This window comes from Macaca mulatta, chromosome 3, assembly GCF_049350105.2.
Source record: "Macaca mulatta isolate MMU2019108-1 chromosome 3, T2T-MMU8v2.0, whole genome shotgun sequence".
Classification (NCBI taxonomy): Eukaryota; Metazoa; Chordata; class Mammalia; order Primates; family Cercopithecidae; genus Macaca; species Macaca mulatta.
In genome coordinates this window covers 101,787,495-101,859,583 of record NC_133408.1, presented here as the reverse complement: position 1 = coordinate 101,859,583, position 72,089 = coordinate 101,787,495, and the positions used below count along the sequence as shown (strand labels likewise).

The window sequence follows — 72,089 nt, the reverse complement described above, 5'->3', positions numbered from 1 at the left end:
AAAAGAACGCTGTCACCACCTACCTGTCTCCTTGACCTTGGGCCAACTGCTGGTCACCCTTTCCCAACACTGTTGCCTGACAGCTGTCAGCGCCCTTCTAATCTCTGCATCCCCGGCCTTTTCTCCTGGATCATCGTCTCTATTGCGCTGGATACTATGGACTTGTCTCTCTCCTGTGTCACTGTGTACTTCCTGGGATTTTATGCTGTCACCCTTTTCCCTTTCTCCTTTTCTAGGACATCTTTGCCACTTCCTCTGCCCCGCAGATTTAGGCCTCTGCAGTTCACTTCTGGGTGTTTTTTCTGTTTTGCATAGTCTTTCTTCCAACAGTCTCATCTGCTTCCTCTGTTTCAACTACAGCCTCTAAGAAGATGTCTTTGAGCTTCATTGGTTGGACCTTTCTAAGGTGCCTAACTTGTGGGGTCATGTCAGGTTGAGATTGTGCTTTTGATTGACCTTTGTACCCTCTAGCATAATGTCTGTCCTAAATATAGTGGAAGCTCACATGATATTTGCTGAATAGCATTTGTATCCCCAACCTATTGGATGGTGGGATGTTGGAATCCCTCATTTTTTTTTTTTTTGTCTTTTTTTTTTGGTGGAGATAGTTATACAGAAGTTAAAAGGAAATTATTTAGGCAGATAGCAAGGGTAAGGAAGTCCTCAGTAAAGTTTTCCTTTTAATGAATAGCAGCCCCCAAATCATTTCTTTTCTAACAAAGAGCAGCCTGTAACCTCAAGCTGCAGACATAGATAAGCAAGCTGGAAGCTTGCACCGGTAAATGCTGGCAGCTGTGCCAATAGGAAAAGGCTACCTGGGGGCCAGGAATGTTCAACATGGCAGCTCTAGCTTCCCTTTTCTTTGTCAACCAAGTGTGCAGTAAGGAGCAGGCAACATGGCACCAGCCAGGTAGAGACCCCATCTGTATAATAAAAGATTAGGGTGGGATGGCTGGCCTCTTCGTGCACTATGCAAACATCACACCTGGTCTGAGCAATGTCTTGAGCCCTGTGTCAATCAGACACTGCCTCCTCAAGCTCATCTATAAAACCCCGTGCATTTTACCACAAAACTGGAAGACCCACTCAAGTGCCCCCTCTCTGCAGGAGAGAGAGCTTTTCTCTTTTCTCTTTCTTTCACCTATTAAACCTCCACTCTTAAACTCATTTCTTGTGTGTCTGCATCCTCAATTCCCTTGGTGTGAGACAATGAACCTTGGGTATTTAACCTAGACAATGGCACTGCTTCAATAGAATCTTGCTATATTGCTCAGGTTGGTCTTGAACTCCTGACCTCAAGTGATCCTCCTGCCTAGGCCTCCAAAAGTGTTGAGATTATAGGTGTGAACTACTGTGCCTAGTCGGGATCCCTTGTTTTGCTGGCCTCTTGACATTGTGGTGAAGGGAAGCCAAGTAAATCTATAACCCCTCCCCTCCAAGATGCTGACCCAAGAAACAGCCCTGGTTCAGGACAGTCGGTAGTCTGCCGTGCGCCAGTTCTCATAAATGACAGAAAAGCCTTCAGAATAGAAATCCTGGGAGTAACTGAGTCATGATTGGCATGCCCTGCACTGTTCCAAACTGACAAGTGGCCATGGCAGCATACGTCTCTTCCAAGTGGCATCTAATTTCTCGAAGGTGACTTTACGTTGCTTTACAGAGGCTGGCACACTGATTCAGGAGAGCCCACAGGGAGTCGCACCTGAGCCTGGTGCCTGACTGCAGCAGACAGCGGCCTGGTTAAGGCAAATTTTACAGTTAAATTGTGTTCTGCTTGGGAATTGGAAACTACTGCAGAAGGACAAATGCAAATGCAATTCCAGTGCAGGGCAGGGGCTTGTTACAGCCGTGCCACAAAACCTGAAATCTCCCTGGTTTCTGTTCAACTATTGCTTTGGGGAAACTCATGGGCCATTTTCCGAGGGGCTTTAGGGGAGAGAGGTCAGAAGTAGCTTCAGTGCAATATGAATAACATGGGCTTTGGCGTGTGACCATGTCCGTGTTTTTACAAGCACAAGCATCAAGCTGCATGGTTTTAAATGTTAGCTCTACCACTTACAGGCTGGATAACCTTGGGCAAGTTACTTTAAATCTCTGAGCCTCAGTTTCCTCATCTGTAAGCATTAAATAATAATACTTACCTTGTTAGGAGTTCAAAATACATACATATAAAAACCTTAGCCCAGTGCTTGACATATAATAATATTTCAATCAATGCTAGCTATTTCACCATTATTATTACTGAATAATTGTGAGACCTTGAGCAAGTCACTTAACCTCATGGTGTTCTTTTCTCCATTTCTTGGGGGTGGTTTGTGAGCATAAAAAAAAAAAAAAAGATCTATGAAGCATTTGGCACATGATGGGGCCTTCATAGGTGCTAGCTATTACTGTTACTATTATAAATAGCTGGATATAAACAAACTTGCTTAATGTACCTTAGGACAGCGGGTACCTGCTGGTTAGGGCTCCCTGGAGAGCCAAGTATGCCCAAAAGAGCAAGAAAAGATAAAGTCAGCATAAAGTTTAAGAGAAAAGGTCAAGTCAGATGGACCTGATTTTCCAGTAAATGACCTGACCTCCCTCCATTGCGGCTTCCTTCTCTGTGAAATGGGGATCGCAATGACAATAGCCCTTCTGCAGAGTTGTGGTGAGGACCACCGTGCTTGTCAAGCACCCAGACAGGGACTCTGACACACTGTCAGTGCCCATAAAATATAGCTGTTGGTATTGAGAATGGTGGGCAGGGCACAGGGTTAGTGCAGGATTCTTGGGAGAGGGCTGAAGAGTGGAGAGGAGGGAAGGGGTGGGAAGAACAGGAGGGGGAGAGAGTTTTGCTCAACACCACCTAATGGAGATCCTAACTTGGAGGAGACAACCCTGGGTTTTGGCTGAGACTGACTTTACCCTTCATGTGTCCCCTGAATGCATCTCTCACGGTGCTAAGCATAATGTCTTTTACAGAAGAGGTCATTAACAGATATTGATGGAATTAGAGGTTACCTCAGACAGAGTATATGTGCTTGATCACTTCTTCAAGGTTCTGGAACTCAAGACCATGGTGTTCCAAAAAAATGTTCATGTCTGGGATGGGGGTATGGGGTGGGGGGAGTCTCTGCAATGCCAGCCATTCTTTCCCACCCATTACTGTGAACCAGAAGGATCTGATACATCTCCATGGGTAATGGTTTGATTCTTGACCAAAGAGGGTGGCACAAACCCAGAAGTGAGTCTTGTGAGAGCAACAGTCGAGCTCATTCAAAGTTCATTTGCAGCATATGCGGGGTGTCCCCATGACCTGGCAAGTCACAATTTAAAAGGAGACAGCAACACAGAAAGAAAGGAGTGAGTCTTAATCAGTGTGGTGCTGGGTGAGCCTGCACACTCGCAGGCCCGCTGCAAGAAGAGCTCTGTGAGTCTGGGATAGAGCTGAGTTCTACATCATCTGCTCATTGGCCAAATTGCAATGGGAAGGAAGGGCTGTTTATTTTCCTCCCAGAACAGAAATTCTCAGAAAATCGATTCTCCCTCATTGACAATGCATACTAAGTGATTGAAAGGCCATTAAATCCATTAATGGGGTGCTCTTTAAATAAAATAAGTCCCTAAAAGGGATCTTAGACTTGGCAAAGCCAGTAGAGCTGACAGTGTGCTGGGCCTGCCCAGGGACCGTAAATATACCAGAACAAATATAGGAGAGCAGGAGGGGGGCATGCAGACAGAGGATAAGGGAGGCAGCGACGATGAATAGCGTGGTGCATAAAGGACAAATGTTGCCAGACAAGCTTAATGGCTTTTATTTTTGACAGGATTTACAAAATGAGTAGATGAAGGGAAGTTTGCATCTTGATTTCAGTTAAACATTTGGCATTGCATCCCACCAAATTTCATGCACAAAATTAATTCAAATTGTTTTGGATGGAAGTATGGTCACATGGGTGAAACTTGGCTGGCACTCTCTCCCAGAGCAGCAGGGGGAAGAAGGCGGCCCCTGCTGCGGTCAGCATGGTGGCAGAGCCTTGTTCTAATTCTCATCACAAACTGGGCTCCTCATTCTCTGGCTCTCCCTCTAATAATAATAATGATAATAATAATAATAACTTACATTAATTGATCACATAGAAGTTCACGACATTTTATCTTATTAAGATAATCTTTCTCCTTTGTTCTTTTAGCTCCAGACATTTCTCTTTACTCTGTCTTCCTTTTTAAGCAGCTGTGTCGATCGCCTCCGGGGACAAATGGGATAGAATGCAGAGGATGTGGGGTCATGGGCAAATGTTTGGGAGAAACCAGAAGAAGTTTCGCTCCTCAGATGAGAAAGAATTTTCGTGAGAGGCGACGTGAGCGGACAGGATGGAGGGCAAGGGTGGGGCCGTGCACCTCTTTCCTAGGCAGAGGGACTGCCTGCACGTCCCACAGCCCAGACAGGGAGTGGCCTGGGGAATCCCCACAGAGACTCCTGCCACCTGCATGGCTCAGAGCCAAAGCAGCCAGGTCCAGACGGACCATTTGGGCAAGAATGTAGACCCTCGGGCAGCAATATTGCAGACTGAGTGGGGTGAGCTGGCTGCCTGCTGTGCCGTCTTTTCACAGAAAGTGAGTTATGAGAATTTTTTTCTGGCACTCCTAAGATTGTGGAGGCATTATTAGCTCAGTGAGTCTGCACTGAAATGCTGTAACGAACAGTTTGGAAAATGGAGGCAAAGGCAGATAAAGTAGTAGAGCCAGACAGGAACTAACGCAGGAATGCAGAAGCCCCTCTGCTGAGATTCTGCCCTTCCGCAAAGGCAGTGAGAGCTTCCTGGTTCTATCCAGGTTGCTCTTTCATCGAAGGGAAGGACCTCTTGGTAACTATGGTGAATGCAAATACATTTTTGGAAATAAATAGCCCCTCTGAAGAAGGCACTGATATTCCTGAAGCTCTGTTCCTTTTTCTGGTGCTGCCCCATAAAAAACTGATTTCATTCCTTCATTCATTCAAAAATTCTTTTGTTTATTCAGTGACCTGTATTGAGAACCCATTATACGTCAGGCGCTGGGCAGACAAGCCTGTCAGGCACAGCCTCAGCTCTCAGAGAGCTTGGGTCCTGGTGAGGATGTACACACACACGTACAGGCAGTTTTTTTCAGGGTTATTTTTACCTTTTTAAATGTCCTGAACATATTCCCCTCTTTAATCCATCTCAAGTAGCATTTAACTTAATTTTTTTTTTTTTTTTTTTTTAGATGGAGTCTCACCCTGTTGCCCAGGCTGAAGTGCAGTGGCACAATCTGGGCTCACTGCAAGCTCCGCCTCCTGGGTTCCTGCCATTCTCCTACCTCAGCCTCAGGAGTAGCTGGGACTACAGGTGCCTGCCACCATGCCCAGCTAACTTTTTGTATTTTTAGTAGAGACAGGGTTTCACTGTGGTAGCCAGGATGGTCTCGATCTGACTTCGTGACGTGCCTGCATTGGCTTCCCAAAGTGTTGGTGAGAGGTGACAGCATGCTGGCAGCCCTCGCTGGCTCTCGGCACCTCCTTGTACTCCGCGCCCACTCTGGCTGCGCTTGAGGAGCCCTTCAGTCTGCCACTGCACTGTGGGAGCCCCTCTCTGGGCTGGCCTAGGCTGGAGCCAGCTCCCTCTGCTTGTGGAGAAGTGTGGAGGGACAGGCGCGGGCAGGAACTGAGGCTGCACAAGGCGCTTGCAGGCCAGTGCGAGCTCAGGGTGGGCGCGGGCTCCGCAGACACTGCACTGTGAGCGGTGGGCTGGGGCCAGCCCGGCCAGTGAGGGGCTTAGCACCCAGACTGGCAGCTGGGGAGGGTGCGCGGGGTCCCCCAGCAGTGCCGGCCTGCCCACGCCACGCTGGAATTCTCGCTGGGCCTCAACCGCCTCCCCACGGGGCAGGGCTCGGGACCTGCAGCCCGCCGCGCCGGAGGACCCCCTGACCCCTGCCCCCGTGGGCTCCAATGCAGCTGGAGCCTCCCTGACAGATGCCGCCCCCTGCTCCACACACCCGGTCCCATTGACCACCCAAAGGCTGAGGAGTACAGGTGCGTGGCTGCAGGACTGGCGGGCACCTCCTCAGGTGGCCCCTGCCAGGGATACACAAGGGGAAGCCAGCTGGGCTCCTGAATCGGTGGGGACCTGGAGGACTTTTATGTCTAGCTAAAAGATTGTGAATGTACCAATCAGCACTCTGTGTCTAGCTCAAGGTTTGTAAACGCACCAATCAGTGCCCTGTGTCTAGCTAACCTAGTGGGGACTAGGATAACTTTTGTGTCTAGCTAAAGAATTGTAAATGCACCAATCAGCCCTCTCTCAAAATGGACCAATCAACAGGATGTGGGTGGGGTCAGATAAGGGTATAAAAGCAGGCTGCTGGAGCCAGCAGTGGCAACCTGTTTGGGTTCCTTTCCATGTTGTGGAAGCTTTATTCTTTCACTCTTTGCACTAAATCTTGCTGCTGCTCACTCTTTGGGTCTGCACTATCTTTACAAGTTATAATACTGCAAAATTCTGCAGCTTCACTCCTGAAGCTAGCGAGACCACGAACCCACTGGGAGGAATGAACAACTCCAGACGTGCTGCCTTTAAGAGCTGTAACACTCACTGTGAAGGTCTGCAGCTTCACTCTTGAAGCCAGCGAGACCACCAGAATGAAGAAACCCACCAGAATGAAGAAACTCTGAAGACGTCCGAACATCAGAAGGAACAAACTCTGGACACACCATCTGTAAGAACTGTAACACTCACCACAAGGGTCTGCGGCTTCATTCTTGAAGTCAGTGAGACAACCCAGCAATTCCAGACACACTGGGATTATAGGCGTGAGCCACTGCGCCAAGCCTAACTTAATTTTTAAAATGTGTCAGATTCAAAGTTTAACTTTCTTTTTTTTAAAAAAAAAACAGCAAACTCAACATATATTTGGTCAATTGAGTTTTGACAGAGGTGTCAAGGCAAACCAATTGGAAAAGGGCAGTTTTATTCAATAAATGGTGCAGAAACAACTGGATATGTATTTTTTAAAAAAGAATCTTGACTCTTACCCCACACCATCACCTAAGCACGAAAGTTGGAATTATAAAACTTACAAAAGATAGGAGAAAATCTCCATGATCTTGTCTTATGTGAAGTTTTCTTAGGACACAAAAAGCACTAATCATTTTTGTAAAAAGACAAATTTAAACTGATAAAATTAAAAATGTTGATTACTTGAAAAACTATAAGAAAATGAATAGGCAAATAAGATATTCAGAAAACATGTATATGACAAAAAACATGTATCCGGAATATATGAAGAACTCTTACAGTTCAATAATAAGAAAAGTAACTCAGTTTTTAAAATATACAAAAATATGAACAGTAACTGATATGGTTTGGATTTATGTCCCTGCCCAAATCTCATGTCGAATTATAATCGCCATGTTGGAGGAGGGCCTGGTGGGAGGTGATTGGATCATGGAGGCAGATTTCGCCTTTGATGTTCTTGTGATGGTGAGTGAGTTCTCGCGAGATCTGATTATTTAAAAGTGTATAGCACTCCCCCTTCTCTCCTTCTTTCTCCTCTGAAGTAGTAAAATGTGTCTACTTCCCCTTTGGCTTCTGCCATTGTGGTAAGTTTCTTGAGAACTCCCCAGCCATGCTTCCTGTACAGCCTGTGGAACTGTGAGTCACTTAAACCTCTTTTCTTGGCCAGGCACGGTGGCTCACGCCTGTAATTCCAGCATTTTGGGTGGCCAAGGCAGGCAGATCACCAGGTCAAGAGATCAAGACCATCCTGGCTAACATGGTGAAACTGCGTCTCTACTAAAAATGCAAAAACAAAATTAGCGGGGCATGGTGGTGGGAACCTGTAGTTCCAGCTACTCGGGAGGCTGAGATGAGAACCCAGGAGGCGGAGCTTGCAGCGAGCTGAGATTGCCCCACTGCACCAGCCTGGATGACAGAGTGAGACTCTGTCTCAAAACAAAACCTCTTTTCTTTATAAATTACCCAGTCTCAGGTAGTTCTTTATAGCAATGCAAGAATGGACTAATGCAGTAACTTCACAAAAGAAAATATATAAATGGCCAAAAAGCACATGAAAAGATGTTTAACATTACTAGTCATCAAGGAAATAGAAATTGAAACCACAACAAGGTATCACTACATACCCTGAGAATGGCTAAAATTTAAAAAGACTCACAATACAAAGTGTTGGTGAGGATGTGGAACAATGAGAATGCTCATACATTGTTGGTGGAGATACAAAAACGGTCCAACTGCTTTGGAAAACAGTTTAGTAATTTCTTATAAAGTTGAATATACTGTTACTATATTACTCAACAATTCCACTACAGTTCTTGTTAGTTAACCTAAAGAAACCAAAACATATGTCCACACAAAAATTTATGCATGAATTTATTGATAATCATTACAAACTGGATGTTTCCAGTTTGCCCAAATGTGTATCAAGCATTGAGAGAGAAGCAAATTGTAGGATATCCACACAATGGATGTCCTTTTCCTACTCAGCAGTGAAAAGAAAAGGACTGCTGATGCCTGAAGCAACACAGATAAATCTCAAATACATGATGCAGAGTGAAAGAAGCCAGATACCAAAGACCACATAATATTAAGTATGAGTTCATTTATATTAACTCATAGAAAAGGTAAAACTAATCTACAGTAGCAGAAAGCAGAGCAGTGGTCTCTTGGGTTTAGGGATGGGGGAGACTGACTACAAAAGTACACAGGAAAGCTTTTTGGTGATAGTAATAGTCTATTTCTTGATTGGGATGATGGTTACATGATGAGTGTACACAGCTGTCAAGACTCATGGAACTATCTACTTAAAGTGGAGGCATTTGTGTAGAGCTAGACCTCAAAAAACGGGTTTAAAAATAACAAACAAGTGAAAAGTAATAAACATTTGAATAAATAATCACATTTTATTTTTATCAAGGGTTCAAAATATACACACTAATTCCTTAACCAAATTTTCTCATAAAATAGGAAAGTGTTACTTGTAAGAAAAGCTCCACATCTTGGCCATGTTCTCACTGCAATGTAAGGCTCTCAAAACAATGATATATTCACCGTCAAAATCAGAAACAGCAGGGGAGGAAGAGCTCCCTTAAAATCCTTGAGGGAATCATTCAATTCCTACTTACTGCCTTTTTTTTGTTTTCTTCCCAAATGACCAGGAGAGGTAGTACACTGGCCATATATCTACATAGTACCATGAAACTCACAATTACTCAATCTGCTGTCTCCCCTCTCCTTCCAGATTTCCACAGTGGCATAGAGTGTGGGACTGACTGGCTTCCCATTAGAGCCAGGAGAAGGGAAAAGTACTGGCTTAAGAAAAGTACTGTCTGATGAAGAGTCAGCGTATTTTATTAACTGATGAAATGGCAAAAAGTTTATAAGTAAACATACTGTGTTTTGTTTTGAACATTACATTTCATTGACAAATAGTGTGCATTTTATAACATGCTGCTGACACCTGTTATAAACAAGGCTCTAGAATGGCATCTGGGTGCATTCCCCCTTCCATAAAACAAGATTAAAGTGGCTTTGTGCTGTTGGAGGGATGCCTATGGTGTTCCATGGAACACGCCTAGAAAACAGAAGCTCTGTGGACACCAAGTGCTTCCTGGGAGGAGTCCTGAAGGTACTGAAGGAAGAAGGAATTAACCACAAAACTGAACCCTGTCCCGCTTTGGGAATTTGTTAAGTTGTCAAGGGTTGATATTTTGTTCTGGTTTTCAAAGCAAAAGGCCTCTTGCATGACCCATGTTTTAGAGAAGGCAGAGGCAAATACCAAATTATGTGTCCATTGTGTTATCTTAGATCATGAAACAATAGATTTGATTCCTTTGTAAGTTCCACAAACAAAGAATCCCCCTTCACCTGGGCTCCTGTCTGGACCCTGAGGGGTTCTCATTGGCAATTTGCATGTAGTTCTGGGTGAGGTCCCCTATGGATCAATATCTGCTTTCACCCCTGCCATGTTGGGAGGTAGGAAATAGGCCCAGATGGTGCACAGACAGTGGAAATGAAAACACTGCCCTGTCTAACTCTTATTAATGTCGGGGGAGGGGTTGTGTGTGGTGGGGGACAGGGACCTGTGCAGTTGAAGATCTGTTCCTGACCAAGTATCCCTGTGACAACAGAGGCGCTATTTTTCTTTGATGGAACAAGGAGTAAGAGAAGCCCCAGAGATATTCAAGGTCACCCTCTATGTCCACTGCATAGGCAAGCAGGGCTTCTCCCTGGGATTGTTTTTCTTTGTAGTATCTTCAAAATATAGACAGTTTTCAAAGATCTATTCTTGGTCCTTATCTCTTCTCTTGACACCTGGCAGTCTCATTTTCCTGCATCCAGTGTCTGCTCTGCCCTGATACTGAGTCTGTGAAGGTGACTGTAACCCAGGCAGGGCCCTCTGTGTGCTCACAGTCAATACTGGAGGCCACACATGGCCCCTGACGCAGTAGCGAGTGTACTACAGATGTGAGCTCAGGGTACCCACCACAGAGATGGCACGATGGAGGGCAAGATGCGGAGGTCAGGGGAATGCTTGTGCAGATGTAATGATCTGAAGTTGGGGAGGGAAAGAGCATTCCAGCAGAGGGACCATTATGAGGAAAGGCATCATATTGCTTGGGTAATTACAAGTATATTGGCTTGAATTATAATATTACTAACAACTCCCATAGAATTTACTATATTTACTATGTACTATGTGCATGGTCCCGTCCAAGCTTTTTTTTTTTTTTTTTTTTTGAGACGCAGTCTCGCTCTGTCACCAGGCTGGAGTGCAGTGGCGCAGTCTCGGCTCACTGCAAGCTCTGCCTCCTGGGTTCAAGTGATTCTCTTTTTTTTTTTTTTTTTTTTTGAGACGGAGTCTCACGCTGTCGCCCAGGCTGGAGTGCAGTGGCCGGATCTCAGCTCACTGCAAGCTCCGCCTCCCGGTTTGCACCATTCTCCTGCCTCAGCCTCCCGAGTAGCTGGGACTACAGGCGCCCGCCACCTCGCCCGGCTATTTTTTTGTATTTTTTTTTAGTAGAGACGGGGTTTCACTGTGTTAGCCAGGATGGTCTCGATCTCCTGACCTCGTGATCCACCTGTCTCAGCCTCCCAAAGTGCTGGGATTACAGGCTTAAGCCACCGCGCCCAGCCAGGTTCAAGTGATTCTTCTGCCTCAGTCTCCCGAGTAGCTGGGACTACAGGCACCTGCCACCACACCCGGCTAATTTTAGTATTTTTAGTAGAGATGGGGTTTCACTATGTTGGCCAGGATGGTCTCAATCTCTTGACCTCGTGACCACCCGCCTCGACCTCTCAAAGTGCTGGGATTACAGGTGAGCCACCGTGCCCAGCCCAAGCATTTAAAAATATTTCTACTATCCATCAAAACCCAGTACTGGGGTCATTCCTGACCTCTCTTCATGGAAACAACCTCACTTTCCTCTATACTTTCATAGCATATGGCCTAGGACATTGATTTTCTTTTTCTTTTTTTAAAAATTTTATTATTATACTCTAAGTTCTAGGGTACATGTGCACAACGTGCAGGTTTGTTACCTATGTATACATGTGCCATGTTGGTGTGCTGCACCCATTAACTCGTCATTTACATTAGGTATATCTCCTAATGCTATCCCTCCGCCCTCCCCTGATCCCACGACAGGCCCCGGTGTGTGATGTTCCTCTTCCTGTGTCCAGGTGTTCTCATTGTTCATTTCCCACCTATGAGTGAGAACATGCGGTGTTTGGTTTTCTGTCCTTGCAATAGTTGGCTGAGAATGATGGTTTCCAGCTTCATCCATGTCCCTACAAAGGACATGAACTCATCCTTCTTTATGGCTGCATGGTATTCCATGGTGTATATGTGCCACATTTTCTTAATCCAGTCTATCACTGATGGACGTTTGGGTTGGTTCCAAGTCTTCACTATTGTAAATAGTGCCACAATAAACATACATGTGCATGTGTCTTTATAGCAGCATGATATACAATCCTTTGGGTATATACCCAGTAATGGGATGACTGGGTCAAATGGTATTTCTAGTTCTAGATCCTTGAGGAATCGCCACACTGTCTTCCACAATGGTTGAACTAGTTTGCAGTCCCACCAACAGTGTAAAAGTGTTCCTATTTCTCCACATCCTCTCCAGCACCTGTTGTTTCCTGACTTTGTAATGATCAGCATTCTAACTGGTGTGAGATGGTATCTCATTGTGGTTTTGATTTGCATTTCTCTGATGGCCAGTGATGATGAGCATTTTTTCATGTGTCTGTTGGCTGTATGAATGTCTTCTTTTGAGAAGTGTCTGTTCATATCCTTTGCCCACTTTTTGATGGGGTTGTTTGATTTTTTCTTGTAAATTTGTTTGAGTTCTTTGTAGATTCTGGATATTAGCCCTTTGTCAGATGAGTAGATTATAAAAATTTTCTCCCATTCTTTAGGTTTCCTGTTCACTCTGATGGTAGTTTCTTTTGCTGTGCAGAAGCTCTTTAGTTTAATTAGATCCCATTTGTCAATTTTGGCTTTTGTTGCCATTGCTTTTGGTGTTTTAGACATGAAGTCCTTGACCATGCCTATGTCCTGAATGGTATTGCCTAGGTTTTCTTCTAGGGTTTTTATGGTCTTAGGTCTAACATTTAAGTCTTTAATCCATCTTGAATTAATTTTTGTATAAGGTTTAAGGAAGGGATCCAGTTTCAGCTTTCTACATATGGCTAGCCAGTTTTCCCAGAACCATTTATTAAATAGGGAATCCTTTCCCCATTACTTGTTTTTGTCAGGTTTGTCAAAGAGCAGATAGTTGTAGATGTGTGGTATTTTTTCTGAGGGCTCTGTTCTGTTCCATTGATCTATATTTCTGTTTTGGTACCAGTACCATGCTGTTTTGGTTGCTGTGGCCTTTTCGTATAGTTTGAAGTCAGGTAGTGTGATGCCTCCAGCTTTGTTCTTTTGGCTTAGGATTGTCTTGGCAATGCAGGCTCTTTTTTGGTTCCATATGAACTTTAAAGTAGTTTTTTTCCAATTCTGTGAAGAAAGTCATTGGTAGCTTGATGGGGATGACATTGAATCTATAAATTGCCTTGAGCAGTATGGCCATTTTCACGATATTGATTCTTCCTATCCATCAGCATGGAATGTTCTTCCATTTGTTTGTGTCCTCTTTTATTTCATTGAGCAGTGGTTTGTAGTTCTCCTTGAAGAGGTCCTTCACATCTCTTGTAAGTTGGATTCCTAGGTATTTTATTCTTTTTGAAGCATTTGTGAATGGGAGTTCACTCATGATTTGGCTGTTTGTCTATTATTGGTGTATAGGAATGCTTGTGATTTTTGCACACTGATTGTGTATCCTGAGACTATGCTGGAGTTGCTTGTCAGCTTAAGGAGATTTTGGACTGAGACGATGGGGTTTTCTAAATATACAATCATCTCATCTGCAAACAGGGATAGTTTGACTTCCTCTTTTCCTAATTGAATACCCTTTATTTCTTTCTCCTGTCTGATTGACTTGGCCAGAACTTCCAACACTATGTTGAATAGGAGTGGTGAGAGAGGGCATCCCTGTCTTGTGCCAATTTTCAGAGGGAATGCTTCCAGTTTTTGCCCATTCAGTATGATATTGGCTGTGGGTTTGTCATAAATAGCTCTTATTATTTTGAGATACGTGCCATCAATACCGAATTTATTGAGAGTTTTTAATCATGAAGGGCTGTTGAATTTTTTCAAAGGCCTTTTCTACATCTATTGAGATAATCATGTGGTTTTTGTCTTTGGTTCTGTTTATATTCTGTTTATATGATGGATTACGTTTGTTGATTTGCATATATTGAACCAGCCTTGCATCCCAGGGATGAAGCCCACTTGATCATGGTGGATAAGCTTTTTGATGTGCTGCTGGATTTGGTTTGCCAGTATTTTATTGAGGATTTTTGCATCGATGTTCATCAGGCATATTGGTCTAAAATTCTCTTTTTTTGTTGTGTCTTTGCCAGGCTTTGGTATAAGGATGATGCTGGCCTCATAAAATGAGTTAGGGAGGAGTCCCTCTTTTTCTATTGATTGGAATAGTTTCAAAAGGAATGGTACCAACTCCTCCTTGTACCTCTGGTAGAATTTGCGCTGTGAATCCGTCTGGTCCTGGACTTTTTTTGGTTGGTAGGCCATTAATTATTGCCTCAATTTCAGAGCCTGTTTTTTGGTCTATTCAGAGATTCGACTTCTTCCTGGTTTAATCTTGGGAGGATGAATGTGTCCAGAAATTTATTCATTTCTTCCAGATTTTCTGGTTTATTTGCAGAGAGGTGTTAGGACATTGATTTTCTTACCTTGTAGCCTAGTTATTAAAGCATTCTTGATAACCTGTGTTTAGCTGTAAGGTCTGAGGGTCTGGATACCAGCAGAGTCATGTTTCAGCCCTCACAGCACTCAATATCTTGTACATATTTGCTACTAAAAAAAAGTTTGTTCCGTGAATGAATGAATGAGTGAGTGAACGGTCTCTTCAGTGCTATTGTGGGAACTATCACTTTTTCCTTCTCAAAGACACTAGTTGAGATTTAGAATTCAAACTACCTTTCTGCTGAGTATAAGTTTTGTAGAGGACAAGGCATCCCCACTGCTGTCCAGGGCCATTGCATATCTTCTAGCTCGGCCCAGGTCAACCCTGTGCAGCAGGCTGTTTTAATCTTCCTCACTTCCCTCACTTCTTCTGTTTTCTATAGCCTCATTCCTGGAAAAGTTCTTTCTCAGAGCTCCCTGTCCTTCTATCTAATGGCTTCTAGGTGCTGCCTTGATTCCAGGGTGACAATGCCTTTCTTGAAATCGCTTCACCCCAGATAATGAACTCCCTGAGTTTTGCCCAGAGAATGTTCTAGATATTCATACCTGGTACACAGTGTTTCTCTCCTCCCCCTTCATGTCTTGGAACTGAATTCCTTTAAATGCTTCAAGCTTTGCACACCTGCCCCTGCCTTCCCTCTTCCCTGGATCTTACCTCTCTCATGGCCCCTGAAAATCAACTTTTATGGAAACCTTACATTTTGAGTAATCTTGGGTTTTTTTTTTTTTCCATTCCATATATCATGAAAAGTACTTAGCTAATGTCTCCCCTGATAAGAAAGATTTACTTTTGCTTCATTCAGCTCCACGTTGCTCATATTCTCTCCTATTCCCTTATAGAAATGACTTTCCCCTTGAGCTCCTTCAGGTAAACTAAAGCCCAGACTTTCATTTCATGGGCACTGATATTAATGAGCACACATTACATGCCAAACATTGTGATAGTTTAGTGGCAAAAGCAGACATGTGGAGAAGAATTTTTGTGTTAAGTGACCAGGGAGCAGGGAAGAGTGTGTGCAGGGGAGGTCAGATTTCAGGGAGATTTCATCCAGCAACTGACTTGGGAGCTCAGTGTTGCTGGAGAAGATGGAAGTCACTAGGTAATGTGGATGGGATAGTGGTGGGAGGAGATGGAGAACATTTCAGGACGAGTGGGAAGATACAGGACTGGCCTTATTTATGAAGCCCTTTCTCTCTCTCTCTCAGGATTCCTGCTCTGCTGCCTTGGGAATTTCACTTAACAGACATCTGGTCTCCCCAACTCTAGTTTAAGTGTCTTAAGAATAAAGATGCTTGTCATTTCCTTGGGATTCCTTGGGAAATTACTGGAAAGTAGCAGACACTATTAAGTATACATGTATTGAAAGATCACCTTATATCCTATAAATACGTACAATTATTATTTGTCAACTAACATTAAAACTTTAAAGAAAGAGAAAAAGGAGAGCGGATGCTGGGTAGGTGTTTGATGAGGGAGTGATGAGGGAGTCTGTAAGGAAGGGTTCCTTTAAATGGAGTGTTTGTCCTCTTGTGTGACGACAGCTCAACTCCTGCCTTGAAATGAAGAGCGAACAGACGATCAATAGCTTCTTGCATCTGGCCTGGGTGTGGTAACGTCGAGGCCATTAATATGCTGTTGGGCCCTTCCCACCGACATTTGTTTCCTGAAGCTGTGCTGCAGCATTTCTGAGTGTTGCTTGGCTTCGCTTCCTACCTTTGCACACCCTCCGGGAGGAAGGGCTCTCTCTCCCTCTCCCTCTCTCCCTCTGTTTATGAACAAGGTAATGTGTGTCAAATTGCCTTGGCTTAACCAGGCAATTGTGCACCTTTAAAAGTACCAGGAAATGTTTCTCTGCGGTCAGATTGGCCCATAATGCACATCTGTTCTCTTGACCAAACTCCAGCAATCTGCCCTGGCTTAGCTGCAGGCTGCACAACCTGCTCCTGGCTGGAGTCCCAAGCCCAGCAGGGGAGTCTCTGCGAGGTCAGCCCCCTGGGTTTCTGGTTGTCTCAAGGCACCGAGGGTGCTGGCCAAAGGACTCAAGATTTGTGGTTCCCACAGCTTCAGGGCGTCCCCAGGAAATCTACAGAAACTTTGTGGGGACAGGAGGAAAAAGAGGGGAGAAGTGAAGAGGATTTGCCTATAGAGAAAGGATGTTCACTGCTTTGGGGAAGTTTTGAGTGGAAACTGAAACCAGTATCTGTGTGGGTTTTCCTTTTAGAAGATGACCTACAGGGGGATAAATTCAATTTATGTGTCAAAGTCCAGACACACTTTTGTATTTCCCCAAACTCTGGCTTCTGCCCTGAAGTAAATCCCTGAGAATAAGGTGCAACGATGACCTGGATGGAACAGTGTGGAACTGAGCCCAGTTGTCTCCATTGAGAGTCTCATTTCCAAACATCTTCAAAGGCTACCCAGCACCCCACAACCTCTCCCCAGCCCACACCACCAGCCTGTCTCTGTTCCTGGGATAGCCCCCTGCCTGGTGTCCTTGCATCTGCCCTTCCCCCTCCACAGTCTGTTCTCAACACCAGCACCAGGTTGCCTGTTAAAGTAGGCCAAATCATGTCACGCCTGTGCTCAAGACTCCCCAAGGGCTGCCCACCTAAGGCAGAACAAGTCAAGATCCCCCTATGGATATCAAAGCCCTCGACTCCTGCTCTTGTTACCTCTCCGACCTCCCATCGCTGGCTCTGCTCCAGCCACACTGACCTTCTTAGTGTTCCTCTGGTTGAAGAACTCTTCCCCGGGGCCGGGTGCGGTGGCTCAAGCCTGTAATCCCAGCACTTTGGGAGGCCGAGACGGGCGGATCACGAGGTCAGGAGATCGAGACCATCCTGGCTAACACAATGAAACCCTGTCTCCACTAAAAATACAAAAAAATTAGCCGGGCGTGGTGGCGGCGCCTGTAGTCCCAGCTACTCGGGAGGCTGAGGCAGGAGAATGGCGGGAACCCGGGAGGCGGAGCTTGCAGTGAGCCGAGATCGCGCCACTGCACTCCAGCCTGGGCGACAGAGCGAGACTCCGCCTCAAAAAAAAAAAAAAAAAAAAAAAAAGAACTCTTCCCCCAGGTGTCCGGACTGCTTGTGTTCTCTGTGCAACTGCCACTTTAGGTGGCTCTGGCACTGTCTTCAGGTCTTTGCTCACACATTGCCTCATGCACGAGGCCTTCATGTCAGCCCTATGTGAGATGGCTCTGGAGGTCGGTCACCCGGCACTTCAATTCCTCTCTCTGGTAGGAGCTTTTCCACAGGTCTTACCACCCTCTGGCATATTATAGATTAACCTCTTTTTAAAAATTTTTATTTTTTGAGATAGGTCTCACTCCGTCCCCCAGGTTGTAGTTCATTAGTGCCATCTCAGCTCACTGCAGCCTCAACCTCCTGGGCTCAAGTGATCCTCCCACCTCAGCTTGTAACTGGAACTACAAGCAAGCGCCACCACGCCCAGCTAATTTTTAAATTTTTTTGGTAGAGACGGGGTTTCGCCATGTTGCCCAGGCTGGTCTTGAACTCCTGGGCTTAAGTGATCCACCCGTCTTGGCCTCCCAAAATGCTGGAATTATGGGTGTAAGCTATCATGCCTGGACAGATTTTACTTTTTTTTCTTTTATTTGAGACGGAGTCTCGCTTTGTCGCCTAGGCTAGAGTGCAGTGGCGCGATCTCGGCTCACTGTAACCTCCACCTCCTGGGTTCAAGTGATTTTCCTGCCTCAGCCTCCCGAGTAGCTGGGACTGCAGGCGTGTGCCACCACACCCAGCTAATTTTTTTTATTTTTAGTAGAGATGGGGTTTCACCATGTTAGCCAGGATGGTCTCAGTCTCCTGACCTTGTGATCCACCCCCCTCGGCCTCCCAAAGTGCTGGGATTACAGGCATGAGCCACTGTGCCCAGCCCAGATTTTACTTTTTGTTCTTCTGTTTATCTCCCTGCAACTGGAGCTTATCTGTGGTTCCCTGTTGGATCCCCAATGCCAGGACCATAGCTGGCACTCAGTAAAAATGGGTGGAGCAAATGAAGAAGTGACAGAAAGCTGAATCTGCCTGAGAAGGAGATATAAGACAAAAATCCTAAAAAGCTGAAAAGATACAAATGGTGACATCATCTGAAAACAAGAGTACCCTGGACTTGATCTCAGGTTGTGAACCATGACTAGCACAGGAAAGAATAGGAGAGAGGAGGGGATGGAGGTGTCCCAGCACAAACTCAACATTCTGGGGAAGAGGTAATCCACTGCCTTTTGCTTCATTTAGAAAGGGGAACTGCTATAAGATGCAGGCATTAGTTAGGGAAAGTAGAAAGGGAGAGTTAAACATGAATATTCATCCACTTTTCATTTAATACATACCTATTGATTATCTGCTTTGTGCAAGCCACTCAGAAGAGGCTATGGAAGACCCCATTGCATTTTGCTTCATTATTTTCTTTCATAATGTAACTTACATTACATGCATTACGTGTAGTCTTATGACTGTACCAACGTGGCGTAATACTTTGAGTCTGGGTTTTGAAATAGGCATGGGTGTGAATCCCATTCTCTGCACAACCTTGGGTGTGTTCCTTCACTTCTGAAACCTTCCAAAATGGTTATGGCTATTATTTTTTGAGAGTTCACTGGGTGCTAGGCACTGTACTAAGTACTTTTCGTCTATTATCTCATTGAATCCTTGCTAAAGCTCACAGGTGTGGGTAGTGTCATCCCTGTTCTACAGGTGATGGAACTGAGGCAGAGTGGGCTCAGGCGAACTCACCTGGGGTCCCTCAGCTAGTGAGGGGTAGGGTCCAAGGCAGGTCTGCCTCTAAATTCCTGCCTTTAGCCAATTCATCACCAGTCTTCCTCATCTGTGCAATGGGATCATTTAACATGGTTCCGCAGGGCTGGGCTGTCTCTGTGAAGCGTGTTATAAACCTGAATGTCTATAGGGCACTGGCTGCTGTCAGAAGCCCTCAACCTGTCCCTCTTCCACAGCAGGTGCTGCCTGTGAACCAGTGTGGGTGACTGTGGTTCATGCAATGCCATCCCACTCCTTGCAGGCTCAGAGGGGCTGGAAGCGGGGCCGGAATGGGAGCTGAGGGAGGGTGCAGTGCTTGTGGCTGTTCCCCTGGACAGCTTCCCTGTTGGAGCTTTGGCTTCTGCAAGCCTCAGGCACAGAGGGGTAAGCCAATGAGGAATCTTCACTCCAGGTTGGACCCTGACCCCTCCCCACCCCACAAAGCTGGGAGCAGTGGCAGCGTTCTGGAGGATGCGCCAGTCTTTGCTCCTCCACACTTGGGAGAAAGCTGTGCTCTTCTCCTCTTTTTGCCATTGTGGCCTGGGTGGAATCAATGCCACGTGTGAAAGCAGCTGTGTGCATCTTGGGCGGGCACTGTGTGGGCCAGTAAGAGAACAGGCAGGTGGCTCGAGGACTGGCTACTGCAGGCACTTCGACCACCTTTAATTATAGCCACTTAACTGGCTTCTCATTAGAAATGCCCCCACAGACCTCTTGTCTGGTTCATCTTCCCATCTGTCTCCAGCAACAGATTCCTTTCAACTTCTTCTTAAAAGCTCAGAGACTTTGCCTTAACTGGGGGAGGGCCGGGGTGCAGGTGGGTTAAATGCAGAAATTTCTGCTGGCTTCAGTGTTTGTTTCTGAAACTCAAGGGCTTTGGGTTTTTAGTTAGTTTGTTTTTAAACAAACTGTCTCTGAGGTTAGTTTCTAGGGTATAAATCTCCTATGCTTGGCAATTAGTGCATTTAGAAAGTGAGTAGGATTTTGTTCTCCTGAAATTGAACTAATTTACCATTTGTGGTTAACAGCAAAGCTCAAGAGACGGTGGGGTGCAGAGCAAATGTGTTTCTCCTTTCTTGGATGTAGACCCTTGGCCCGTGATACCCACACCAATGGTAGCTAAATTAGAGGAACTGGCTGGTTTATTTTTGATACTTTGTAGCCATTCTGTGTTTTTTATTTCCTGTTGCCTTAGAGAGGGAAGAGAAACAGTTATAGAATACTCATGTTCTGGGCTGCTTATGTGTATTATTTAGTTTAATTCTTGTGACAGCTCATGAGGAAAGTGTCATAATCCCTACATTTCTCAGATGGGAAACTTGACTGAGAAAGTGTCTTGCTCAAGGTTACTGTTAGTGGAGGAGACAGGATTTGAACTTAGGTTGGGCTGGCCCCATAGCCTTCCTCTATGCCCTCTGTTTCCCAGGCCTCCCTTGGACTAAACATGGCATCAAAGGAGAGCTGGAGCAATGGCTCTCAAGCTCAGCATGGCGATAGGATGGCCCTGCATGCTGGCAGGTCGCATACAATTTTTTTGTTACTACTTCATGTTGTGAATAACATGTTTTTTCCCGTAGAGAGAATTTGTCTCTCTCTCACCCACTTGTATTTTGATGTTTCTTTGGAAGGTAGTAATTACAAACAGACTGGATTGGACCACTTGAGTTCCCACACCAGCTCTGCCACGAACCCTCCCACATCACAAGTTTCTCGTTGATAATATTGGGGTCCTAAAAAGAAAAAGAAAAAAACTGGTGTCCTAATAGTATTTACTCTCAGCTGTTAATAGTGAAGTGAGGTTCCCCCCACAAGGTGTGTAGGTACAGAGGGAGGCTCCGTGTGAACTGATATTACTGAATGGAAAGGAAAACGGTGTCATCACAGCTGGCACCCATGGCCGTGCTGCTCTTGTGAAAATCACCTGTCACCTGTGTCAAGGCAGGATGAAGCTCTGGGTCAGAGCCAAGGTCTGATGAGGCCTGGGGTAGATTCTGCTGGTGGTGGTCTCTCTCGGCCCTCAGCACTCACCCTCTGGCAGCAGATAGAAACAGCTTATCAGAATTTACGTACTTTGAAATGAATAAAAGGGTGAACATTTCTGAGTCAGTGCTGTAATCTATTAGTAAAAAAACATGGCCAACAGAAACCCTTCCTACTTGGAAAATGATTACTGGCATTGAAGTTTGACTTTTGTTTGTTTGTTGTGCTTTATAGAGTATGTTACTTGGGGAAAGTATAAGCTCTTTTTTCTTTGCAACACCTCTTCCCTTCTCTTATCTGCTGCCAAATATCTGTGTAATTTTGGATTTGTTAACTCATTTGTTTGACAAATATTGAACCTTATCTTCCTAGGAACTTAGACCTGCATCCTATAGGTGCAGAAGGAGGCCAAGTTCTAGTGCAGGGAGACATCCACTTACATCATAGGCGTGTCACTTCAAATCAGACACAGGAACTATGTTGGAGCCAGAAGAGGAAGGAGATATTTGTGTCTGGAAGACAGAAGGAAAGCAAGGGAGGCTCTGAGATGGAGGAAATGCAGGGAGGAGGAATGGGAGGCTAGTATATCTCCCAGCTTCCTAGAGGAACAAAATTTAAAATGCTGGATATATTTTAAGAGAATTATCAAGTAGATGAAGCCAACTCTGTAAGTTGTGAAACATAAAAATCGGTTCATTGGCCAGGCACGAGGCCTCACGCCTGTAATCCCAGCACTTTGGGAGGCCGAGGCTGGTAGATCATGAGGTCAGGAGATCGAGACCATCCTGGCTAACACAGTGAAACCCTGTCTCTACTAAAAATACAAAAAATTAGCCGGGTGTGGTGGTGGGTGCCTGTAGTCTCCGCTACTCGGGAGGCTGAGGTGGGAGAATGGTGTGAACCCAGGAGGCGGAGCTTGCAGTGAGCCGAGATTGTGCCACTGCACTCCAGCCTGAGTGACAGAGCGAAACTCCATCTCAGAAACAAAAACAAAAACAAACAAAAAATTCATAGTTCATTTTTTTTTCACAGCAGTTTAAAAGATCTCAAGATTTTTGTTGACAAAAAATAAAACAAGGAAAACTATGTCCAGTGGATGAGATGGGCCTGAGTTCCCAGTGTGCATCATAAGGAGACACAGAGTGCCAGCACTCCATGGTGTTAGGGCCACACACATCCCTCCCACCCCCAGAAAGAAATGGTACCTGTGGTGGATTTGATTCTTTTCCAAATTTTCCACCTTCTCCATCAATTCATGATGTAATCCAATTGTACATCCACAGCCTTCCCACATGACTCCTGGAAGAGCTGGTGGCACATACGTCCTCTCACCATTGACATTAGGTTTAGCCATGCAACTTGCTTGGTTGATAGGAGCTTAGTGGTTGTGATACAGGTAGACCTTTTAAATGTGCTTGGGTTTTGCTTGCACTTAAATGTGCTTGGGTTTCATTTACACTTCTGTCATCTACTGTGAGAAGGACATGCCCTTGAATGAAACGCTCATGTATGAAAATAAAAAGATGTGAAGGTTATCAGTCTGGAAGAGCTATAACCCCAAATTATCTCAGTGATCTTTTTTTTTTTTTTTTGGTAGCAGCTTTATTCAGATATAATTCAATACCCTAGATATCAACCATTTAAAGTATACAATTGACCAGGCGCAGTGGCTCATGCCTGTAATCCCAGCACTTTGGGAGGCCAAGGTGGGTGGATCATGAGGTCAGGAGATGGAGACCATCCTGGCTAACATGGTGAAATCCCATCTCTACTAAAAATACAAAAAATTAGCCAGGCGTGGTGGCGCACACCTATAGTCCCAGCTACTTGGGAGGCTGAGGCAGGAGAATCCCTTGAACCCGGGAGGCGGAGGTTGCAGTGAGCCGAGATCATGCCACTGCACTCCAGCCTGGGCAACAGGGGGAGACTGCTTCTCAAAAAAAAAAAAAAAAAAAAAAAAAAAAAAAAAAAGTGTACAATTAGCTAGTTCTTTATATAGTCACAGTGTTGTGCAGCCATCACCATAATCAATTTTAGAACATGTTCGTAACCTCCACAAAAACCCCATACCTTTAATGATTACCTCCCACTCCCCCAACTCCTAACCCTCTCTCCAGTCTTAGGCAATCAATCATCTACTTTCTGTCTCTATGGATTTGCCTGTTCTGGACAGTTCATATAAATGGAATCATACAATAGGCAATATTTTGTGACAAGCTTCATTCACTTAGCATGTTTTCAGGATTTATCTGTGTTGTATCATGTATCAGTACCTTATTTCTTTCCATTGCCAAATAATATTCCATTGTATGGATATACCAGATTTTATTCATTGATTCATTTGCTGATGAACTTAGTGGTACTTTTGACATAACTGTTAAAATACATAGAAGAAATAAGAGAGGTTAAATGTGCTTTTGACTTCACAGGACAAATGACTTTATTGCAATGTACTGTTCCATCCATGCATCAGTTCCATTTCTCATAGTAAATAAGTTGGCATATGATTTACTATAAGTCTGTCTGAGACTTACTTGCATTAACCAGTGTCCCCAGGTATAACCAGCTTGCAATCATAGACAAAGTGATGTTTCTGTAGAGCTGACGCCAGAGTCTAGATGGCTACATTTTCCAAGGCAAATGCTCCTCCAGATACGGGGGGTCCAGTTGATCTTTCTGGGCCACTACCTGTGATGTTTATTATGGGATTTAAAAATTCTACATAGTTTATGAAGTCTGAAAGTTTCTTGCCTTGAAACACAGGTAATTAAATCATTACTTTTATCTGTTCCCCTGTGTGTGATGATAGTATCAGAAATCTCAGTGTTATTTCTTCCTTCCTGGCCTGAATTCTTGGACATCTCTATTTTATTGAGCTTGTAGGTTTACCAATGCCCAGATTCAAATACATCTGTGTATATCACTCACATTCCACCAAGGAGCTCTCTCATCTGGATGATAATGAAGACACCACAGTGAGTAAGGGGACCGTGGAATCCTGCCAGGCCCAAAATGTGACATGTAAGACTAGAGCAATTTTCTGTGGAGTGGTGACAGTTAACCATAGGGATGGAGTAAATATCTCAAGAGTGTGCACTATGAAAAAAACCCAGTATTTTGTCTCATTGCTTTGATTTATTTTCAGCCCAATATTTAGTTTAGATTAAATGTCAATTATTATTAAAGGAGGGCAAGAGGACTTTATCTTATCAAAAGTATTCAGAGGAAGGAGGAACATTGGTTTAGAAAGGCTAAAAAATACTGTATTAAAATAAACTCCACAAAGGTAATAAACCCAAGTGCCTACAGGACCAGACAGGAACAGCCAGTCAGATAGAAGAATTGGAATGGACTTGGGCCACGATCTCTTATGATAAGCTGATAAAATTAAACATAAATGATCAAATGGTGGGTAAAAATATACTTAGACATTATGAAATTTACTCTTGAGCAACCCTTTGATAAAAGAGAAAATTGAAAGGTAAATTATAAAGTATCTAGGAAGCAAGGGAAAGTAGAACAGTTTGTGTGAATCTGGGACAGAGTAAAAGCTGTACTCAGAAGAAAAAGTATAGCCTGAAATGCCTATATCAGCAAACTTTTTCTGTAAAGGGCAAGAGCTTTGTGGACCCTATTGCCTCTGTTGAAGATTCCTTTTGGTTTTATTTACAACACTTTAAAATGTAAAAACAATTCTTAGTCCCCAAGTTGTACAGAAACAGGTTGTGGGTCTGATTTGGCCCATGCATAATAGTGTGCTGACCCTTGCTTTTATTATTATAATGGACAAAAAGATTTAAAAAAAACCTAAGTAATAACCTTAAGAAATTAGAAAAATGATGACAACAATGCCACAAAACACAGGAAATTATAAAGTGAAATTAATAAAGACAAAAGCTGAAACAAATGATATATGGAATAAAAAAATATAGGAAGAATGAATAAATCCAAAAGATGGTTGTCAAGACAAGTGAAATAGAGGATCCCTTTGAAGTTAGACTAAGAAACAGGAGAGAATAAAAATATACAATATTAGCAATGAGAAAGGGAGACATGGATACGGGAAAGATTAAAAATAAAATCTAAGAGAACATCGCATACAGCTCTTTGACAATAAATTTGAGCATCTAAAATAAATGATTTCCTAGCAAACACTAACAAAATTGATTCCAGAAGAAATGAAAACTCGAGTGGGCCAATTACTATAGAAGAACATTGATTAAAGATTTACCATTGAAAAAGGCACCAGAATTAGATGGGTTCACAAAAACAAGTAATTTAGTTTTTAAAATAACATTCAAGCAATAGAAAAAGGAAAAAAGTTCAGTAAGTTTCTTTGCTTAGACAATAAAGAGCTGAAAGTTCGAGCACAGGAGTGGTAAATTGCCTTGAGTGCCAGCTTGCAGCAATGGGTAGTGAAAGAGATTATGAGGCCCAGTTGAGATCCAGTGGGAAAAAAACTGGGAATTAGTTTGCCATTCCTGACTCAGCTTGGAATATAAAGTCAAATGGATCTTATGTGATATTTTCTGCAGAGATAGCCAGGAATTACTCTATTGATGTCCTATGGATTTCTGATCAATTTATTTGAGAAAACTTCTACATTCAGTAATTTACATCCCTCTAATGACCATTCAGTAGCCACATGAATATCATCTAGATTAGGCTCCCAAACCCAAATTGAACTTTGCATTAATTATCAGTGCTGTGGGGGGTAGCAGATGGATCAGAGAAGCCTGTGTTTACAGAGCTGAAGAACTCATGGAATATTTCCCAGTGAGAGGACCATCATAAGAAGGGTTGTCTTCCTTGCCTTTGCTGATTTGTAGCCGAACAGAAATCCTTCCGTTTCATTCATTGGTCTAACCGTGATCTCGGGGCTTTATTTTCCTAATTCGCCAAATACAAACGCAACTGGACAACATCTCTTCCACTCTTAAAGGGCAGCTTATTCAAGTGGCTCTGCTGACCAACCCTACCTGGGCTTCCCCAAGTCCATCACAGCTACCCCTGCAGGTGGAAAGAGCAAAAAAAGCCAGACACAGCAGTAAGGAAGGAAGGAAGAAAGAGGAACTGCCACTGCAATGAGTAAATCTTCATTATTATAAAAAAGGGAATCATCACTTTACTATCCTCATTTTTATGATGAAGTAAAATAAAATGGAAAGGAAGAGCGAGAGAAATGATTGCTTGGTAAACGGCCTCAAACCTAGCACGTGTTTATTTAAGCGTCTCTGCAAACATAACCCGGGGTGTCCGTTAAATCAGCAGGCATGTCAGTTGGCACTTCTGGTTACAGACCATTTTACGGCCATACATCATTCACAGCCGTAAAAGCCATTTGCCCTCTGTCACCCACCCAATCAGGATCCAGCCAAGAGGAAGCTGAGCAGGAGCCTGGCAGTTTTCTTCGGGCTCCTCTGCGTTTCCGCAACCTGGTTCAGGAGAATGTCACAAAAAATTAACTCCCCTGGGTTATCAAGGACCCCTCCCCACTAAGGAGCAATATAGAATTTCAGGGTAATGTTTACCCCTCCTCAAGCAACACCTTGTGATGTGCCAGAAGAGGCAGAAGCGCAGCAGGCATCACACACAAGGCCTGGGTAGCACCTGCTGCTTTGAACCGTTGGAACGAAAGGCCGAGGAGGGGTCGCTGCCCGTCCACGCTTCGGCGATTCACTCCCGCTGCCCGCTTGGAGCAGACTTGAAATTGATGTCAGCGTCTAAGCCACCCAGCGAGTGACCTTGGGCTGCCCTTGCTTCACTCTTGCAAGTTCCCATTTTTTCATTCCTGCTTCCTCACTATCATTTCGTTACTGAAACCAAGATGCCTGCCGAGGCCTGCCGACTACCTGGGCCCTGCTAACCACGTGTCTTTGGGTCCTTCCCACACCCTTTGCCTGCGGGATGGGATTTCACTTGAAATGCCTCTCCAAATCTGTGTTCTCTTTACATCTATTATTTGTTAACTCTTTCTTATGCACTTCCTCACTTATGAATAAAGCCCAGCAGCAGTTGTCATAACCCCAGTGGGTGCTGGGACAGCCCCATCTGGTCCCCCACTCTATCTCTGTTTGGACATTTCGCCTATCTTCCCGCCTCTCCAGTCGTAACAGGCTAGGATCAATTTTCCAGTGGCAGCTTGGAAATAATAGTACAAAATGTATATTAATACAGAAATATATTGTGAAACTGTCCTTAAACAAACAAATGAGCCACTTTAAAATATTACTGCTATAAATGACCATGACAGTAGCACAGCACATATAATAAAAAATAACTGCTGAAGAGAAGCTGCTGAATTACTATAGTAATAAACCAGATGTGATTATTATCATTTAACACGGTCATTGAATACCATGAATCCCTGAAGCCATTAAAATATTTATGATTAAACATTTGCTATTCCTTATAACAGAACATATAGTTGGGTACTAAAAAACTGTTAAAGTATTATTTCAGCTAATATATGCCAGTTCTATAATAGAGGTCAACCAAGATTGCCTGAATCCTTCAAAAGAGGGACAAACAGCTGCCTCTCCGTATCTTGACATATTGCAGGATGTTTATGCTAGTATTATATACTCTCTTGGTACCGGGTAGCGTGTATCAACTATACACTACTAAGCTGGAAATATGTCCCTCTTCTATACGTTCATGGACAGATGTGGGCTTGGAGACTGTTCTAGTCATTCTAGAGAAAAAGCAGATGGAGCAGATGCTTTCAAAGCCCTGTTCATAGCCTCTTGGCACTCATCTCGAGCATCCTACAGCAAGTGTCTCCACCAGTAGACCTCCACCCACGCCTGAAGTACCAGGGGATTAATGCCCCTGTGAGTAGCCCTCAACTATGGCAGGTGGAAGTTGGAGAATAAATATCTTGGCCACATTTATGGACATACCTCTTGCTTGAAATCAGTCCCCTGGCTGTGCTCTGGATACCCTGGTTGCTTCCCAGATGATTGTTTTCAGTTAAAATTATAGGTGGAAGATGGCTTTAGCCCGGGAGTTTGAGACCAGCCTGGGAAACATAGGGAGACCCCCATCTCTCCATAAAAGGAAAGACAAGAAAAATATTAGGTGTGGTGGCAAACATCTGCAGTCCCAGCTATTCAGGAGGCTGAGCTGGGAGAATCACTTGAGCACGGGAGGTCAAGTCTGCAGTGAGCCATGATCCTGTGCACTGAATCCAGCCCGGGTGACAGAGCAAAACCCTGTCGTATCAAAAACAAAAACAAAAGCAAAAACAATGGAAAACTTCAGTTAAATATAAAGCAGGGTTTCTTGTGCTGAAGAAAAATATTACAATCAGTGTCTTAAGTTTAATGAGATACTTCTGCACGCGGGGCCAGTCTTCCAGGGTGTCTGCTTCTTGTCTCTTGCTCCATTTCCAGGTCCGGCTTCATCAGTGGGCAGGGGTTGATGCCAGGAAGGAAACTCATCCACTGGACGTCCTGTCCTGGTAGCAGCCCAGGAGTGGGCGGACTCTGTGTTAGAAAGAAGAACTGAGTGAGAATTCATCACCATCACTTGGGGCTTATCTGAATATTTCGAATATTCACATTATCTTTGCCATAAAATCCAGAATTGGCTATTTATTTTCAGATGAATGCTGACAGTAAGGGCAATAAGGGCAATAAGGGCCTTTCCTTATATCTTTAGGGATATATGTTATCCAAAAAATAAAGTGCTTGAATTGTTGAACTCTAATAAGGAACAATATGGTGAAAAGAAAAAAGGCGGGAATTTTGGGGAGAGACCTGGATTTCAGTTCTATATGAAGCATATGTTATGTAACTCTTTCAATCTTCCTAATTTCCCAGAACCTCACATTTCTCATATGTGAATGACCATAGCAATTAATTGCTATAAATTGATATAATAAATAGCAATAAATTGATATAATGTATATAAGTTTTTATGTATACTACCATATGGGTAATAGGTATTTAATAAACATTGATTTATTAAATAATGAATGAATGGTGAATTTAACCACTCTGAAGATGTTTCCATGCTATCATGGTGACAACTCAATTCTTGGCATAAGTTGTTACCTATTGAGAATGCATTTGGTTCCCAGCATGTCTCTCTGGAGCTTCCCATAATATAATTTTGGCAGTGTGACATGTCTCTGTCATGTGGGTTCCATATTTGCCTTTACACTTCCAAATTATATTTGTATAAGGCCACCCCATTCTTGTTGTGGTTTCACATTTGTAGGTTTCATAAACTGGGCAGTGGTCTGATGTGTGCAGGAAAACTCACAAAGCCTTAGAGTGGAATAAAAAACATTTTCAAAGACCCCTGCTGGCTCAGTCAACCCTAATGAGCTATTAGGTCATTAGAGACTCTTTGCCATCAATTAGTCATTAGATCAGCAACCATTCATTGATGACAGCGTTCTCCTCCTTAAAGGGACAGTACTATTAGAATGCAAATGAGCTGTTGCTGGCATCTCTGAAACTGAAAAAGTAGTTCCAGTTTGCCTTTTCAGCTTGTCAATTACTCCAAAATCTGAAGTGCGGCCTGAGCCAGAATAGCTGCTTAAATTTTCAGATTACTTTGATTTAGTAAGAATTTCCAGCTAGGCATGGTGGCTCACACCAGTAATCCCAGCACTTTTGGGAGGCCAAGGTGGGCAGATCCCTTGAGCCCAGGAGTTTGAGACCACCCTGGAAAAGACATGGAGACCTCATCTCTACATAAAAAACAAATAAAATTAAAATTAGCTGGGCATGGTGGTTCATACCTGTGATTCTAGATGTTTGGGAGACTGCAGTGAGAGAATGGCTTGAGCCTGGGAGGTCAAGGCTGCAGTGAGCCGAGATCGTGCCACTGCACTCCAGCCTGGGTAACACAGTGGGACCTTGTCTCAAAAAAAAAAAAAAATCCAATGAAAGAAGATTAATCTTAATATATTTTACATATAGATATATAGCTCAGGTGGGGTAAGACTGGCTCAAATTCTTTTGTCCATGTGCTGTATGAATCTCTCATTGCCTTGCCCATGATTTCTATGACTTTGCAGGGGCTTATGTTCTCTTGGTCCCTTCCTGCAACCTCTCGTTCTGGCTGACCTCTTATTTCTTGGACCCCAAGGTTATTCTCATTTCTCTGCCCTGTGGCCACCAAGATACTGCCAGTTTCCTTGAGGGCCTCCAATCACTACTCAATGCAATGTATATAGACCTATAGTGACAATTCCATGTGTGTGTAGGAGATGGTACCTATGAATCCAGCTTTACAAAGTAGTAATAATTTACAAATCCAGCTTTACAAGAATTGAATATTGGACATCATTTTTTATAATAGTTCCTCTAACATGCCCATGCTTATGTAAACCTTTCTGTCAGTTTTCTTCCTAAATGTCTCCCAAGCACTGACTAGCAGCTCGTCTGTCTGTCAAAACTCTCCTCTCCTTTATCTGCTTTTCAGGCTGATCCCAGAACCTCAAAATTCCTCCAACGTTATCATGCAGAGCAATTTACCTCTGTCTTGGACCACATCTAAACACCATCAAAATGGTCTAAGTATTTGCTAAAATAAAGGCAGTTCTCTCCCCTAAGAAGAATTCTGCCACAGCTCAGCAAAGATACTTTCCCCCCAATATTTGTGATATTTGTGCAAGTTATTCAAAGATTATGAGCATTAACACTTGGTTATCTCATTATTTTCAGGAGTTATGTTGGAGAATTCCATTATCCACTCTTTATCCACCAAGGCATTGCACTTCCTGGAATGAACCTTGGTCTGCCTTTTTTGATTATAGGTGAAACCAAGGTTTGTTTCTATGGGAATGCATTTCTGAAGTTACAATGAGCAAATATGATTTCCAATCTATAAATATTCATTTAAAAATGCTTCTTGGCTATGTTTAAATGAAAGTAAGTTTTATTACCTTTAATAAACTGGTAAGAGTGCTTTGGGGGAGCATTCTTCTGCTGGGGATGTCCAGGAGTCAGTGGGAAGATGAGTCCTCTTTTGAAGTGGATAGAATTGAGTTGTGTGATTCATTTCTGCCTTAGAGTAGTAGTTACTCCAAGACTCCATTGCTAGCAATTTTTACTTGAGAGTGCTTATTAACTTTAGTTCGTTTATCTTCAAATTTACTTTAATGTTCTGCAGACAGTATTATTGTTTAGTTCTCTCCATAAAAAAAAATTAGAACTGCAGGGTAAAGCTTGCATATTCTTGCAGGTAAAATGTCATGATTCTCTAATATTAATTTCTTTAGGAATCCCGGGATGGTACTTAGCAATAATGACAATAATTGCTTTACTGATTTTTTTTCCTGATTTTTTTACTTTATGAGAGTAGCAATGCAAAGCCCTACTTGTGCATTATCTTCTGTCTTCTCATACGGACTCTACGAGGCAGGCATTATATTAACCCCTATTCTGTACTTGAGGAAACTGATCTCATGTCACTTATATATCACTGTTTTTGGGGAGGGCTTCCCTGGCTTCCCCTGTTCTTATGCCTGTCGTGCTTTATTGTTAATGCTTGTCTGACTGTTTACCCCACCAGGTCAGTGTGGAAAGGAATCATATCTATGTCAACACCTGCTACCCACTCAGTGCCTGGTATACAGTAGGTGCCTAATAACTATTTGCTGACAGAATGAGTGGATGGATGAATCCATGTAGGGAGCAGGAGTAACTCACTCAAAGTCAATAATGAAGTAGCAGAACTAAGACTCTACCCATGGCTGCAGGACTCCCAAGCCCAAGCTCTTACATGTCATGCAGAGGTTTCCTCCACCTCCTTTCCCCCAGCTCCCAAACAAAAACAATACCTTAATGTGTACAAGAAAACAGATCCTGTCTGTTGCCAAACACACACCTTTAATCATCTCTTTGTGGGAATTTCAACTCCACGGCATAGCATCTTTCATCTTTGGGAAAAGGCTGAATTCCTCCGAGGCTCTGTACTGGGAGCTCTTTACTGAGCAGGGTGTGAAGTCATAAAGGAAGACAAAGATAAAGGCACTGCCCTCAAGAAGATTTGAATCTAAAGCACTGGGTTGATACCACTCGGAGCCGTGTAAGAAGCCCAGACCAAGACTCATCCAGTCTGTGGTCAGATAAGATATGAATTTAAAACTCTGAAGTCTGGCTTGAGAGTCTTAAAATACAGAAGTGGGGGTGGGGTGGAGTGAGATGAGGGAGAATGCAGGATGGTGGGGGTTGTGCAGAATTTCTTTTCTTAAATGAAAAGCCCAAATAAAATAAATAAATGAAAACATAAATCACAGTGTCTTCTCCAGGCTCCTGGCTGGAGGAAAACAAATTAGAAAGGGCTTGAATGAAAGGAGTATTGAAGAAGCTTGACTTGAATTAAGTGGTTATATATTTTAAAAGCACTTTGCTGGGTCCTGTAAAAATAGCAAATAAAAAGGTAGTAATATCCCCTGGCTCTGCGAGGCAAATACCAGTAATAAAGTAAGCTTGGGGGGAAAATATAAGAGGAGTAAACTTCAGTAGAAGGGAAAAAGAAAGCATTTGGTTTAGAAACACTTTCACTTCTCCCTTAATAATTAATGAGGAGATGCTATGTTTTCAAATAGGTATCATGTGTCTTTCTAACACCACTCACTTTCCTCTTAAAATGGCCCCCCCAAAAATTTAAAGACATAACCTGAAAATTTTTTCTTTTGAAAGGCAACCTAAATGAACTATTTCAGGGCTATCAGATTGTTATAATTTGGGGTCCATTTTACAATCCCTTTTTTCATAGTTTGAAAAAAAATTCACAATGAAAATTATAGCCAGCATTCACCACAGGATTATTAAACATTAACTGGAGAGCTTAGATATTTTTACAAATACGTAGGGGCTTGGGCAGTGAGTCTTAAAGATATAGCTAAGAAAGAAAATAACATGAGAAAAGTTACCAGGAAAGAGCTAAATGAACTTCCTTCTTGTTAAGAAATGTTTCGGTCCTTTTGTTTGCAAATGGCAGGTGGGTCATACAATTCCAATGTAATTTCAGAAAGCCATCTTCTGAATGTAAAAAACATGTCTGCAATAATAGGATTCAGAAAATAGCAAAACGCATTCCAGACGCCCTTTGATTGTGCATACAGAACAGAGAATTTAGCTATAATTGGCTATAACACAGTTATGGACACCAAATGACACACTATGGAGTTGGGTGATGTAGCAGCTCTGATTAGGGACGGTACATTTCAGCCCAACACCAGAAATCAAATAGCAGCATATAGTGACACAGCACCTTCCCTTCCCTTCCCCTCCCTCCCTCCATTTCTCCCTCCCTTCCTTCCTATCTTCCTTACTTTCTCCCCTTCTGTGCAATTAAAGTATCATAAATGAGACTAGAAAACTTGTTTTATTATTATTCAACTAATCAGTTGTCAGCCAAGACTCCATTCTCTTCAGGAGCTAACAATTGTTTGGAAAGGGGAAGTAAGAGTCCATGGAGAATTGACTTTTGGAGAACTAGACGTAATTTAAATCAAGAATTATAATAGGAAATAAACCATTACAATAAACAAGGAAACATGCACACAGTTACTTTCATCGTGTAATTTTATTCACTCTAGTTGAGAAAATAAAGAGATAATACTGACCGAAGCACCTGGGTATTTAATGCAAACTATAAAATCTATTATATTAAACAAAGTCAAAAGCAATGTGAAAGATCTTGAATATTCAAGGCATGCACCTCATTACAGACTTAGCAAATTAAAACACAAATAGGATTAGAAAAGAATAATGTAACAATCTCCCACTACGGTCCCTAGAGCATTAAGTCATAAATTGGGTTTGCATTAAATTGTGCCTGCAGTATTGAATTCAGGGAAAGAGCTGTGGGCTGGAGATAAACCATGCTGGGCTACTCACCAACTTTGGCAAAGCTATGTGTTTTCTGAGACGTGTAGTAAATTTGTTAGAATACAGCAGGTCCACACACACAAAAAATGAGCACTTCATATCTTAATTAAAAAAATGTCTGGTGTCATGGCATGTAAGGCCTGCAGAGATGTAAATGCAGACAAAATCCACATGTGAAATGGAGCTGTATTTCCTACTTAAGTTTAAAGTCATTTCACTAAAGATGCTGCTTAATACCAGACACATTTAAAACAAAATGAAAGTCCTCAACACAGGGGTTTTCATTAATTTTGTTTTGGTTTGGTTTTTATTCTTGTTTGTTTGATTTTGCAAAGGAAGGAAGAAAAGGAGAAAGCAAATCAAACTCTGTAAAGAACACGTGTGTACTTCCAGAATATCCAAAGAATGTCCCCTTTCATTCCATATGAAGATCAGACCTTAACTATTCTGGCTGATCAGTAGAAACATACATATGACTTATTTTAGAAAGCAAATGAATATACTTAAATCAGTTTTTAAAATGCTGCAGGCTTTGAAAAAACACTTGACTACAAAGCACATGCCTTCCATTTCAAGTTTATTCTCTTGGGTTTGTTTTCTAAATCCCCTGTACAAGAGAGGCTGACTCGGGGAAAAAAAGAAATTGCTGTCATAGTTCTATGACATCCACGTGATACGCCTTATGTTAATTCCTACTCACTGCCTCTTTGCATATGGGCAGGCCCACTCTGCTCCAGCTGTTGGTCCTTGTTTCTTTAAGGCCATTTTCAGGCACAGAACACAATTTATTTTCTCTTCCTTTTCCTTGGCATCCTAAGGCTGTTATGAGAATTAAAATTGAAGTAAAATGCCAAGGACATAGTGGGTGCCCAAAAATGCTAGTCTAGGCTGGGCGCGGTGGCTCACGCCTGTAATCCCAGCACTTTGGGAGGCCAAGGAAAAGGAAGAGAAAAGGCCAAGAAAGGGTGGATCACAAGGTCAGGAGTTCAAGACCAGCCTGGCCAAGATGGTGAAACCCCCGTCTCCACTAAAAATATGGAAATTAGCCGGACGCGGTAGCAGACACCTGTAATCCCAGCTACTCGGGAGGCTGAGTCAGGAGAATCGCTTGAACACGGGCGGCAGAGGTTGCAGTGAACCGAGATCACGCCACTGCACTCCAGCCTGGGCAACAAAATGAGACTCCATTAAAAAAAAAAAAATGCTAGTCTACCTGCTCCCACTTCATCACTGAGTACAGGTCATGAAAGCAAAATCTGCAAGGTATCCCAGCCTCGCAGGTTTCCCGGCGGAAGTCTAAGCTGCTGTGCTCAATGGTGCGCAGACTCTTCGGCTCTGCAGTGAAATGTCTAGACCTTGCTATTCGGGGGAGTCCAGGACTCCTCTTCCTCCCCTGTTTCTCTTCCCTTCCTCACCCCTGGGCTCCCAGGGCTCTCCCTCCCAGCCCATCCAGCTGTCGTGGCCTCCAGGCGACAGGTTTCTGCATCACACTTAGCAGCAGTCTGTTTAAGCCTACGTTCTCTATTTTTAAAAGCTTGCTTGAAAGTCTAAATGGCTCCCATTTTGGCTTTAGTAAGACAAATACGGGCTAAAATACGCGGTGCCCCTTAAGTATGATGGATACTCAGGACCCTCTGAAGTTTCCCATCGCCAAAGACTGGCTTCTCACGGTGGCAATTTTTCTACCATGTTATTTATGTGGTGGTTTTACTTCTAATTATGGCTCATCATGGCTGTTAGTGCTGAGCAGTAAGAGAGCAAACTGCATTGTACTACCATTTAACTCCAGCCCATAAAATGGGCAATAAAACCGAGGGTTTAAAAACCAAACAAAACAACAAAAAAAACTTTCTGTGACAAGCTCACATCCGCTTCTGCCATTCTCAGGCTGGAAACTCTGAGGAAACACATAGGGGCAGGTAACTTCTGGGGCCTGGGCGCCTCAAATTTCAGCTTTCAGCAAACCTTTATTGTAGACAAAACAATCCCAGACCTCGGATATAATTAACACATGCCAGGTTTAATCAGAACCAGTGTACTTCGTTGTTTAGAAACTAATGAAGGCAAATAGATGTTACTTAACACTGTAAATAATGAAAGGTCTTTTGTTGTTCTCAATTTTGATTACTATTTTTTGATGCTAAGAAGAATGCCACTTGGTGTGTGTGTAAACAAAGAAGATAAATGGCTGGGATGAGAATGAGTTGTCCATAATCTGATTAAAGCGATAGAGCTGGCTCCTAGGAAAACCTCACAGGGCTTAATGATTGGGTTGTTGTTCTTAATATGTCTAATGTTCACTCTTAAAGAAATCAAGAAAAATGTTAAGAGGCTCCTGATATTTCACCGTGGCAGTGGGCTGTCAGAGCTTCCAACAGGAAAAGAACGTTCTCTGTGGCTGGAGCACAGTGTCCAGCCATGTAAGCTAATTTGCCCAAATGATATTAGGAGGCATTTTAAAACCTAAATCTGCTCCAATTCATTCACTCTGCTGGCGAGCCATCAGGGACAAGGCAAGGACAGGCTTGGTTTTGTTGAAGTCATGATGTGGTAAAACAGCTGGGAAACTCTCTATTTTTCTTTTTCTTTGGTTAGTTCTTTTCCTTCTTGACAAAATGCTCCTGGATTCCGTTAAATGTCTGCTAGTGTTTGGATAATAAGTGCATTACTTAAAAGCCTGTGTATCTTCTAGCCTGTTAAGATATTAAGGAGGAAGCTTAGGCTCCTAGTTGTGCTCTGCAAGAGCTCATTCTGGTCAAATGTCATTACTTAACCCTCCTGTCTTATAGTGTGAGTTCTGTAGTTGTGTGTTTGTGTGTGTGTGTTCATGCAACAATTACTCATGATTAAGTAGTGCTGTACTCTTAGGAAGGTCTGTGTGCATTGTGCATTTCCTCCAGTATACAGTCATCATGGAACTTGCAGATCTCCTAATAAATTTTAGGATTACCCCAATAATATTAGGTCATTAGGATCTTTGTTACCTTTGAAACTCCAAATTGGACAATTAGATTTCAGATGGACAGGAAATGAATTATTCTGCTTATTTTAAGCCAGCAACCCGAATGATTTTGAATACTCCCATTTCAATTCAACAAATAGGTATAGATAGCCCACTGGGTGCTAGTGTCCTGTTTTGTGGATGAGAAGCTGAGGTTCAGAGAGGTTAAATAACTTCCCCAAGACAATTAGCAGGGTGGGTAGTCAGTAGCCGAGTCCTAACTTTAAACAAAATCCATCAGATTCTCAAGTTCATACTCTTCCTATCACCCTATGTACGTCAATCATCAGTTAAACCTCTGTGTTTCAACCAATATTAAATGTCTCAGACCGGGCTCTTTTCTTGGTAGTGTTCATGAATCTGATAGAAACAAGCAACTGACCCTTTCCGAGTCCAAAAGAAGGAGCGGTTGGCAGGGATGTGGCCAAATTCCTCCCAATACCATGGTGAGCGGGGTGCTTCAAAGTACTTCTCGGTCCCCCAATGTGTCTGCCTCCTCTTTCTCTCACAGATCAGCATTTGACTTTGGTCACTTTGTAAGCCCAACAGACTGAGGTTGGATTCCCAGAGACCCTGGGAGGACCACGGGGTAGAAAGGAAGAGAAAGAGAGAGGGAGAGTGAGAGTGAGCAAGAGACAGAGTTTGTTCTCTTTCTGTCTTTTCCAACCCTTTTCCCCCTCCTGCTGGCCTATTTTAGAGCCATGTTGTCACACATTGGCACACCAATCTGAGGGCAGAGAGGGAATGACAGAAGATGAAACAAAATCACAGCTGTATTAGAGACTTCTCATTTTTGAACAAGATGTGGAAAAAGGTTGAAACTAAGCTGCTTTCTCTTGGAAAATGGTTGCAGTAATTTTAGGGGCAGGTTTTTAGCGTCTGAACGTATTAGCTGAAGTATTTGAATATAATGAGCTATGCTGCATGGGGGAGTGGAAAGGGGCCAAGGATAGGTGGGACAGTTGGAGTGGTCTTGGGCAAGCCACTTCACCTCTCTAGGCCTCAGTTTTCTCTTCTTCCCCAGGTACACGTTGAGCCAGACAATCCCTGAGATTTCACAGGAAAGCAGTGAGGAGCAGAGCAGCACACTACACTGCAGTCAGCTGAGTGGCCTGAACCTTAGCTCTGTCACTTAGCTGGAGCTGTGTGACCTGGGTTGAGTTACTCAATTTCTACGAGGCTTAGTTTCCACCTCTGTGAAATGGGGATAAGGTGTCTGCCTCAAAGGGTCATTAAGGGGGCTAGATTGGCAAATGCACAGGCAGCTTCTGGAGAAGGCATTTTCCCAGGACTAGGAAGAAGAACTGGTGAGTGGGATGCTTTGAAGGTGAGCAAAGGAGGATAATTGGTCTATGAAGAATTTCAGACTGGGAAAGGCCTGACCTTGGAGTGGGTTGGGGGTGCTCTGGGCAACCCTTTTCAAGGGAGGAGAAAATGGAGTAACTGTCAGAAAATAGGGTGCCTCGATGCTAAGCTCTGTGGGGACATTGCCTTGGAGGAAGAAAAAGAAATCTTGGAACCCCTCTCTGTTTACTACTTTTCATTTCTTAATTCTTTATCTATAATGAAGATGGGAAGGTTTACAATTTTGACGGTTCTATTTATTTCTACCATTTTCACCTAAAACAATACAAGGAGCATCAATTATTTCCACCCTGGTTTCAACTGCAACTGGATAAAGTCGGTTTAATTAAACATGTTCCATGTCTGAGGGTCTGTTTTGTTTCTCTGTCTGTCTGTCTGTCTGTATCTGTCTTTCTCTACCACCAACCACCACACCATCCCTGTCCCCTTCTTCCTTCTCATCTCCATTTTCCAATCTCACAGCTGGGCCCAGGAAAACACGGAATAAGGACCCAGTGAACTAAAGGGGCTGAAGCCATGACTAGGAATCACGTGTGTGAAGAAGCCCAGAAGAGCAAATCCTCCCCAGAAGGACACACGGAGACCGCTAAGGAAGGAGGGAGGATACCTTCTGTTCCTGTGTTCAGGCTCTAATGCGTCCAGGTCACAGGAGGCTGCCCCTCCAAGCAGAGAAAATGATCTGTCCCTATCAGTGCCAGGCGGAGGGCAGGGGATTTCGCACCTGAGCAAGGGATGGGATGACTCCCAAGCTTCCGTTCTCCCTAGAGTTCCTCCTCAGGGTCTCTGTGGACACAGAGGAGGAAGCAGGAGCTTTGTTTGCATAGTCATGGTCAAATATTTATATTTGTTTAGGATTTGCTTCTATAGAATGTTTTTGTCATTCAAATCTATTTCCAAAATAAATCTGGATCTCTTTTATAAGAAAATGCAATGAAAACACCAGGATAAAGAAAGCAGAACTGAAATTACTGAAAAGGAGCAAAGGCATTAGATGTTGCCAGGCATCTGAGATGAGATGATTAAAACAGCCAGGTGGCTCTGAGCTAAGGCAAAAGGCAGAATCTGGGGCAACACAGTTTATATCATCTGACAACATAAAGCATGCACATCCTTTGTGTCGAGCCACACTGCTTCCTGGAACAAACTCAAGGCAGAATTTATTACCTGGGTTCCTGTTTAAGTGCATGTTGAATGATCAGTTGACGAAAGCCTTCAAATAGAGTTTTGCAAAAGAACAAAGAATGAGACATAGAGGACCGACCCTCTCTGAAAGGGTTCCAGAATTAAGATTACAGAAGCTGACCCAACATTTGCTCACTACATTTTAAATTGAACTTAATACCACCTTTTAAAAAATAACCACTTTTAAAATAATTTTTGCTTATATCAAAAGTAATACATGTTAATTGCAGGAAATTTGTAAAATACAGCTTAAAAGAGAGGCTGCGGGAGGAGAGAGAGAGAGAGAGAGAGAAATCTATAATTTATCACTCACCACTATTGACAGTGTCATCTTCCTATGTTTTTGTTTATGCATAGCTATGCATATCTATTTTGCAAAGATAATAAATTGCTGTACTATATCTTTTAAACTTTTTTATTTAATAATGTACTATGAATATTTCCCATTCAATTAAATACAATGACACTGAATGCTTATGATACTGTATTGATATTAATACTGTAGAATACATCCGGAAGATATTATTACAATATGTTTAACCAATCCCCTGGGTGCTAGATATTTGGGTTTCTAACATTTCATCTTTTTATATTCTGTGATGAACATCTGGTGCTGTTCTCAGGGTACCCTCCATGACCAGTTGTGTTTCAGAGAAGGCAGGTCTGGTCTATTCAAGGCCAGGATCCCCTGGAGGTCAATACATTATTTGCCCAGTGAATTGTGGGCCTATCTATACTTTTTGCACTTTTCCAGACAGGAAGGAGGAAGTAGTACTGAGAACCCCCAGTCTTGGGTTAAGAAGCATTCTCTGGGCTGCTTAGGGAAGAAGATTTCTATCCCAAGGTCCTGCAGCCTTGGGATGGGTAGGATGGGAGCAGAGAAGACAGAGTGTGGGGCCAGCGTGGAGGCAGCAGGGAGGGGTCCCTCATGGCCACTGATCGGAGCCCTCATATTCCTTGTGGGGAGGCTGTAATTTCTCCAGAGATGCTTCTCTACCTGGAGGTCTGCCCTGTGTCGGGAGCATTAGTGGCCCTGCAGAGAGGTGGGACGTATTTGGATACTCTTACTTGTAGTGAGTTTGTTGCCTCCCAAAAGGTGTGTGGCATTTCTAAGTTGTTCTGCTTTTCCATGGTTCTTCAGAAGACTTGAATATGGTTTGTAATGTAGGCACCAAAATTGAAATTCCCTACAAAGAGCCACACGAATAAATGACCTCCCATACCATCAAGTTCTCTCTACGCATGGCAATCCCTAGTTAATCTCAGACAGATAAGAAGAGAAAGTATTTTTCATCAGTGACAAGGAAAGTTTTTTCTGGCTAATGTGGTATAGTGGCAAATGCAACTAAAAACCACCCCCAAGCATGTCTTTATTCATTTGTACACATCCAACAACATCACTTTTTTTTTTTTTTTTTTTTTTTGAGACGGAGTCTCGCTCTGTAGCCCAGGCTGGAGTGCAGTGGCCGGATCTCAGCTCACTGCAAGCTCCGCCTCCCGGGTTCACGCCATTCTCCGGCCTCAGCCTCCCGAGTAGCTGGGACTACAGGCGCTGCCACCTCGCCCGGCTATTTTTTGTATTTCTTAGTAGAGACGGGGTTTCACCGTGTTAGCCAGGATGGTCTCGATCTCCTGACCTCGTGAATCGCCCATCTCGGCCTCCCAAAGTGCTGGGATTACAGGCTTGAGTCACCGCGCCCGGCCCAACATCACTTTTAAGTATGCATAGGTAGGATAAATATTAAATCATTAAATATCTGAAGTTATTGTAATCCTATTCCAGCACTATTCTTTTTCGCTACATTAAAAAAAATTTCTGGACTGTGCTTCAACCTCAAAGGACATACCTTGGAAAGAATATTTCATTAAAGACATTGTTGGAGCAACTTTTATTATTCATTAGTGTGTTATAAAGTGGACCTGAACAGAAAAGCTTTTTGCTAAAGTAAAAATACATCCGTTTCTATGATCTAATTGTGCAATTTGTTAGAATTTCTATCTATCAGTTCAAAGGGAAACTTGGTTTCAGTGAATTTGTTTTTAATAAAAATGTGCTATCTGTGATAAATATATTTCACTTTGTTCAAATGGATTTGATTGGGAAAACGTATTGAGCAGAAGTACTGGTACAGCTTAATTTCATTGCTTTGAGAAAATGTATTGAATGCTGGTTTGAATTAAATTCTATTTGTTTTAATAAAAGTGTATTGGCCTGAGTGTACATATATTTGTTTTAGTGGCAGTGCATTGGATCCAATAAAACTATATTGGCTTCACTGCTTATGTCTCCTTTTCAGTGAAAATGGATTGAACGAGAAAACAAAATAGGCATGAAGCAGCCAGCCCCAAGGTCTCTGTTTGGTAAGAGTATCCAAATAAACTGGGAGAGAGGGGGATTTCCATAGACTTTATATCAAAATATGCTTTTAAATTTAAATACCTTTCACAGTCGAGGACTCAGATGTGAAACTGAATTGCCACCATAAAGAATGCAATTTTCTGAAGCAGCCCTTTCCATGGACAAGTTATGGGACTGTCCAGGACACAAAAGGAAGAAATCCTCTGACAACCCAGGGCAGATTCGTCAGCATCCCTTAAACTTTACACGGGACTCATTGGTTCCAATTAGAGGCTGTCTACCAAGCATTCCTAAATCCCTTAAATGAACAGAAGAAGGATCATGAGTACTCCCCAAGGATGGTGCTGGCCCATCAGCATGGAAACAGGTCTGACTCTGAACTGATTAAAAAGAGGGGAAAAGGGAAACACGTGTCACCCTGAGACATGCTTCAGAATCACCAGACTTCCCAAAGATTATAGACCCTCGGAGAAGAATCGGCTTCCCACAGGGAGTTGATGCTGGTACTGCCATCTAGAAAATGGCAGCCTCTGCCAAGTGCCATCACTGCATTGTGTAGCTGTAAATGGCTCCAAGATGCCAGGCCACAGATACTCCTTTGCATAGGTGACCTGACCCGAAAGCCAGTGTTAAAATAATGGGAAGCCATGACAATATTGGCTGCTATCCCTATGTGACTGTCTCTCCATTAAAGAAAGTATGTGCTCTGAATTGTTTTTCTACCAGAAGATGAACTTGATCTCGACTCCTCTACCCAGTTTCATTTAGCCTTGATGAGAAATAAATGCAAACACTACTTTCATTAACACCTTTCTTCCAACTAAATGTGCTAACGAGCTCCAGACTTCAACCTTCCCACTAATAACCGCTAATCCTGAAGTAGTATCATTACCAAGGAAATCTAAGCCCTTAGTGTGTAGTTGCTCATTTTTTGAATGCCTGAATCCTTATAAGACCCTACAAGGATAAGAGAGAAACATTTATTCACAGATTCTTTTTTTCCTAGAAATAGTCCCAGTTATATACTAGAAGTCAAGAAAAAAAATTGAGTTTCTGATAAATAAGTTTTCTGTGCTGTCCTTGGAGGAGTGGGGTTGTGACCCTGGGGGACAGCAAGTGGTTCACTTTGTCAGAATGTAGCACTGATCAGCCACATTACATAAATATGATGTGGGGTGAGATGATTTCAGGAACTCCCAAAAGGTGAATGGAGAAATGAGACAAAGAGGGGAGGCAGCTAATGCAGGGTTTGTTGTTAAGCACGTTACCACTGTGGGCAACCGGAGCTTGAGCCTGCTGTGGGAAATCTAGGAGTTGGCAGAAAACCTATGTCTTAGAATTATCCCACTCAAAGGGCAAGGGGGCTGAGGTATGTATAGATCATGCACATCTATACATTCGTTTCCATCCTCATTAGTTGAGAGCTGCTTCTGGGAGCATTAATTCTCTAGTGGACCCAGCCTGCTAGGTGAGCAGGCACCATGGGCTCTGACCCCCAGAAAAAGCCTTTAGGCAAAGAATGCAGTTGGAAGTGGTAAGGCTGAAGGGCAGGGCAGGGCACTGGTAAGGCCTGCTACCCTATGAAGCCCACTTTACAGATGAGTAAACTGGGAAGTAGAGGTTTAGTAGTTCTCCCAGCGACACAGACAATAGGTAGCACAGGCAGAATGCAGACCCAGCTTCTGCCTCACTTGAAAGTCAGTGGCTTAACCCTTTAGCCGCATGGCTCTGATCATGCTGTCCAGCTGAGGAAGCTGGCATGCCTCCCAAGTTTTTTGTGTTTTGTTTGTTTTTTTGTTTTTTGTTTTTTGAGGCGGAGTCTCGCTCTGTCACCCAGGCTGGAGTGCAGTGGCACGATCTTGGCTCACTGCACGCTCTGCTTCCCGGGTTCACGCCATTCTCCTGCCTCAGCCTCCCGAGTAGCTGGGACTACAGGTGCATGCCGCCACGCCCGGCTAATTTTTTGTATTTTTAGTAGAGACGGGGTTTCACCGTGTTAGAATGGTCTGGATCTCCTGACCTCATGATGTGTCCGCCTCAGCCTCCCAAAGTGCTGGGATTACAGGCGTGAGCCACCGCACTGGGCCTCGCCTCCCAAGTTTTAAAAATCATGTTTTGAGGGTTTTTTTCACTGAGTCAGGGGTGGGGGCCGTATTGCAGATAGGAGAAAGGGAACTGGAAGTGTTACATTGCCTGAGCTTCTGCACCTTGAAGTGGCCAGATAGTGATCTCTTTCAGGCTGAACTGAATCTTAGCATCTAGTGCATGTTTATGGGATGCTAAACTCAACTTGTCCTATGATACGTATGATACATCTTTGATTAATAGGCAATTGCAAGTGACTGCATGACCGTGTGCTCCTGGGTTATTTTCAGCAAGCCAGGGGCTCCCAGCTATCACCCAGCTCCACCAGCCCCCATGTTGTTCGCCTGTTTGTCCCTCTTTCATGCTCATCCTTTTGCAATCAGCTTTTCCATTTCAGCCGTGCTTGCTAGCTGCAAGCTGCTTTGTGAAGTAAGTTATGATGACTTTGTGCTATAAAATAAAACAGCAATCCTCACAGCTGTTTTGATTCCATTTAATGAAATGGTGGTGACATCTGAATGTCACAATTGCAGAGAGGCGGATGGGTTGTTGCAGTTGCTGAGAGGAGAAAGATCAGTATTATTCCCTGGGCTAATATCTCATATGACAATTCTGCAGTTACCATTGCTCTGTGTCAGGCGATGGTGGCTGCTAGGCTCCAACGGACCTCTATTTTTTTTTCACTTCCTATAAATACAATAGGGCAGTGGGGTGGAGAGGATGCAGACGGCATTGTGAAGATTGGGAGAAATATTTCAGGGGAAAGAAGCACACACCTAACAGTTGCTGCCATTCAAGAACTTGAAAAGTACACCATTTTGGGAAAACCAATAGCATACATGCATCCCATTGAAAAGTGCTGGAAAAATCAGTGATTTCTCCTTCCTTACCATGTGTAAAGCAGAGAGCAATGCTGGGAAGACATCAGACAGAAAACATGGAGGCAAGTCAAGAAGCCAGTCTCTCCTCAATCAATTATGCGAGAGTATTATCAAATCAATGCATTCACAGTGTGAACGCTTGCGGCAGATGGACGAACACTTGTCGGCTATCTGGAGCCGCAAGAGAGTCAGATTTATTTTCAAAGCTTGTTTGTCTCATTTCTCCTGCCTGGTGCTGGAAGGCAGAGCATGCAGCTGTGATTTTTCAAATGTAAGAGATCTCCAACTATTTTATAGTGTGTGAGATTGGGCTCTGCAAGCTCAACTCTCTAGGACTTCTGGCTTTTTTTCCCCTCAGAATGAGGACAAAGGAGTGCAGGCTTAGCCAGCGCTCTCTCTCTCCATGCTTGCAGTTCTCAGCAATGGAAGGACGAGGTTGGATGGATCCATGACTGGCATTTGGGTCTTGGCTGTGATGGTGAGGTTTCTCCTACTGCGATCTCAGAGTTGGGGCATACAGGAAGGAAGAGGAAGCTTCTCCCTGAGGCACTGCCTGTGTTAGGATGATGGGCCCTTAGCGCAGGAGGGTGTTACCAGTGGTTCTCAGGCAGTGGTAGCACTCCTTCCTGCCACCAAGGGTTCTGGTATTCTTGGCTGGCAGAGAACTTGATTCTGAGCTGATCAAGGAGAAAAGGGAGATCATTTTGAGTCAGAACTGGTAACTTCACAGCCTCTGCCATCCAACTGCAGAAAGTATTTTTCAAGTTTCTCCTTGTGGTAGGAATCATCATTCTGGTTTTGTGTATTGGGCCAAGTGGAAGTTCATTTGTGGTCTTAAAGTCAACAAGGAGTTCATGAACATTCTAGGTCTGGATTTGCAGCCTCCTGACCCAGTGCATGACCAAGAAGCCTTGTTAAACAGATTCTAAGTACTTCAGAGCAGAGTGAGTGGTGGAGGATGGCCAGGGTCTCAAGGCTGTGTGCCTCAGTGTATTCATTCATTCTTTCATTCATTCAATCAGTTGATCAGCAGGCCTGGATTAGGACAGAGGTTCTCAACCCTACCCTACCTCTGACTAAGTCAGACTTTCTGGGTGATTCTATCACGCAGTCAACATTGAATTGCTGTGCCAGGCACTGAGGATACCATGGTGCACAGAACATTGTCCCTGTCCTCATGGTCCAGAGTGACAAAATGGAACCCAGCTGTGATAGATGTAAGCTCAGGCTTCTTATAGAGGCAGCCTCCAACCCAAATAGGGCAAGGAGAAGGAATCCACAATGACTCATCTGAGGAGCAGACACTGCACTGATTTCTGAATTATCTAGTCAAAGAATGGGGAAGGCACATTGCACAAAGTCCTGGAGAATCTACGAGGAGCCTCTTGTAGCCATCGTGTACAATGCAAGCTAGAGGGAAAAGTGGGCAGATGGGGAGAGAGGTGAGCTGGACTGGACGGTGGGGGGTTTGGTGGGTCATGCTGGAAAAGTGAGCCCCTGTTTTATGGGAAAACTCTTTGAAGGGATTGCCAAGATCAGATTTCATTTTCAGAGAAAACATCTGACAGCTGAGTGATACAAGAGATAGGAGGGGGCTATGGACAGTTACAAACTGAACAAATGAAAATAATTCGTATTTGCCACTGTTTACAATTAGGGTTTGGTTCTTGGGGGAGAAAAGATAGATGGTGAAATTTTATTGAAAAAAAATTTCTATAAAATTCCCATTGGGTTGTTTTAGGCAAGTAGTTTTTAAAAAATTGAACTGAACTTGAAATAGAAAAATTTAAAGGCTTGCTCTGAATATATGTTTTTGGGGATACACACACATATTTGTTTGATTCTCTAAACAAATCACTTCTGGCTTGGGATTTAAAAAACATTTTTTGGGAGGACAGGATCTTGCTTTGTCGCCCCGGTTGGAGTGCAGTGGTGTGATCACAGCTCACTGCAGCCTTGAACTCCTGAGCTCAAGCAATCCTTCTGCCTCAGTATCCGATGGCTTGGGCTTTTTGGGGGGATGGTGGTGTTTGATGAGCTCAGCTCACCTCTCACCCCATCTGGCCACTTTTTCCTCTGGTTTGCATTGTACACACTGGCTACAGTAGGCTTCTTATAGATAGATTCTCCAGGACGTGGCACAATCTATCCTGCCTTCCGTCCTCTTGCTGAAAGGATCATACTTTGTAGAGTTAATTAAGAAGTCAGCTTCTGGAGGCAGAAAAACCTGAGTTTAAATCTCATTTCTTCCCCTCCATACTCAGATTCTTTGTCTATAAGATAGACTGGGAACAGCACCTTCCTCCTGGTAAAACAATGAAACGTATGTAAATACATATACATTCTTGTGAAGAGCTTAGCACAGAGACTGGGACATTGGAAGCAGCCAAAATGGTAGAAGCAACCAAAGAGCAAAAGACGGAACACAAACGACTCAGAAAAGTAATGTGCTGATCCATCAAGTGACCCGATTTCTATTTTATTCCACTTTGGCATGATCTAGCAACTTTTTTTTTTTAAACAAAAAGGAAAAGGGACTTGTAGGTCAGAGTCTTAGCAACCAGTCACTATAAACTTTGTGCAGAAGAGCTGTATGAACTTGATGATTTCTGCTCTGAGCTGCTGAACTAAAACTGACTTGCAAAATGACCCACCTCTGCTCTGGTGACTGTCGCTTGTTCTGAAGGCAGGAGAGAATTTGGCTCCTTCGCTTATGATATCTACAGCAACCCATCAGCTGCTGTGCTGAAGGATGTGTTCAGCGCTCCCCTTTCCCCTTTAATGTGCCATTAAATCAAATACTCTATTAGCAGAATTAGTTCATTCCGTGTCTGCACTGAAACGTCCTGTGAATTGCGTGATGTCTTCGTAAATGGCCCTGCACTCTGGGGTCTACTTCAGCAGTTTATATCCTGCGGAGGAGGGCCGAGTTGCCCAAGGATCTGATGGCCTTCCTCTAAGTGAATTATTATGGCTTCCACAAAGGATAATTATTTGGATCATTTTACCATGTGCAGGCCTGGTTAATTCCATGCACTGTTGATCAGGCTCTGGCCCAAGACCTGCTGTCCTCACACCTGCAGCCAGGACCTGCCTTGGCCACGGGCTTCCCACCTTCTCAGCTTCTCAGCTATGCATAGGTCCACTCTAGAGACTGGTTCCAAAATGCATGCTTTTCCTGAGAGTGAAAACATGGAAAAATTCCTTTTCCCAAAGAATTTAGGGCAGGAACTTAGCATGTCTAAATTTTTGTTTTCTGAAGCAAGAGCTGGGATTGAAACTCAGCATCTATATTTCCATTCTCTCTTACTTATACTTGTCACCCAATACATGTGAAAGCAGGCAATGACAACTGCTGTGCCTCTGTCATAATATTCTCATGCTCTGAAAATTAGCAAGGATCTTAAGCACGCAATGTCACGTTCAGCCTGGGCATGTTGAGCACCAGCGTGATTCTTCATCTGCCAGGGCTCTGGGCTGCTGCTGTGGGCACTCCGACTGCTTTTCCTTTATGTCAAGTTGCATTTAGCCAAGGTGCATTTCATCTGTTATGCTCTCTTTTCCTAAAGCAGAAAGTCAGTATGTTAGGGGAGTATTTGCTCCATATCAAGTAAACCTTAGAATGGTGTACTGGTAAATGTTTGGCCTTTTTTCAGGGGATGGAAGGGAAAAGCCTGGTTTATAATGTCTGCCAATTTCCATGGTGTAAATACTGCCACTGTGACTGATTTCAAGCTACCAACGTGACATTATTGAATACAGAGTTGGAAAGAAATGTTTGCAACACTCCCATTCCATGGTATTTCCATGAAAATAACCTCAAGAACCGTATGTAATAGTTAACTACATAAAATGATTAGGATGGGATGAGTTTTGAATATTCATTATATCTTAAAATGTAACCCATTTAATTATAAGTTTATATGATTTAACTTTGAAAATGACTGTGTTTACAATGGACTTGCAAAATTCCTCAGAATTTAACAACTGGCTCTCACAAGTTAATATAAACCAGCTCCACACATCACTGAGTTTAAGGATAGAAAATATTTCTCACTTACCACTCAGTCCAGCATGGATATTTGACAATGGCTCTCCACATGGTGACTCAGGGACCCAGGCTCTCTCCATTTTGAATCTCCATTCCCTTAAGAGCCTCAGAACCCTTTGCTTCCAGCTTGGGGTTGGGGAAAGCACGGAAGTTTTCACATGGGTAGTTCTCATGGCCCAGACTTGGAAATGGTTTGTCACTTTTGTCCATATTCTGTTGGTTGGAATTCTGTCACATGGCCACACCTGACAGCCAGAGAGTCTGGGAAATATAGTCTAGCTGTGTGGCCAAGAAAGACAGGAAATGGGGTGGGTGAGCATCTAGCCCGATTTTGCCACAGCACTGGGATTGACTCCTTCACTGGCTGATGTCAGGAAGCAGGTAGACTAGGGAGGAAGAACAGCTGCCCGCCTGTCCTTATTGAGCATTCGGGAGTTTAACAGGCATGAGCAATGAAATTAATTGTTATGAATTTGGCAATTAATAAATAGAACTATGCCTGTGTAGGAAGGAGGATAAATGTTATTTACTATTACTGATGGGCAGGATGTTGTGGCAGTTGCATGAGCTGGTTTTTCGAAGCTCAGTGGTCCCTCCATCCACTCATCCACATATCCAATAAACCTTTAGCGAGGCTCCATGTTAGCTTCTGGGGATGCAGATGTGCTTAGGACATGCTTATAGTCCGGTGAGGAAGACAGAATCAGACAAGCCAAGGCCAAGATCAGTGTTCTAACCAATGAGAGAGCAGCTAAAATTCTGGAAAGTTATTTTCCTCTTTCTAAGGAGGAGACAGTTGATGTGGTTCTAGATGGATGTATGGGTAGAATTTTCTAGGTGTAGAAGGGGAAAGATATTCCAGGTAAAGGGAACAGCTTGTGCAAAAGTTGAGGGGAATGGCAGAGCATGGCTTGTTCCAGAAATGGCAAGAAACTCTGTGTCCAGAGATGGGGCTGAATAGATTGGCTATGTCAAATTGTAAAGAGCTTTCCCTGGAGTGGATGGGAGTTTGGAATTTACCTGTAGGCCCATGCTTCTCAAGTAGGGGACACCTACCTCCAGGGATACTCAGGGATATGCCAGGAAGGATGTAAATACAGAGGAAACTTTCTTTATTTCTTCCCTTGATGGTAAGCAATTCGAAATGAGTTTTGAGAAGTCCTAGAAAAGAGTTCTTTCCATCTCAGTAGAGTGGATATCATCTCAGTGGACTTCCATCTCAGTGAACTGATACCAGCCCTGTGGTCAGTGCAACACTATGCTCAGACGGGCTTAAGCTGAGCCACGTGCTGCACCCCTGAGCCCCGGGGTGGGTGCCCAGCCAAAGCCCAAGAGTTAAGAGAGGGGAAAGGGTGTTCTAGAGGAAAATCCAGACATGGGAACCAAGAAGGGGAAATGGCTGCCAGGTAGCCTGGCCAGCAGCTGACCCCTATAGGTGACAGCAAGTGGACAGCTGTCCCTCGAACTGCCATTTGCAATAGAGAGCAGGCCAGGTATGAGAGAGAAAAAAATCATTTTCTTTCAGTTTTTGGTTCTTGAAATAATGGGAGGTCCAACAGAATAATGAGAGGGCTGTTTCCACAAGATACAATCAGGTGGGAAGCTGGGGTGGGGCTGGTCCCTTCATCTCCAGCCCTTGAAATATAAACCAGCTCCCATCCTGTTTCCTCTCAGGCTCCTGGCCTGAGTAGCTTCTGGGCAAAGCCAGTGGCTTCATTGTGGTCACTGTAATTGTGCCAAGTCATGAACCTGTAGGCTGAGCCAGGAAGGCCCCAAAGTGGATAAGCCAGGCTGACAACATGAGCACCCCTCACCTCACATCCTGCCCCATAAATGGCTTGAGTGGGAACCAGAAAGCCTGGAGCAGATTCGGCTATGCTGCGTGCTCTTGGGAAAAGACCCACAGCCAAGCCAAGACCAGTCTGAAGACCCTGAGCCCCACAGGAAAGGCATTATTTGTGAGGCCTCCACATAGGGGGTGTGGTAGGGAGAGCAAGACTTTGAAATCAGAGAGCCTAAGGTGGAATGCCAGTTGTACCCTCTGCGATTGTCTGGGGACAAGTGGCTTTAGCTCCGGAACTCAGCTCCCTCGCACGTACGTGGGGATGACAACACCTGCCCTTCAAGGTTGTGAAGATTCATCAAGACCACATGAGTAACGCACCTGGCATCGGGTGTGGCACAAAACAGGTCCTCAGGAAATGCCAATCTGCTTAATAAGAAGAAGATAGGCCGGTAGTGGCAGCTCACGCCTGTAATCCCAGCGCTTTGGGAGGCCGAGGTGGGCAGACCTCCCAAAGTGCTGGGATTACAGGAGTTCGAGACCAGCCTGGTCAACATGGTAAAACTCTGTCTCTACAAAGAAAAAGAAAAAAAGCTAAAAGTTAGCTGAGTATGGTGGCGTGTGCCTGTAATCTCAGCTGCTTGGGAGGCTGAGGCAGGAGAGTCACTTGACCCGGGAGGTGGAGGTTGCAGTGAGTTGAGATCATGCCACTACACTCCAGCCTGGGCAACAGAGCCAGGCTCTGTCTAAAGAAAAAAAAAAAAAAGAGAAAAGGAAGAAGAAGAAAAAGGAGGAGGAAGAAGGAAGAGGAGGAGGAAGGAGGAAGGAGATGACACTTAGCAGTAGTTACTATGTACACTCAGCGCCTTCCCATTCCTTATCTTATTTAATCCCAATGACTGTCTGATGCAAGTCCCATTGTTATTCTCCCCTGATAGCTGCAGACGAGGAAGCTTACAGAGGTGGAGTCGTCGCCCAGGGTCACACACTTGGTGAGCAGAGAGCTGGGATACGAACCCAGCCAGCTGGGGGCTGAGGAGGCCGAGGGAGAAGCAGCTGGCGATGAAGCCTAGAAAGGAATCAAGTCTGCTTCCTTGCTTGGCCTTCGGTGCCATTGACAGCAGACTCCCCTCAGCAAGCAAAACTTGCTGCAAATTGAGCTGTGAGTTTCTTGCAGGGTGGAGCTGCCCTCAGCTGAGTGGAGCTGGGAGGTGAAACAGGAGTGTGAACGATGTGAAGCGCCCATTACAAATTTCTGGCCGCCATCTAATTTTAGAGGCTTCACGTTTCAGTATGAAATGTTGTTGTTCGTGCCACCAAACTAGGAAACAGAATCATGCCAGGAGAAACCCCCTCCTCCACCAAGTTTGATGCTGTAAAAATGTCTAATGGGGAAATCTTCTCAATGGTAAATTACTCCACTGCCTTCTTTTCCTCTCATTTTGCATTGGAGCTCTCCTCAATTCCTACTGGAAGATGTTCAAGGCTGGGCCAGGAGAATTCTGGAGACTTTTTCCCGGACTTGACATAGCCCTGGCATTCAGCAGCCCCCTCCCTCTCACGTGGAGTGAAAATCAGGAAGACAGCAGAAGGTGGCAAACCTACTGTCAAGAACCAGAGTGTCAGGAACCAGATTGTAGTGATAAATTGCTACATTGGCTGAACTAAAAATTGTAATAATAATAACAATTAACATTTATGCAGCATGTACAATGCTCCAGTAAAATATTCTTTTAAGGTCACGATGTACCTTTATCATGATGTTGTCATAGTGTATCTACAATAATAGCAGCGCTAGCTAACATTTATTGAATAATTACTGTGGTTACTTTATCTGCATCATCACATTAATCTTTAAAACTTCACAACAACGCTTTGAGCCTGGTGCTTTTATTATTCCCATTGTACAGTTAATAAAACAGGTTTACGTAGTTAGTGGCTGAGCTGGGTTGCAAACTCAGGCACGTCTGAATCCAGAGCTGAATTCTTACCCACTCCAGAGACTGCCTCTCAGGGCAATGTCCATTCTCCTTTTATTTTCTTTAAGCACCTGATCATTCTAAAAGCATGTATTCCTCTGTGTGTGTGAGTTACATACACGTGTGTGTGTTTCCCTTTCTTTTCTAGGAGTTCAGGCTCATGACTGCTTATTTACATGATGTGTTGGTGTCAAAGGTGGGTCAAAAGTCTTCTCTACATACCCAGCTTCCTTCCACTCTAGGAGTTTAACTTCTCCAACATTGTCGTGGGGTACCTGGTGACCTCAGTTTCTCCTCTCCGCTTCATCCTGGACTTCACCTGAAGCTTGAGCGACATGTACAGCTTCATTTACCTCGGACAGGGCAATGGACAGAGGTAAGTTTCTGGGACCAGAGGGGCATTGTCTTATCCTCAGTAAAGGGAGTGCAGAGGACGGATGGAAAGGACAGGAGAGGACTGACTTCAGAAGGGGTCAACTGGGATTGTTCCAGGCAAACTAGATGCATGTCACTCTGCTTTGCTCCCTTCTTGCAAAAGGATGTGAGAATACATCTTCGCCATCCTTTGACCTGTGAGGCTGGCCCCATTACTGAAGTATGGAACTGAGAGGTGCACTGAGTAGAAGCAGTAACAGGCAGCAGGTGCTTACCTGTTGGCTGGCTTTTTCTCTCACTCTTTGAAGGTGCAATGCCTCATCTTGATACTGGATCACTTCTGTAACTACCAAGTTTTGCAGATTTGCCTCCTGGAATCTGTGATGCTTCTGTGAGACTTCTCCTTCAATGAGATGAGGGATAATTAAGTAGCCTGCTGCATCTTACCTTGGCCTGCCTTCCTGTGAGATGTCTACGTGTGCCTGTGCACACACACGCCTGCGCACACACAGGCATGCACACACACATGCATCCACACACCCATGCATGCACACACACACATACATATAGGTGTAAAGTTTAGTTACATTGGAATTATTTACTTGTTTTCAGAACACTAATTGTAAATATGTGTTTATATCACTGAATCACTAGGACTTCCCCATTTCTGCCTAAGTACCTGAAGTTTCTATTTCTCTATTTTTCAAAATTATTTTTAAATTAGAAAAATAATACTCAAATACAATATCATTTAAAAAGACTCAAACAATACAGAAGGGACATATGGGAAAATGTGAAAAAATCCCCTTTATACAACCAATACTTCAAAATGCTCTCATTCCCATCTTCCAACCCTCTAACAATAGAATAACTTCATATTTAAACTGATGGTCCTTTTCCTATATAGTGTAAGCTTAGTGTGCAAAAAATATCTACAAATCTTTTTGAAAGCGCCACTTTTCATACAAGTTTTATATTCTATGAAGAGAAAATCTGGTAAATGTTACTTCTCTATACTGCTGCCAAGTTGCTTCTCTGAGCCCTTAGACAACTTTTACCCCGTTTCCCCCCTTTGCCTTATTGGTTGAATGTGGTTTTTGAATTGCTAATGGGTCAGGTGTGCCATGAAGGAAATAGCCTGGGCTTTGGAGTCTAACTTGGTTGGAATCCCAGTGAGATCCCTGTTTAGTCTCACGGACTGGGTAAACTGTATTCATTCCTTCTCAGGAATCAAAGGCCAGGACTCTGCAGCCACACTGCTGCCCGGGTTCAAATGCTACTTTCCCCTTGACTCAGTGGAAAGCTTTCAAAAACCACTTGACCTCTCAGTGCCTTAGTTCCCTCGCCTGTGAAACAGGGAGAACAATAGTATCTCCCTCTTAGGGTTGTTATGAAAGCTTAAACTTACTTCAATGCCTGGCACATACACAGTGAGGGTTAAATAAGCCTAGGTTGCTTTTTATTACCCTCCTACGTGTACGAATTCACAGTGATGTAAGTCTACCTGCAGGTGATAAAGATCCCGCCCCAGGTAACACAGACGGATGCAATCAAACCATTATTAAGCTAAGCTCCTTGCAGAAATTTTCACCACCAGGGCCCACACAAACACAGAAAGAGTTCTGCTCAGACTCAAAACAGAGAAGTGACCCCCAGCCCCACCTTTGTCTCATCTTCCACCCCATCCATGCATTCTTTAGATTTCAGCTGTTCTCTTCCCTCCCAGCTCTTCTATTCTCTTTGTCCTCACCAGGCCACGACCACATATTTCACACCCCTCCTACCAAACCACAGAACTACTCCCACCTCTGTCTGTCTCCCCTCCTATCCACAGGGTCAATGCCTGGCCATCTGTTTGGGTCCTAAACTGACACTTGGAGCATGTAACATCCACTAAGGAAGCTTTGTCTTAATTGCCGCCCTTGTTGATCACAATGACATTCAAAATCCTTCATCAAGGTTATCTTCAAACCCTCCCTTCAAACTAACCTCTCCCTGTGCTCTAAACATGTCTCCCAGAATCCCTTCTCTGAGCCAACCAATTCAAGTTTCCCACGGGATGTAACTGAGACGCTAGAGGGAGTTGGATGAGAACATCTTTAAAGCCTTTTTGGCCCTGTAGATCATTTGTAGACATTCTACAAACCTACAAATAGTCACCACACTTACTATGTGCTAAACATTATGTTAATTGCCTTTGTTTTATGCACATTAGCTCCTTTAATTCTCATAATAGTTTGATGAAGGAAGGTGGTATTTACTATCCTGTTTTACAGACAGAAAAGCTGAGTCTTGGGGAAGATAAATTGTGGATCCAAGGTTACCCAGCCAAGATGAGCAGGACTGAAACAGAGACCCACATGACACTGTAGTCCCGCTCTGGGTGTCAGAAGAGTGCTGCTTCCCCCAGCTTCTGTTGGCCTGTGTTAAACGTTTCCAAGTTGATCCTCCGGCCTACCCTCACCCCTATGTTTTCTTTCTAATACACAAACAGATGAAAAATAAAGCATGAGTGCTTCTGCCCTAGGATGGCATACCAGAATCACCAGACGACAGACACTGGGGTCACGTCAGACCTGGGAATCAGAATCTCTACAGATAGGTATTTCGAAAGGTGCTCCTTAGATTGGCACCTCTGGTTAGAACCCTGCCCAGGGATTGGGCAAGTTGAGCCAAAGGCTCATATCTGGCCGGTGTTCATTGCTTTGTTGAATCACACTTAATCCTTTGGTTTTGGTAGAATCCTGCAAGTAGACTGACAGCTGCATGTTTGCAGGAAGGTTAAATATTTTGACAGTGCAGAAGAGTGCTGCATCTGGAGGGTTCTGGGTCCAGCTATAATCAGACTTGCCTGTCCTAAACAAATGGATCGACAGCTTCCGGCATCCTCACCTTACTTCTGCATGGTGACCAATATCCTGAGCTTAATTACCTGACAGCCAGGAGGTAGGGGGCAAAGGAAACCTTTTAATTTATAGTAAGAAGTGATCAGTTCCTTTTTTGGGTCTTAGTTAGAATCCAGGTGTACTTGAAACAATAAAACCTTGTATAGTTTTCTCCTATAAGAAACTTCTTAGATATTTACCAAAATCCTAGAAAAATATATATTGGTCAATATACCACAATTCCCACAAGAGGTAAATATTCACAAAATTTACTTTGGGCAGTGATGCTACAAGAATACTAAAAGGCGTTGACTTTATCATCAAGTGAATTATTTTTTAAGTTTTAAAAATTTAAATCACAATATGTTTGACAAGCTCCAGCACTAGGAAAACACCTTTGCTTTAAACAAAACTACCTTTTATCAGCAAGAACAGTTACTAGAGCGGGAAATAAGGTTCTTTTCAGTTTTAATAATAGTATCTGAAATGAAATAATGTTACAACTCTCCCCTCTAACCTTGTAGCTAGACAACTTAGAATATTTATTTATTTCTCCTTCAGAGAAAATAAGAGTGGATGTTACCTTTAAGCAACATACACATTTAATTAATGAACGCAAGGAAAATGATTCTGGCTGTAGTTAAATCGGGCACAAGCATGTAGGATTTAAGAGATCTGACCTTAAAAATGAAGAAAATATTATTGTAATTACTCCATTTGCTAAAAACAAATGATGTGGCATTTGAATTTAAGACTTCTATCAAAAGCAGTTGAGTGTCTCTAATCAGTTCGCACCTTTACATTTTAATGGAGTTGAGGTTGAGCCGTTGCATTTACAATTATCTAGGCTGACTTCATGCCTTCGAAATGACTTAAAAAGATTAGCATTCATGGATTATTTATTAGCTCCTTGTGAATGTATTTCCAAGAATGGAAACAACATATTGCATCAAAGTCTAGTTTCCAAATTTAGCTCTTTTAATTAACAACATGACTGTACGATGCTGCAAAAGGTGTCTCTGAAGTCACAGGACATTTTGTCATGCTTTTCCCTTCAAGTGCATCTTTAGTAGCAGTCTTTGTTCCTTACAAGCTCAGGGAGAATGTTGATTCCAGCCTTGGTGGCTGCCTGAGATGCTCTGTAAACACTGCGGCTAGCAGAAAGCAGGCTGCTCAGGGGGGCGAGGCAGCTGATCCCAGCCTGCTGCAGCTATCACTGATAGGGAATGCCTGTCTGGGGCTCGGCAGAGTACTCAGTGACACAATGGCACTGGCAGTTTAACCTAAACACACTTTCTGCCTAGATAACAAAAATGTCACGTGTGAGTCCCTGACAGCAACCCCAAAGGAGCTCCAGGTTTGAGGCAGCGCTGGCAGGACGTGGTCTATCTGCCATCTGAAGCCCTTCATTGCCCGCCTGGCTGTGAATCTCACCTCCTCTGTAGTGGAAAACAGGTCGAACAGACCTGGCAGGCAGGCAAGGGACAGCAAACCTTGCAGGGAGGGCCTAGTGCTGAAGCTAAGCCAGCCCTTTGAGTTCAAGCGCAAAGGCATGCGATGCCAGCTTTGCAGGGAAGATAAGATTCTTCCAAGAAAAAGCAGAATGAGAGAGAGATATACACAGCTGCAGTGGAGGACTTGGAAGAGAACAACGCTAGGGCCTGGATCCTGCAAGACTCTCCTCTGGAAAAGCAGGAGAGATAAAAGAAAGGAAGGAAGCAGGGTCACTGCAAGTGTGGGATTTGTCTTATTAAAATCTGATACTGTGTGGCAGTTTGCTTCACTCTTGGTATAAAATGTCTGAGCTCCATGTTGAAGTAAATGTAAGCAATATAAATCTGCCATTCCCACGGTGAAAATAATCCATATTATTTAAAATATGAACTGGGATAGATGACAGTTACAAACATTATACTCGTTCTTATTATAATTCTTACTAAGCTCAAGGAATAAAAACTGGGATGATGAAAAAGAAGTTCTGATCATAAGGACTGATGTTTTGGATAAAATACAAACCAACCCAGAAATGATGAAAAAAATGTGCCCTGCCTGACTTACTTTGTGGCTTTGCTGATGGAGAGTGCAGCAATCATGCCATTTATTCATTCACTCACTCACTGAGTCATTCATTCAGCAGCTATCCAACAAGAGCTCGCTGTTGGGGCAAAGACACCGTGCTGGGGACACATAAATGCATCACAAGTGGAGTCTGTCCTCAATGAGTTTATACTCTAATAAGAAAGAGAAGGCAAGTCCACATGTAACTATAGTACAAGGCAGGATGTAATAACTGCAAAAAGGGACGTGAAAGAAAATGCCGTGCAGGATTGCACCTCACTAGGGGTGGGTTTTGTTTGAGCTATCTTCCAGTGGATGGGCAGAATTTGGACAGTGGAGGTGGTGGGGGAGGTGGTAAAGAAAATCCCAAGAATGCTTTGGTGTGGAAGGTCCAGCAATCCCTGCCTGGTTTGTTGTCTGTGTCCATGAAGGTGAAGCAGGAGAGGAGCACTTGAGTGCCTCTCTGCGAGCGCAACTGACCTGGCACCCCTGGTTTTTCTAACTGCCTCTTTCTGCGTTCTCTGGCAAGACACCTATGGGCTTTAGGCTATTATTTTTTATTTTTTATTTTTGAGACAGAGTCTTGTTCTGTCACTCAGGCTGGAGTGCAGTGGCATGATCTCGGCTCACTGCAACTTCTGCCTCCCAGATTCAAGCAATTCTCCTGCCTCAGCCTACCTAGTAGCTGGGATTAAGGCATGCACCACCAGGCCCAGCTAATTTTTTTGTATTTTTAGTAGAGACGAAATTTCAGCACGTTGGCCAGTCTTGAACTCTTGGGCCTCAAGTGATCCGCCTGACTCAGCCTCCCAAAATGCTGGGATTACAGGCACGAGCCACCACACCCAGCTACTTTAGGCTATTTTTAAAAATGTTGTTACTATGACAAGCCAACTTCTAAACAGAATTTTAATATATATAATTAGAGCAAAAAAAGTACAAATATAAGTACATGAAGAAAAAATTAAGAAAACATCACCCATAATTCTACCATTCACTGAACATTGTGTGAGATAATCTATTAGATTTTGCTATTTATCATTCTATATTTTTTAAAATTAAAATTATATGTTACATATGAGGTTTTATAAAATGCTTTTACCATTTATATTCCAAATATTTTTCTATACTGATGGGTATATATTCTGATATGTGCTTCTTAGTCAGGCTTCTGCTGGCATCTGGAAGATCCTCTGTAGGAGGTGGCCCCTGTGTTGAGGGTCTGTGGACTGCACTGCCCTTTCAGCTGCGCTCCTCTGTGTGTAGAGCTGAAGTAGGCCCATGGTGTGGGGAGAAGGCCCTGTAGAAGCCACAGGTGAGATACCATGAGCTGGGAGTGGGGTCACTTGGGTGGACAGTGACCTGACCTGAGGATACGGGGTCTCTGAGTCCTGGGAAAAGCACAGACCAGCATTATCAGGCACAGAGTGCTTCCTTTGTTTTTAGATTGACAGAGAGGATGGTAATCTTACTCACTGGGCAAAGTAGGGGAGGTGGTGACATTACTCTGTTTGTCAGGGAGACCAGCAGCCAAGGGAGGCCACAGACACACTCAGGGGAGATGAGCATAGCCACTCCCTAGAATGAGGGTTTTCAATGTTTGTTTGAATGTTTTAATTGTGATAAAATAAACATAACATAAAATGTACTATCTTAACCATTTTTGAGTATACAGTTCAGTAGCGTTATATATTAACATTCTTGTGCAACCAATCTCCAAAATATATCATTTTGCAAAACTAAAACTCTGAATAGTACCCATTAAACAACTCCCTATTCTCATTCCCCTAGCTCCTGGCAACCACCACTCTGCTTTCTGTTTTTAATAAGTTCGATTACTCTAGATACCTCACACAAGTGGAATCATATGGTATTTGTCTTTAGTGTCTAGCTTATTTCACTTGGCATAATGTCCTCAAGGTTCATTCATGTTGAAGCATGTCTCAGAATTTCTTTCCTTTTTAAGGCTGAATATATTCCATTGAATGGCATATTAGTCCATTCTCATGCTGCTAATAAAGACATACCCAAGACTGGGTATTTTATAAAGGAAAGAGGTTAAATGGACTCACAGTTCCAGAGGCCTCACAATTGTGGCAGAAGGCAAACGAGAAGCAAAGTCACGTCTTACACAGCAGCAGGCAATAGAGCGTGTGCAGGGGATCTCCCCTTTATAAAACCATCAGATCTTGTGAGACTTATTTACTATCATGAGACCAGCACAGGAAAGACCTGCTCCCATGATTCAGTTACCTCCCACCAGGTCCCTTCCATGACACACGAGAATTGTGGGAGTTACAATTTAAGATGAGATTTGAGTGCGGACACAGCCAAACCATATTAAATGGAGATACCACATTTTGTTTATTCATTCATCCATCAATGGATTTGGGTTGGGTTTCCACATTTTGGCTACAGTGAAGAGTGCTGGTATGAACATGTGTGTACAAATATCTCTTTGAGACCCTGCTTTCAATTCTTTTGGATGCATACTCAGAAATGAAAGTGCCGAATCATATGGTAATAGAATCATAGAATCTATGGAATCATTTGGTAAACAAATTTATGGTAATTTTAATTTTTAATTTTTGAGCAACCACCCTACTGTTTTCCACAGTAGCTACACCATTTTACATTCCCACCAACAGTGCTCAAGGGCTCCAATTTCCCCACATCTTTGCCGACACTAGTAATTTTCTGGTTTTTGGGTCATAGTCATCCTAGTGGGTGTGAGGTGATATCTCACTGTGTTTTTGATATGAATTTTCCTAACCTAGAATCAGTCCTGTAGAGGAAGTGGAGGTATGTCTGCAAGGGAGAGCCAGGCCCAGAGGCCAAGTTATAGCTTTGGGGTTGACTCCTAACCTGACACAACCCCATCAACGTCTCACTTTTCTCAACCATTCAATTGACGATGCTAACACCATCCTACCTCTGTTTTCTGTATCACTACTAAGCAGCATTGTACTAATTTCCAAGGAAAATAAAGCTAATTACTTTGTTCCCAAGAGCCAGAGCCATATGTAAACATGAGGTACTCTGGGCAACTTCTCAAGGATCTACCTAAACACCCACAGAACAAGGCAGGACCCTGAAGTCACATTCCAGCTAACATTATCAGCAGCTCACTCTAAATCTTTCAGTGACATCTATCTTAAAATATAATCCACTCTGAACCCAGTACTTATCAGTTTATCTATACCATGAGCCCAACCATATGTCTCCGCTTTTTCCCTCTTCAATGGCTTCAAACAAACTCAGAATTTTGAGTTTCAACTGTTTCGTTCTTGTAGCTACTAAGACAATAACAGATTAAATAGGATGAACCAAGCAGCCATACTTCTTGTAAAGTTATCCCCAGAGATAAATGTACAATGTTGTTTCAGAGGCTGTGGTGGTGTCTGCAGTGTAACTAAGGTTGACAGACTGCCTGCATGTGGGTGGCTGTCTCCTTTCCAGCTGTGACCAGCTGAATTATATCACCTGTCCCATTTGATGTATTAGGATATGCCCAAGCTCAAGATGCATGTTGCTGCAATAGGGAAATTAATGTCCACCACTGGAGGCAATTAATAATGATTAGGAGCAAAACAGCAGGGTTAAATCTGTGCATTTAACAGAGTGTTCATACACTTTTATACTATATTTCAGTCTAGTTGCTCAAAGGAAACAGAAAATCCTTTTGGGGGACTAGAACAATCCTATCTTAATTAACGTGTAAACTTAGGTGAAATGTCAAAATCGCTTCAATGAGACATGCTTATTCATTATTTATTTAATCCTCCCTTCCCGGGGTTAGAGAAAAACATTGCACAAAAGTAGCATAGTGTGGAGAGAAATGTTAAGACTGAGTCGAGAAGCTGGTAGAACTCTTGCACTTATTGAATTGCTGCATTCAATCCATGGATTGAGGTGAGTGAGAAATTCTTACCTCTTTTATTTTACAATTCTGCAGTTACTATATTTTTAAAAAGCAGGAAATTGGCAAACCATAGATTTGCAATGCTCAGTTTAGTGCAACTCCATAAAATCTGCCTGTAAAATGCTTAGTGGTAGGTAACTAACTTACGTTTGGCGACTAAAATCTGGATATAAATTTGAATAGTAGAAACCTAAGCTGAACAAGGGATTTTGCTTCAAAGGTTCAGAAAATATTGAAAACCGATGGGTTACAAATCTGTCAGTTTAATGTACATAAACATACACGCACCTCTGACTAGGCATTTATGTCACCACGTGTTAGTACAGAGCATATACAATACAAATATTCATTGATCAGTTATGTTATTAGGAAATTTCATTGAAAAAATTCAAATATAATTGGCTGTCAGCTGGACTTTATAGCTCGGAGAAGATTATATACTTAACCTAAGAGATAATGTAATTCTCATTAATTAAAAACTATGAGATAAAGGTCTTGGAAAACTTCAAACTGTATTTTATTATGATGGAATCGAAAAATAATTCCTTCTATGTGAATCTGCAGTGGCTACTGTAACTTTGAAGTTTTGTTGGCAACCTGGGCTCATGAGTCCAAGGCCACCTAAGGGCGTGGCTTCCCCTTGCATTTCCCCTCCATTGTGCTTTCAAGAGTGTCTCAGTCTGCATGACCCTCTAAGAGACTCAATTAAAAGTGAAAAATACAGTCAATTATCAGTTATTTGGCTTGCTTAACCCAGATATCCAGATATGCATTTGAACATAACTAAAATACTTGATTTTTTAATAGCACATATCAAATACTTGACATCATTTTTCATGTGGATATTTAGCATCTTGTGCTCAAATAGCCATGCACTAGTTTAGTTCCAATTATTCATGTATTTATTCATTCATTTGTTCATTAAATAGTCTTTATGCCCTCATCACCATTACTTTTCCATTTGCTTTGAAAATCTCACCATGGCTGAGCATGGCTAAGTTTCAGACTGGGTAAGCCTTCTGTTTATCCATCAGTGGATCACATCACTTGGACTACATTGTTTTTATTATTTTTAGGAATCTGTTCATTCGGCAGATATTCTTTGAGTACTCACTATGTGTAAAGCACTCTGCTGTATGGATCACAAAGATAAAAAAAAAATAAAAGCACAAAAACTATTCTCAAGCTTAACGACACTGACCAAATGCCAACATTGTGTTAGTCATTCTCCTCATTCTCACAACAAACCTGTGAGGTAGGCACTATTCCCATCTCCACTTGAGGAAATGGTATCTCGAGAAGACTGCTTTTTCCATATGACTTTCATCTGTCCAAGTCACACAGTGGTGATGGCAGAGTCAGGATTCCAACCTCGGTCTTCTGTTTTCTGGCTCTGAGGTCTTGCCACCACACAGCACTTGTCTCTTTAGGAGCTGGCCAGCCTAACGGTACATCTAGTGATTATGTTTACATAGCCCCTCTCCTGGCCAAAGACCTGTCTCTCAGTCAAATATTCCTGGAATATCACTGGCAAAAGTGCAGATTCATTGCATCTGTTCCAATTGTTAGACAATGCTGGTGCTTAAGGTGCAACTTTCCCACCCATGCCCCAACCTCCATCTGCAAGTAAAGACAATGCTGATCTTCCTAATGGCCCTGGCCCTTCCTCTGCACTTGCTTCTCAGCTTTCTGTTGGGTTCCTGGCTTTCCAGTCATGTGCTCTTTGGTGTTGACAATATGTTGGGCAGTTTCTTTTCAGTTTGATGAACCTGAGCTGCAGACTCAACTTGCTGTTCTGCCTCCTCCTCTAGTATAGTGCCCCTGTGGGCATGGATGATCATCACCCACCCCTTAGCCCTGGAGAGGCCACCTGGTGTACCAGCCCCAGGTCCTCCTGCCCTTCCTTACCTCACCGAGGAGGAAAAGACATGGGTAATCTGAAAAGACGATGCCCTAGTTCTTAAACAGAGTGCATTATAATCTTCTGGGGATTTGATTTAAAAAAAAATAGATACCTGAACCCTTCTCTAAACCTCCTGGATCTATAGAAGTGTATTTCAATCTGTTCCCCAGCTGAAGAGAAAGCACACTAAAACCCAAGAACCACCAGTACAATAAGAGGGTGCTACTGGCAAGCACACACCTTCCTACACTGTCATAAGAAACTTCATCAGTTTGAACCTTTTTTTTAACCTCAAGAGAAAGACAAAAGGAAATAGCTAATTTGCTAATTATTTCAGAAGATTATTAATCTTGCAAGGTGTCACTACACAGACTTCAAACATGAACAAAGTCATAGGGATTACACCCTTGGCTTTTAGCATTTAGTAAAAGAAAATTGAATCTCTCTACTTATAAAAGAAAAAAATCTGTATGCATTAGGGAAGTGTTGGAGAACAGCCCTAAAGTTTTGAGGAACTGTCCGAGAAACTGAGGATGAAAGATTTCACAGACTCAGTGCTTCTCCATTAGCCAGCACTGAGTCCAATTCAGCTCAAATATTAGTGGGACATATATTGGACCTATATAGCTAATTTTAAAAGCCAAAATGTCAGTGATAAGATGTACCTGAAAAAGAATTTAATAGGAAGCCAAGGAAACACATTTTAAAACTCTTTATGCAATGGATTACGTTTATTGATTTGCATATGTTGAACTAGCCTTGCATCCTAGGGATGAAGCCAACTTGATTGTGGTAGATAAGTTTTTTGATGTGCTGCTAGATTCAGTTTGCCAGTATTTTTTGAGGATGTTCACATTGATGTTCTTCAGTGATATTGGTCTAAAGTTTTCTTTTTCTGTGTGTGTCTCTTCCCAGTTTTGGTATCAGGATGATGCTGGCTTCATAAAATGAGTTAGGGAGGAAATTTTTGCAACCTACTCATCTGAAAAAGGTCTAATATCCAGAATATACAAGGAAGTTAAACAAATTTACAAGAAAAAAAAACATCAAAAAGTGGGCAAAGGATATGAACAGACACTTCTTAGAAGAAGACATTTATGCAGCCAAAAAACATATGAAGAAAAGCTCAACATCACTGATCATTAGAGAAATGCAAATCAAAACCACAGTGAGATACCACTTCACGTCAGTCAGAATGGCAATTATTAAAAAGTCAAGAAACAGTAGATGCTGGTGAGGCTTTGGAGAAATAGGAATGCTTTGGTGGGAATGTAAATTAGTTCCTGTTGGTAGGAATGTAAATTCGTTCAAGCATTGTGGAAGAGTGTGGTGATTCCTCAAGGATCTAGAACCAGAAATACCATTTAGCCCAGCAATCCCATTACTGGGTATATACCCAAAGGAATATAAATCTTTCTGCTATAAAGGCACATGGACATGTGTGTTTATTGCAGCACTATTTACAATAGCAAAGTCATGGAACCAACCCAAATGCCCATCAATGATAGACTGGATAAAGAAAATGTGGTACATATATGCCATGGAACACACACAGCCATAAAAAGGAATGAGATCATGTACCTTGCAGGGACATGGATGAAGCTGGAAACCATCATCCTCAGCAAACTAACACAGGAACAGAAAACCAAACACTGTATTTTCTCACTCATAAGTGGGAGTTGAGCAATGAGAACACATGAACACAAGGAAGGGAACATTACACACCAGGGCCTGCTGGGGGGTTGGGGGGTGAGGGGAGGAAACCTAGAGGATGGGTCAATAAGTGCAGCAAACCACCATGGCACATGTATACCTATGTAACAAACCTGCACGTTCTGCATAAGTATCCTGGAACTTAAAGTTAAATAAATAAATAAATACATAAATACATGAAGACTACTTATGACATTACAAAACCTATTGGAAATGAAATATATTTTGCTTTGTGACTTGCAACCCAATGTGACTTAATTATTCTGTATTTTCTTCTAAATAATTTCTGATAAAGAAATCTTTTTCCAAAAAACAAAAACAAAAAACCCAAACCTCTTAGTGGGCCTTTTGCTTGGCTATTTTCTGCTTTAGTTAAGTATGTGGGCTTTTAAACACTGAAAAATTAAACTTGTGTTTGTACTGGATTTGAGGAAGACAAGAAGGATTCATTGTTGAGGTCCCTGACCTCATAGGCATTATGAACCTGATGCCAACCTGGGGATGATGTTCTCCACGGAGGATTTTGGGCCTAGGACTTTCTAGGTGACTGGCTTAAGAGCGTGGAAAGCTGGTGATCCTGAGCAAGATGGCCGAATAGGAACAGCTCCAGCCTCCAGCTCCCAGCGTGAGTGACACAGAAGATGGGTGATTTCTGCATTTTCAACTGAGGTACTGGGTTCATCTCACTGAGGAGTACTGGACAATTGGTGCTAGTCAGCTGGTGCAGCCTGACCAGTGAGAGCTGAAGCAGGGCGAGGCATCGCCTCACCTGGGAAGCGCAAGGGAGAAGGGAATCCTTTTTCCTAGCCAAGGGAAACTGAGACACACAACACCTGGAAAATTGGGTAACTCCCACCCTAATACTGTGCTTTACCAAGGGTCTTAGCAAATGGCACACCAGGAGATTATATTCCACACCTGGCCTGAAGGGTCCCACTCCCACAGAGCTTCCCTCATTGCTAGCACAGCAGTCTGAGATCCAACTGCAAGGCAGCAGTGAGTCTGGGGGAGGGGTGCCAGCCATTGTTGACTCTTAAGTAGGTAAACAAAGCTGCCAGGAAGCTCGAATTGGGTGGAGCCCACTGCAGCTCAAGGAGGCCTACCTGCCTCTGTAGACTCCACCTCTGGAGACAGGGCATAGCTAAACAAAAAGCAGCAGAAACCTTGGCAGATGTAAATGACCCTCTCTGAGAGCTTTGAAGAGAGCAGTGGGTCTCCCAGCATGGAGGTTGAGATCTGAGAATGGACAAACATGGACAAACTGCATGCTCAAGTGGGTCCCTGACCCTTGAGTAACCTAACTGGGAGACATACCCCACTAGGTGCAGACTAACACCTCACACCTCACACGGCTAGGCACAGCTCTGAAACAAAGTTTCTAGAGCAAGAATCAGACAGCAACACTCGCTGTGCAGCAATATTCTATCTTCTGCAGCCTCCGCTGCTGATACCCAGGCAAACAGGATCTGGAGTGCACCTCAAGCAAACTCCAACAGACCTGCAACTGAGGGTCCTGACTGTTAGAAGGAAAACTAACAAACAGAAAGGGCACCTACACCAAAACCCCATCAGTATATCACCATCATCAAAGACAAAAGGCAGATAAAACCACAAAGATGGGGAAAAAGCAGTGCAGAAAAGCTGGAAATTCAAAAAATCAGAGCGCATCACCCTATCCAAAGGAACACAGCTCATTGCCAGCAACAGGTCAAAGCTGGATAAAGAATGACTTTGATGAGTTGAGAGAAGAAGGCTTCGGTCGATCAAACTTCTCAGAGCTAAAGGAGGAACTATGTACCCAGAGCAAAGAAACTAAAAATCTTGAAAAAAGAATGGATGAATGGATAACTAGAATAATCAATGCAGAGAAGGCCATAAACGAACTGATAGAGATAAAAACCATGACACGAGAATTACATGACAAATGCACAAGCTTCAGTAACCAACTCGATCATCTGGAAGAAAGAGTATCAATGATTGAAGATCAAATGAATGAAATGAAGTGAGAAGAGAAGTCTAGAGAAAAAAGAGGAAAAAGAAATGAACAAATACTCCAAGAAACGTGGGATTATGTGAAAAGACCAAATCTACGTCTGATTGGTGTGCCTGAAAGTGAGGGGGAAAATGGAACCAAGTTGGAAAACACTCTGCAGGATATCATCCAGGAGAACTTCCTCAACCTAGTAAGGCAGGCCAACATTCAAATTCAGGAAATACATAGAATGCCACAAAGATACTCCTCAAGAAGAGCAACTCCAAGACACATAATTGTCAGATTCACCAAAGTTGAAATGAAGGAAATAATATTAAGGGCAGCCAGAGAGAAAGGTTGGGTTACCCACAAAGGGAAGCCCATCAGACTAACAGTAGATCTCTTGGCAGAAACTCTATAAGCCAGAAGAGAGTGGGGGCCAATATTCAACTTTCTTAAAGGAAAGAATTTTCAACCCAGAATTTCATATCCAGCCAAACTAAGTTTCATCAGTGAAGGAGAAATAAAATCCTTTACAGACAAGAAAATGCTTAGAGATTTTGTCACCTCCAGGCCTGCCCTACAAGAGACCCTGAAGGAAGCACTAAACATGGAAAGGAACAACAGTTACCAGCCATTGCAAAAACATGCCAAAATGTAAAGTCCATCAATGCTAGGAAGAAACAGCATCAACTAACGAGCAAAATAACCAGCTAATATCACAATGACAGGATCAAGTTCACACATAACAATATTAACCTTAAATGTAAATGGACTAAATGGTCCAATTAAAAGATACAGACTGGTAAATTGGATAAAGAGTCAAGACCCATCAGTTTGCTGTATTCAGGAGACCCATCTCACATGCAGAGACACACATAGGCTCAAAATAAAGGGATGGAGGAAGATCTACCAAGCAAATGGAAAAACAACAAAAAAGCAGGGGTTGCAATCCTAGTCTCTGATAAAACAGACTTTAAAGCATCAAAGATCAAAAGAGACAAAGAAGGCCATTACATAATGGTAAAGGGATCAATTCAACAGGAAGAGCTAACTATCCTAAATATATATGCACCCAATACAGGAGCACCCAGATTCATAAAGCAAGTCCTTAGAGACTTACAAAGAGACTTAGACTCCCATACAATAATAATGGGAGACTTCAACACCCCACTGTCAACATTAGACAGATCAACGAGACAGAAATTTAACAAGGATATGAAGGAATTGAACTCAACTCTGCACCAAGCGGACCTAATAGACATCTACAGAACTCTCCACCCCAAATCAACAGAATATACATTCTTCTCAGCACCACATCGCACTTATTCCAAAATTGACCACACAGTTGGAAGTAAAGCACTCCTCAGCAAATGTACAAGAACAGAAATTATAACCAACTGTCTCTCAGACCACAGTGCAATCAAACTAGAACTCAGGACTAAGAAACTCAATCAAAACTGCTCAACTACATGGAAACTGAACAACCTGCTCCTGAATGACTACTGGGTACATAACATAATGAAGGCAGAAATAAAGATGTTCTTTGAAACCAATGAGAACAAAGATACAACATACCAGAATCTCTGGGACATATTTAAAGCAGTGAGTAGAGGGAAATTTATAGCACTAAATGCCCACAAGAGAAAGCAGGAAAGATCTAAAATTGACACCCTAACATCACAATTAAAAGAACTAGAGAAGCAAGAACAAACACATTCAAAAGCTAGCCAAAGGCAAGAAATAACTAAGATCAGAGCAGAACTGAAGGAGATAGAGACACAAAAAACCCTCCAAAAAATCAATGAATCCAGGAGTTGGTTTTTTGAAAAGATCAACAACATTGATAGACTGCTAGCAAGACTAATAAAGAAGAAAAGAGAGAAGAATAAAATAGACTCAATAAAAAATGATAAAGGGGATATCACCACCGACCCCACAGAAATACAAACTACCATCAAAGAATACTATAAACACCTCTACGCAAATAAACTAGAAAACCTAGAAGAAATGGATAATTTCCTGGACACTTACACTCTCCCAAGACTAAACCAGGAAGAAGTTGAATCCCTGAATAGACCAATAGCAGGCTCTGAAATTGAGGTAATAATTAATAACCTACCAACCAAAAAAAGTCCAGGACCAGATAGATTCACAGCCAAATTCTACCAGAGGTACAAGGAGGAGCTGGTACCTTTCCTTCTGAAACTATTCCGATCAATAGAAAAAGAGAGAATCCTCCCTAACTCATTTTATGAGGCCAACATCATCCTCATACCAAAGTCTGGCAGAGACACAACAAAAAAAGAGAATTTTAGACCAATATCCCTGATGAACATTGATGCAAAAATCCTCAATAAAATGCTGGCAAACCCAATCCAGCAGCACATCAAAAAGCTTATTCACCATGATCAAATGGGCTTCATCCCTGGGATGCAAGGCTGGTTCAACATACACAAATCAATAAACATAATCCAGTATATAAACAGAACCAAAGACAAAAACCACATGATTATCTCAATAGATGCAGAAAAGGCCTTTGACAAAATTCAACAGCCCTTCATGATAAAAAATCTCAATAAATTCAGTATTGATGGAACATATCTCAAAATAATAAAAGCCATTTATAACAAACCCACAGCCAATATACTGAATGGGCAAAAACTGGAAGCATTCCCTTTGAAAACTGGCACAAGACAGGGATGCCCTCTCTCACCACTCCTATTCAACATAGTGTTGGAAATTCTGGCTAGGGCAATCAGGCAAGAGAAAGAAATAAAGGTTATTCAGTTAGGAAAAGAAGAAGTCAAATTGTCCCTGTTTGCAGATGACATGTATATTTAGAAAACCCCATCATCTCAGCCCAAAATCTCCTTAAGCTGATAAGCAACTTCAGCAAAGTCTCAGGATACAAAATAAATGTGCAAAAATCACAAGCATTCTTATACACCAGTAACAGACAAACAGAGAGCCAAATCATGAATGAACTCCCATTCACAATAGCTTCAAAGAGAATAAAATACCTAGGAATCCAACTTACAAGGGATGTAAAGGATCTCTTCAAGGAGAACTACAAACCACTGCTCAGTGAAATAAAAGAGGACACAAACAAATGGAAGAACATACCATGCTCATGGATAGGAAGAATCAATATCGTGAAAATGGCCATACTGCCCAAGGTAATTTATAGATTCAATGCCATCCCCATCAAGCTACTAACGAGTTTCTTCACAGAATTGGAAAAAACTGCTTTAAAGTTCATATGGAACCAAAAAAGAGCCCGCATTGCCAAGACAATCCTAAGTCAAAAGAACAAAGCTGGAGGCATCATGCTACCTGACTTCAAACTATACTACAAGGTTACAGTAACCAAAACAGCATAGTACTGGTACCAAAACAGAGATATAGACCAATGGAACAGAACAGAGCCCTCAGAAATAACACCACACATCTACAGCCATCTGATCTTTGACAAACCTGACAAAAACAAGAAATGGGGAAAGGATTCCCCGTTTAATAAATGGTGCTGGGAAAATTGGCTAGCCATAAGTAGAAAGCTGAAACTGGATCCTTTCCTTACTCCTTATATGAAAATTAATTCAAGAAGGATTAGAGACTTAAATGTTAGACCTAATACCATAAAAACCCTAGAAGAAAACCTAGGTAATACCATTCAGGACATAGGCATGGGCAAGGACTTCATGTCTAAAACACCAAAAGCAACAGCAACAAAAGCCAAAATTGACAAATGGGATCTAATTAAACTAAAGAGCTTCTGCACAGCAAAAGAAACTACCGTCAGAGTGAATAGGCAACCTACAGAATGGGAGAAAATTTTTGCAATCTACTCATCTGACAAAGGGCTAAAACCCAGAACCTACAAAGAACTCAAACAAATTTACAAGAAAAAAACAACCCCATCAAAAAGTGGGCAAAGGATATGAACAGACATTTCTCAAAAGAAGACATTCATACAGCCAACAGACACATGAAAAAATGCTCATCATCACTGGCCATCAGAGAAATGCAAATCAAAACCACAATGAGATACCATCTCACACCAGTTAGAATGGCAGTCATTAAAAAGTCAGGAAACAACAGATGCTGGAGAGGATGTGGAGAAATAGGAACACTTTTACACTGTTGGTGGGATTGTAAAGTAGTTCAACCATTGTGGGAAACAGTATGGTGATTCCTCAAGGATCTAGAACTAGAAATACCATATGACCCAGCCATCCCATTACTGGGTATATACCCAAAGGATTATAAATCATGCTGCTATAAAGACCCATGCACATGTATGTTTATTGCGGCACTATTCACAATAGCAAGGACTTGGAATCAACCCAAATGTCCATCAGTGACAGACTGGATTAAGAAAATGTGTCACATATACACCATGGAATACTATGTAGCCATAAAAAAGGATGAGTTCATGTCCTTTGTAGGGACATGGATGCAGCTGGAAACCATCATTCTCAGCAAACTATCGCAAAAAACAGAAAAGCAAACACCGCGTGTTCTCACTCATAGGTGGGAATTGAACAATGAGATCACTTGGACACGGGAAGGGGAACATCACACACCGGGGTCTATTGTGTGGAGTGGGGAGGGGGAAGGGATGGCAT

The 72,089-nt window shown here is 42.9% G+C and overlaps 1 long non-coding RNA gene and 1 pseudogene across 2 annotated transcripts; one reads left to right on the top strand and one right to left on the bottom strand.

Annotated features, from left to right (window-relative positions):
- Positions 1 to 37,253: 37,253 nt before the first annotated feature.
- LOC100429436 (uncharacterized protein KIAA0087-like) lies at positions 37,254 to 39,148 on the bottom strand (annotated as a pseudogene).
- Positions 39,149 to 52,647: 13,499 nt separating this feature from the next.
- Positions 52,648 to 59,598, top strand: LOC144340082 (uncharacterized). Of its 2 annotated transcripts, XR_013415803.1 has the most exons (4): positions 52,648 to 53,009; positions 55,536 to 55,646; positions 55,749 to 55,954; positions 57,198 to 57,868. It is a non-coding gene; the product is annotated as an uncharacterized LOC144340082 (long non-coding RNA). The 2 variants fall into 2 exon arrangements; XR_013415802.1 differs by lacking the exon at positions 57,198 to 57,868 and adding an exon at positions 59,115 to 59,598 and having other exon boundaries at positions 55,536 to 55,954.
- Positions 59,599 to 72,089: the final 12,491 nt, after the last annotated feature.